The following is a 72,089-nucleotide window of genomic DNA, read 5'->3' as shown; positions in this document are numbered from 1 at the left end:
CTTCTCACATGCAAGTAGAATTCATACAAATCCACATGTATATGGATCTCACGCTCAAAAAAAAGATTTAGTAAAAAGTTTAATAAATTATTTAGAATTCTTAACCTCACACTTTTATACGGTAGTAAAGCTACTTTTTTTTTTTTTTTTTTAATCTTTTTGACATGCTCTCCAATAAAAATACATCTCGCCACTCACCGTCTTGCCTTTAAAAAAAAGACCCCAAATATTGAGAGAGAGAGAGAGAGAGAGAGATGGGTGTGGTTGTAAGAGAAAAGTTAAGTATCATGAAAATTTTTTCATGAAAATGATCATGAAAGATTTATGATTCTTGGATTACCTTTATTAATGTATGGTGCTTTATTCTAAGTGTAATCCAAAGGTCACAAAGCATTCATGATTATTTTCATGAAAGATTTTTCATGATACCTAACATTGTTGGTGGTTCTAATGCTCATGATCTCTCTCATTGTAACCATGCCATGGGTTCAAACCCTTCATGTCGAGCAACCCAATAACCAACTTAGTTGGGCCAAGACACTCAAATCCAAAAAGCAAATCGTAACCAACCTCCAATTGTATTTCCACGACACAGTCAGTGGGAAGACCCCAAGCGCAATGCGCGTGGCTCAATCTTTCTACACCGAAAACACGCCGACCCGTTTCGGAGCCGTGATGATGGCTGATGACCCGTTAACCGAGTCACCCGACCCGTCATCGAAGCTGGTGGGCCGAGCCCAGGGACTGCACGGGTCGGCTGGGCAGACAGAATCGGACTTCGGGTTAATAATGGCTTTGAATTATGGGTTCGTAGATGGGATTTACAATGGAAGCTCTATTAGCATTGTCGGCTTGAACTATATTCTTCATTCGGTCCGAGAAATGGCGGTTGTCGGAGGTACTGGTCTGTTTCGACTGGCTCGCGGGTACGCCGTCACGAAGACCCACTGGTTCGACCCGATCTCTGGGGATGCCATTGTAGGGTACAATGTTACCATTGTTACTTGATCACAAAATTTAATACAATCTTTGAATATTTATTGTGTGAAATTTTGTGATCGGATTTAATGTATTTAGAATTATTCTAATAAAAATGTTATTGTCCTTTAAAAGTGAGTGAGTGATATAGATTTAAAATGCTAAGCATGTTATATTTTTTCTATCACATTTGATTTATTATCTCTTGCAACGTTGAGTAAAAAAATTGATCAAATTTGAGTAAAAATTTGATGAAAATTTTGATTTAATACTGTTTACTCTAGTGCTAAAATAAAATTTTCATCAAATTTTTTTACATTTCTGATTGTTCGGGAGGATGTCTAGGCAGATGTCCTGAAGGTCGTACGGAAATGAATAAAAAAGCTATTAAAGTTACTCTTGAGTGGTGAGAGGGTGATTTATGATCCGGTGTTGGGCCGAGGTATAGACCGAGCAAGTTGAGGGCCCAGCAGAGCATTGGGCCGAGATGATCGACTGTTCACCCGGAGATGGGCTACCAGAACTTGGGCCGGGCAGAGTTTGGACTGAGTGTGTGCTGCCCCGGACCGTGCAGAAGCTGCTTGGCCAGGAAGTGACCGGTCAGACCAGGATGCTCGGTCCGAGGATGGTCGAAACCAGACAGACCGAGAGACCGGCGCTCGGAAAGGCGCGGTCAGCCGAGGTAGTTGATTGACCGGCGAGAAGGCCGACCAAAGGAGGAGCCCGGGCTAGGCTTTGCCGAGATGCCGCCTAGCCCGGTCCTTCATTTCTTTATCCGGTTAGGCGCTTAAGGTATGAAGCATGGTACGACCGAGGTAGGGCAGCTCGGCTGCCGAGCTCCGGCTGTGCTGACAGGCAGTTGAGAGCAGGTGATGAATGGCATGGTTTATGCTGACAGATGGGATAGCAGAGCCACGTGTCAGGAGATGATAGGGAGTGGATATGGGGCTCAGAAGGTATATAAGCATGTCTGCGCCCCCCATACGCGACATACGAACATCTCTGTAAGAAAATCCTTACACTCAAACACTCTCTCCCTTCTCTCTATTCCCTCTAAGGTGTGTGCTAATTTGACCGTCGGAGGGTGTTTCCGGCCACACACCGCCGGGTAGCTCACCGTTATTTGCTCGCAGGTGATCAGATATCGACGGAACTCGGAAGAAAGGAATACGGGCACGCCGGAATATTTGCTCCCCGTACAATTGGCGCCGTCTGTGGGAATCTTGACAGACAAAACCTTGTCTTCCAGGTTCATCTGATCACCATCCATGGCGAACAACGACGAGTTCCCGTTGTCCGCCATCGATGGAGCCACCCCGGAGTATACCCGAAGGAGAGAGGGACCACCTGCCGTCCATCCAATGGCTGACTTGGGGACGCCCACTGGAGGACAGTCAGGTGACGCGCGGGATAAGCGCGGAAGGAGTCATGGGCATTCACGGAGTCCAGACGGTCACCGGCGGAGAGACTCACACGCTAGGCGACTGGAAAGAAAGTTAAGGGACCAAGACGCTGTCATCAGGCGGATGGCGGCGGAGATGGAGGATCTTAAGCGGCATGTCAAAGGGAAAGGTGTAGCTGGAGTGGGAGACCACAGTGAGCGCACCCCATCCCGCCGGTCAGGCGATCAGAGTCAGCGACGTACTCAGTCCATTTCCATCACCAGGAGTTACCAGGTTGGTGATTCCGACATGCGTGCAGAAAAGTCTAGCGCGCAAGACAGCACTTACAAACCCTCACGTCCGGCGACGACGTCGAGGTACTCTTATTCTGCTCAGTCAGAGGATCTACGGGCAGTGTTAAGGGAGCGGGCTCGCCGGCGCGAAGCTCAGAGAATACCTGCTTTCCAGCGGCTCTCCTACGGGGTTCACGGCAGCGAGGAGGTCGGAATGCCTCCACCCCGCCCAGCAATGCCAATATTCGAAGATACAGACTTGGCAAGGCTGAGTGCCACTCCTTTTTCCCTGGAAATAGAAACAACGCCGCTTCCGGCAGGCTTCCACCAGCCTAAGTTCACACTTTACGACGGAAAAACCGATCCGTACATGCATGTGAGCCACTTCCGACAGGTTATGGCCGGACATCGGCGCAATGACGGACTTATGTGCCTAATCTTCCCGTCAAGTTTAGGCGAGCTGGGCCTAAAGTGGTTCGAGAGGTTGCCGGAAGGGAGCATACAAAGGTGGCATCAGTTGGCCGAGGCGTTTGTTACGCGCTTCAAAACCAACACAAAAACACCAAAGGAAGTCGATCACTTGCTAAGTGTCAAGATGGAACCGTGCGACACACTGAAGGCGTACAATTCAAGGTATTGGGAAACCTTCAACGAGATCTTAGACTGCCCGGTCAACCTTGCTATCACGCAATATAAGCGCGGTCTCCCGGTCGGACATAGACTGCGGGACTCGCTTACCATGCACTAACCGACCTCCATGGGCCAGCTCATGCAGCGCATCAATGAGCACATCCGAGTAGAGGATGATGCGTCGGCTTCCACCGTGAAGGCCACTCCGGTCGGAACAGACAAGAAGACAGCAGGCAAGGTGCACGCGGTTGGGCAAGAGTCCAACCGCTCGAATGACCGAGCAGAGGAATCAGACCGAGGTTCAAATCGAAAAAATCGGGGTAGAGGACGTCGGAATGACCGGGATGATTACCCCCGAGATGACGTTGAGGACGCGAACAGAAGAATGAAGGCAAGGACTGGCATAACCACGGTCTTCAAGATTCCAATCTATCGCATACTTAGTGAAATCCGAGACGAGGAGTATGTCCGGTTTCCTGCTAAGTTGGGCGATGGACAAAAGGGCTACAATCCGCGGTATCGTTGTACGTTTCACCGGGAGAGGGGCCACCGGACTGAGGATTGTTTGCCTCTGCGACAACACTTGGAAGAACTGGTTGCGGCCGGGCATCTGGACCTTTACATTGATGGCGGAGTGAAACCGAATCAGGCTCCGGTCGATCCCAGGGGACAGGACGACCGAGATGCACCACCACAGGGAGTTATTAATGTCATCCACGGAATCGTGGAACCGGAGCGTGTTTGCGAACTCCGGGGCATGATTAAGAAGGCAGAGCATATGAGGGAGGTTTTTCCAGTACAGCCTGCCATCAAAAGGGGGAAGACAGAAGAGAAAGACGTGATCAGTTTCACCTCAAGAGATTTAGAGCGTATCCAGACGCCGCACAACGATGCTCTTGTCGTAACACTACGCGTCAAAGAATTTGATGTTAGACGGATCTTGATCGATCAGGGAAGCTCGGTCGAGATCATGTCTTATGATGCGTTCAAACAGCTCAAACTCCGCGAGACAGACTTGGCTCCGGCCACTTCGCCACTGGTTGGATTTAACTCGCAGCCGGAGTGGCCATTGGGAAAGATTATCCTGCTGGTCAAAGCGGGATCTGTGGTCAAGCAAGTAGAGTTTTGGGTGCTACAAGTGCCTTCAACATACAACCTTATCCTTGGAAGAGGATGGCTTCACGCCATGCAAGCCGTAGCATCGACCTACCACCAGGTGATGAGATTCCCCTCGGCTATGGGGGCAATCGAGGAGATTTGGGGAGACCAGGTCATGTCCAAGCAATGCTTCGTGGCGGTCAACGGGAGCCGGGCTGCCAAAGGATTCGTTCAAATGATCGAGGGACCGGAGGACCAGAGTGTCTTGGATGATGTTGGCACCAAAGCCGAAGACAAGGCTGTTGAAGAATTGGTTGAGGTGCGGATAGATGCCGAGCAGCCGGACAGATTCTTCTTGCTCGGTTCGAGTCTCTCGGCTATGGAGAGAACCGAGATGATTGAGTTTTTGATGGCTAATATCAAAGTCTTTGCATGGTCGCCCTACGACATGCCTGGCCTTGACCCAAGTTTTATCTGCCATCACCTCAATGTCCTCCCTGGAGCAAAGCCAGTCATCCAGCGAACAAGGAGATCGGCGCTGCATCACGCCGAGGTAGTAGCAGAGGAAGTAAAAAACTTACTTGAGGCACGAGCAATACAGGAAGTGCACTACCCTCGGTGGATTTCCAACACGGTAGTGGTGCCTAAGAAGAATGGAAAGTGGCGAGTTTGTGTCGACTACAAGACAGTCAACCGAGCTTGTCCAAAAGACAGCTTCCCTTTGCCGCGCATTGACCAGCTAGTGGATTTGACGGCTGGACACAATCGGCTCAGTTTCTTGGATGCGTACCGCGGCTATCACCAGATTGCCATGCATGGGCCTGACCAAGAGATCACCTCTTTCACGACTCCAAGGGGACTCTTTTGCTATCGAGTTATGCCTTTTGGTTTGAAAAACGCCGGGGCAACCTTTCAGAGGATGGTGACCAAAATGTTTGCTCCTTTGCTCGGTCGGACAATGGAGGCTTACATCGATGATATGGTGGTAAAGAGCCGACGTGAGGCAAACCATTTGTCCGACTTAACCGAGATGTTCGCCATTCTGAAGAAGCACAAGCTGCGCTTGAACGCCTCTAAGTGTGCCTTTGGTGTGGGATCCGGGAAATTTTTGGGTTTCTTAGTCACGAACCGAGGCATCGAAGCAGACCCCACTCAGATTAGAGCCGTGCAAGAGTTGAAGCAGCCCAGCTCGGCTAAGAACGTGCAGCATCTGGCCGGGATGGCCGCCGCGCTCAATCAATTTATAAGCCGGTCATCAGATCGCTGCCGCCCTTTCTTTCAAGCATTGAAGTCAAAGTTCTCATGGGATGACGAGTGTGACCGAGCTTTGGCCGAGCTCAAGGATTATTTGTCTTCTCCGCCACTGTTGGTTACACCAGAGCCCGGTGAGGAACTCTACCTTTACCTTGCCGTCTCCCAGCACGCAGTAAGTGCGGTGTTAGTCCGGGCTAAAGGGATCAAGCACCTCCCAATTTTTTACGTAAGTAAGACCTTGCTGCCGGCTGAGACGAGGTACTTGCCTCTGGAAAAGCTTGCGTTGGCATTGATGATGGCTTCGAGGAAATTGGCACATTATTTTGACGCCCATACCATCGTCGTACTGACCGAGTTTCCCCTCAAAGCCTTGTTTGAGCGCGCAGACTTTTCAAGCCGAATTTTAAAATGGGCGGTCGAGTTGGGACAGTTCGATGTGAAGTTCCAGCCGCGCACCGCAATCAAAGCCCAAACCTTGGCCGATTTTGTTGCCGAGTTCTCACCTGGTACTCATCCGGTATGCCCGGTCGATATTGCCGAGGAAGATGATGAGACGCACACAATGCCAACCGAGGAACAACCAGCTGAAGAAGGTCGCGCCGCGGAGTTAGCGCGCACCTTCGAAGTTCCCTTAATTTGCACGGTAATACCACCCGGTGATGCGATGACGGAGTTGTGTATCACCAACCCATCCACTCTGTCCGGCACCGCATCACCAAGGGAGGAAGGAATGGTTCCACACAGCTCAGAACTTGATGATTCGCCTACGGACTTGGGCATTCTGAACCGACTTGCTGAGTCCGGTGCCGAATCATCAAGGGGGGGAGGAATGGTTCCAGATAGCTCAGAACCTGCGGCCGGCTTCACACCGCAACCTGGTGATTCGCCTACGGACTTGAGCATTACGGACCAACTTGCTGAGTCCGGTGTCGAATCACCAAGGGGCACTGACTTTGAACCGGCCAACACCAAACTTGACACCGCACAGCCGAGCAGTTGTGATCCCATTGCCCTTCGCAACTCTCAGGACCCATCTGACTGTTGGAAGCTTTTTGTGGGGGACATGTGGAAGCTTTTTGTTGATGGGGCGTCCAACCGTCATGGTGCAGGCCTAGGTATCGTTCTTATATCCCCGGACGGCCTAACCATCGAGCATTCTATCACACTCGGCTTCCCGGCGTCTAACAACGAGGCTGAGTACGAGGCGCTTCTTGCTGGGCTCAAGAGCGCAATTCAAATGAAGGCTGCCGAGCTTCTGGTATATAGTGATTCCCAGCTTGTGGTTAACCAAGTTTCAGGGATTTATGAAGCGAAGGACGACAGGATGGCGAAGTACCAAGCTCTGGTCAGGGACCATATCAAGCAGTTTGAGGCAATCAGAGTCCAACGGATTGGCCGGGAAGAAAACAGTCGGGCTGATGAACTCGCCGGCCTCGCTTCCATGGTAGATAGCACGTCTCCAAACCCCCTATTGATTGACTTTCTTCCGCGGCCAAGCATTGAAAACGCCGGCCAGACGGATGTACTCTGCGCCGAGCTAGGTCCTTCATGGATGGACCCCTTAATCTTGTTCCTCAGGGACCGGACTCTTCCAGCGGACAAGAAAGAAGCACACAAAATCCGAGTGAAGTCAGAGCGGTTTTGGCTCTCTCCGTCAGGCGCGTTGTATAAGAAGTCCTTCACCGGTCCGTATCTCAAGTGCGTGCACCCGAACAGTGTGGAGGCCTTCTTGTTTGAAGTTCATGAAGGCATTTGTGGCAGCCACATCGGCGGCAGGTCCTTGGCCTACCGAGCTATTTCGCAGGGGTACTGGTGGCCGTGCATGCAGGCCGACGCGCAAAAATATGTCCGCAGGTGCGAGAAATGCCAGAAATTCGCCCATCAGATCCACCAGCCCGCCAGGGAACTTCTTCCCCTCACCAGTCCTTGGCCTTTCGCCATGTGGGGGCTAGATATAGTGGGACCATTACCAACAGCACCGGGCAACCGGAAATTCTTCATCGCGGCCACAGATTACTTCACAAAGTGGGTTGAAGCTGAGCCCTTGGCAACCATCAAAGAGAAAGACGTGAAGAGATTTGTCTGGCAGAACGTTGTCACACGGTTTGGTGTCCCCAAGATTTTGATCTCTGACAACGGCACCCAGTTTGACGGTCGCCTATTCAGAGGATTTTGTGAAGATCTGAAGATAGAATTCTACAACTCCACCCCGGCCTACCCGCAGTCCAATGGTCAAGCCGAAGCATCAAACAAGACTATACTGGATGGGTTGAAGAAACGGTTGGAAAAGGCTAAGGGCAAGTGGGCTGAAGAATTACCGAGCGTCTTTTGGGCATACCGAACAACCCCGCGATGTTCGACCGGGGAAACTCCATTTGCTTTGGCTTATGGCATGGAGGCGGTCATACCCTTGGAAGTTGAAATGCCCACCCTCAGAACTGAGAGTTTTGAGCCCGAACTAAATGCCGAGGCTATTGCCTTGGAGTTGGACCTAGCGGAAGAGCGCCGGGAGAAAGCCCTCATCCATGTGGCCGCCTACCAACAAGAGCTCTCCAAGAAGTATAACAAGACAGTGCACCCCAGACCGTTCAAAGTTGGGGATTGGGTTTTGAGGAAGATTATGGGCAACACCCTGGTGCCAGGAGAAGGCAAACTAGGGGCAAATTGGGAAGGACCCTATAAGATCACTGGTCTGGCTGGCAAGGGGGCTTACCACTTGGAAGATCTAGAGGGAAGAGCCATACCCCGGCCATGGAATGCGGCCAACTTGAAATTGTATTATTTTTAAGCTTTTTACTTTCTTCTTTTTGTAAAGCAATTTTTTGGCTTGCAAAGCAGAATGTAATTCTTTTTGTCAAATTATAGAAGTCATTTTGCTTTAGCACTTGAATTATTGTTTTAATGTTACGAACCGAGATGGTGTGTTCCGGTTGGAAGAGTTGGTGTTTTGTCCAACTTGGGATTCCCAACCGAGATGGTGTGTTCCGGTTGGAAGAGTTGGTGTTTTGTCCAACTTGGGATTCCCAACCGAGATGGTGTGTTCCGGTTGGAAGAGTTGGTGTCTTGTCCAACTTGGGATTCCCAACCGAGATGGTGTGTTCCGGTTGGAAGAGTTGGTGTTTTGTCCAACTTGGGATTCCCAACCGAGATGGTGTGTTCCGGTTGGAAGAGTTGGTGTTTTGTCCAACTTAGGATTCCCAACCGAGATGGTGTGTTCCGGTTGGAAGAGTTGGTGTCTTGTCCAACTTAGGACTCCCAACCGAGATGGTTTACTCCGGTTGGAAGAGTTGGTGTTTTGTCCAACTTTGGATTCCCAACCGAGATGGTGTATTCCGGTTGGAAGAGTTGGTGTTTTGTCCAACTTAGGATTCCCAACCGAGATGGTGTACTCCGGTTGGAAGAGTTGGTGTCTTGTCCAACTTTGGATTCCCAACCGAGATGATGTACTCCGGTTGGAAGTGTTGATTTGTTCGACTTAGTTACAGCCGAAGTGGCTACTTCGGTTCATGAAGTTGTCTTGTTCTGCTGAAGTGCTTAGACCGTGTTATGCATTCTGGTTCGATGAGTTATACTGAGATGTTTTGCTGAAGACAGAACTAATTACAACCGCGCAGACACTTGCAAAAATTTGAATTTTTCATTGATAAGAAATTCATTACAAACGGAGGGGACAGAGCCCGGTTACATTAAAAAAAAAAAGTTGGAAGCAAAAATACATAAATAAGGAAAAAGAACACTAAACTAGGGGGGAGAGATTGGCGAACTCGTCTTCGCCGGCATCAAGGTTGACGGTAGGGCTGACTTCTTGGGCACCGGGCTCAGCACTGCCGAGCTGTTCTGGCACCTCGGCCTCCTCTGCCTCCGAATCTGTGTCGTCCTCTCCATCTTCAAGTCCCTCCTCGGCCTCCGCTTGCAGAGCGCTGAATACGTCATTTGCGTAAGGCACAAGGCAGACCGGTAGAGAAGCTGCGGGAGGGTTGGCAAATACGTCGGTGTCGGAGCCTTGGCCGAGGTGTTCACAGGCGGACTTCCAACCGGCCTTGAAGTAGATGTCTTGTGTTGCAAAGACCTGCTTCTTGTAGTTCTGCTCGGCCTCGTTGAACCCAGCGTTGTTGGCAGCCCGGCAAGCCTTCCTTTTCGCCTTCTTCAAAGTGTCAACCTCGGCCTGGAGCTCGTTTTGTTTTTTCTCGGCTGCATTCAGTTGACCGAGCAGCCTGTTATTATCATGGTTGGCCATCTCGAGAGAAGCTTTAGCCCGGCCGAGCTCGGCTTGAAGGCTTTCAACCTGGCTGGCTGTGTCATTGGCTTTCTGCCTAAGCCGGTGGATGCGCTCCAAGACCAAATGTTGTTTCTGAATGGCCTGCACAAAGAAGCAAAGTACATCAGAAAGGGGACCGAGCAAGAAGGACCGAGCAAACACTTGTGAAATGTTAAAAAGAACGCCGACTTACCTTGGCCATGGACTTCACGGAAGATTTTACCAGCCGGGTGTCAGGGACGTGGTCACTGCCTACCACGTCGCCCGGTAGGAGAAATGCTTTGGAGAGATCGAAGGCGAGCAAATGTTCTTTTTCAGCCTTGATCGAAGCAGTCGCCGGGATGTCCTGTCCCCGGTGCTTCAGCTGAGGACGCCAAGCGGGCACGGGAGCAGGAGTTTCAGCTGGATGTTCGGTTATCAGCTCGGCGACGAGCTCGGCGGAGGGATCTGCCCTTGGTCTTTTTCCAGCCCGGCGCGCTTCTCTGGCAGATTGCCCGGCAGCTGGAGCTGGAGAAGCAAGGGCTACCACGACTACACTCGATTGACCGGCAGCCGGGGAGCGGGTGGTGACGCTCGGTATCTCGGCTGAGGTCGCGGTTAGGAGGTTTTTGATCCGAGATCTTTTGGCCATTTCTTGCTCGTCGGTTAACCGGATTAATGGGACGTCTGGTAGGGTTGGATCTGGAGGTGGCGAAGGAGCTCTGAGGAAGTCAGTTACTCTAGTCCGGCGCGGAGCAGAATATTTGTAAGTCGGTGTGTAGCCGAGCAATTCGTTGCAGTCTCGGTGACGGTACCTAAGCACGGCCTGAATTGCCTCGACGTTGGGGAATTGGTAGTTGGCTTGCAAGGCTTGGATAGCTGCAAAAGAAACAGGGAAACCGGTTAGTTAAACTAAAGAATTAAGTTCACCGAGCAAGTTTGAGTGGCTTACATGAAGAACCGAAGTCCTTGCTTATGAACCAGCCCGGCACCTCGGCTGTTTCGTAATTGCCGGTCACCCAGAAAAAATCATCGTCGTGCATATCTTTGTCCGGGGTGCCGGTTACGATTTTTTCCTTGCCCGGTCTTATTTTCAAGTAGTAAGCCAGGCCGTCACCGGTGTGGCCCATTGTGTATTGCCTCAATATCTCGGCTAGGCCTAAGTTGGTGCCTAGCCGTTGGTTCAATTCGTGCACACCGTTGATTATTCTGTAAGTGTTGGTGGACACCTGTGTGGGTGCCAGCCCGGTGCGGCGGAGGAACTCGGTTATAAGAGGGTTGAGCGGGAAACGAAGACCCCCTTCAACGATGGATAGCACGGTGAAGGGGCACTCCTCCCTACCCCAAGGTGTGGTCTCCTCTTCTGCGAGCTGCAGGTGGACATCGGCCGGGACGCCGTAGTCCTCCCTGAACGTAGCCAGCGCAGCCGGAGTATCCACTAGGAAGCGGAACTTCCCCATTTTGGTCGGCTTAGTGTATCCCGGCTGAGGGGTTTGGCTCTGGGTATTGGATGTTGCCCGGTCCTGAGAGCCTCAGGAATGACAGTGGTCCCCTTGGACTCTGCAGGAAAAGGATGGCAAGTGTTAGCGCGGTCGCGCGAAGGTGCTGGATTTAGCTCGGTCATTAAGTGTGCCAAACCACCTCGGTTGTCTATTCTATCTAAGGAGCCCGGTCGCCCAAGCGGACCAGATGTTAGCCCGGTTGAACGGCCAAGTCCTTTTGTTATCTCGGTTTTCGCCTTGGTTGAAACAAACATGTTGTTATCCCGGTTTGGTCGGTTTTTTGGATCAAAAGAAGGCCCAAAGCCCGGTTCACCCCAGTTCTTCAGTGTTCTTCAGGAAGATGAAGAACACCAAGAACAGTTGGGGCGTTTGGGACGGATTCCATGGCCTTTGCCCTAAATGCTACGTTTTTATGCCCTAATGTGTGTAAAATGAAAGAAAATAGCAACTAGGGGGATCAAAAACCTTACCTTTGGAGGTTGGGGGCAGTTCTTCCAAGAGTGAGAAATGGCAGTCGAGATAGAGTAGAGGGCTTGAGCTCTGGATCGTCAGGAAGTATAAAGGCAGTAGGAAGAAACGGCTTGAGGAGGGTGATGTATATGTAAGGGTGAAAGGCCGCCCAAATTCAAAAATCTGACAAGAACGGCGGGTTGGCTTCTCGATGACCAATGGGAGCTCGCCACGTGTCCCCATTTATGGCTACGTCAAGATTGAAGCGACGGGATGAAGAGACGAAGAGCCAGCCGAGCTACTTTCGACGAAAAGGCTGTAAGCCGAGGAACATGACCGGGGAAGGATAGCAGATTAGCTCGGTGAAGGCTTGGCGACTTGACGACCAGAGAAATGTTATCTCGGTCGAAGTGAATAATCCCAGTCACGCTTTCGCGGACGGGATTAAGGGGCAATTGAGAGGGTGATTTATGATCCGGTGTTGGGCCGAGGTATAGACCGAGCAAGTTGAGGGCCCAGCAGAGCATTGGGTCGAGATGATCGACTGTTCACCCGGAGATGGGCTACCAGAACTTGGGCCGGGCAGAGTTTGGACTGAGTGTGTGCTGCCCCGGACCGTGCAGAAGCTGCTTGGCCAGGAAGTGACCGGTCAGACCAGGATGCTCGGTCCGAGGATGGTCGAAACCAGACAGACCGAGAGACCGGCGCTCGGAAAGGCGCGGTCAGCCGAGGTAGTTGATTGACCGGCGAGAAGGCCGACCAAAGGAGGAGCCCGGGCTAGGCTTTGCCGAGATGCCGCCTAGCCCGGTCCTTCATTTCTTTATCCGGTTAGGCGCTTAAGGTATGAAGCATGGTACGACCGAGGTAGGGCAGCTCGGCTGCCGAGCTCCGGCTGTGCTGACAGGCAGTTGAGAGCAGGTGATGAATGTCATGGTTTATGCTGATAGATGGGATAGCAGAGCCACGTGTCAGGAGATGACAGGGAGTGGATATGGGGCTCAGAAGGTATATAAGCATGTCTGCGCCCCCCATACGCGACATACGAACATCTCTGTAAGAAAATCCTTACACTCAAACACTCTCTCCCTTCTCTCTATTCCCTCTAAGGTGTGTGCTAATTTGACCGTCGGAGGGTGTTTCCGGCCACACACCGCCGGGTAGCTCACCGTTATTTGCTCGCAGGTGATCAGATATCGACGGAACTCGGAAGAAAGGAATACGGGCACGCCGGAATATTTGCTCCCCGTACAAGTGGATATTTGGAAAGATGTTTGACTCAACGGTAACAATTTAAATTTGATGAAAGATGAAAGACTCTCTTTATTTGTTAAAATTTTTAGTTCTTTTTTTTTTTCTATTTAATATGAATATGGTGAAAGGGTTGAAGTGCCAAAATGAGACACTTTTCATCAAATTCAAATTTAATGAATTTTCTCATGTTGGATTGGATATCCTCTATTGCAAAAATAACATATTACATGGTAAACCCAGTGGTGAACCCAGTGGTGAGGAGAATGTTAGGATTTGAGCTGATGGAGTTTATTAACAAACTAATACTCTATAATCTTGACAAAAAATTTAGTTGTAATATAATTTTACTAACAAACTAATATTCTACAATCTTGGCAAAAAAATAAAAAATAAAAAGCAGAAAAATGTGATAGGTGTAACATTGCTCAATCTGAAGTAGCATAGTTTGTTATTTAAAATTTTACTCAGAAATGAAGTATATGATACAAATTTAAATTTAGTGTTATGTAAATTATACCTAAAATTAATCTAGTACGTATATTTTACATTTAATAAAATTTTAAATGATCTTTTAATGGTTTTAAAACAATTTCGTAAGAAAAGGGAAAGGGTGGCATAGAGGAATCAGGATTCTCACTGTTCTTTTTAAACTTGATGCAAAATTTTGTGTAATTTTATAGTGATTTTATTTCAATTTTAAATTTGGCCATTTGAATTAAAGTTTTTTCATTGTTTGTCATGTAACAAGATTGAAACACAAAAGTACAACAAAAACCCTTGGTCTATGACGAGTGGAGTATCTGGGTGGAAGACTCAAAGTACTGATCAACTTGTTTTTGTTTGGATTTTTAGGATTTATTTTTTAGAAAATTAAAATTAAATTTTTTCATATTTCTTTATTTTTTAATATTCTAGATAATTTTTTTTTTAATTTTTAGATACACCTAATACAAATACACTTAAAAAGTATAATATTTGTGAAAAAAATCTTTAGAAAACTCACTAAATACCAAAAATATAAATAAAAAAAATATGAGAATTCAGAACGTTTTCGTATTCTTGTGTATATATATATATATTTTTTAAAATATTTTTTTTATAAATATTTTACATTTAGATATATCTAAGTAAGATGCATCTAAAAAAGTAAAAAAAATTACTTAAAATTTTAAAAATAATCACTAAAAACAAAAATAAAAAACTCAACTTTTAAAAAATTGAATTCATAAAATTGAAACTAAACACACTAAATCTTAACAAAGAATAATTAACTCACCATTTTGTCTGTTGATTATGTTATTAGATGAATTTCATCATTTTTCCAACAAATGCAGTTTTACTCTCTTTTTCTAAGAATCTAAGAATCTAATTCTACACAGGAAATTAGATCCAACAATGCATAGAAATTTAACAACCATCACGAGGTAGACGTACAAAAATAAAATAAAATAAAATTATAAAATCATAAATTTGATAAAATCTAAGCTAATTTGACAAAAATAAATGTTAAAAATATGTTTTTAAATTTTTAAAAATTATTTCTACCCATTAAAGATAAAATTATGTAAAATTGATAAATCTTTTAAACATATATTTATTTATTTATTACCAAATTAATTTTTATTAAGTGTTTAGATGATGATCATATAATGGGTAGTTTTTATTTTCATTAAATTAGTTTCTATTTTTTCAAAAGTCAAATATGGCGACAATTTGATATCATTATTAAACCAATATCCATTAAATCAAAAAATCTAAAAAAAAAAACATTTCATATATTAAATATATCGATTACATATTACAATCCTAACATCTACTCATAATCATCATCTAAACACATAATAAAAAATAATTTCGTAAAAAAAAAATAAATATCTAAAAGATTTATCAATTTTATATAATTTTATCTATGGTAGGTAGAAATAATTTTTAAAAATTTAAAAATATTTTTTTGACATTTATTTTTGTCAAATTAAATTATATTTTATCAAATTGACGATTTTGCCCTTAAAATTAAGCAATGTTATCTTCAATTATCCTTATTTGAAATAAGATTCAAAATCCATAATCAAATGAGTCACAATTAAAAAATCAAAAATCAAAGTGACACGAGTCCCAAATTATAGAGACGGTTAGTATATTTCGTTCTATAATAAAAATCCTAATAATGCAAAGAAATTATTATTATTATTATTATTATTATTATTATTTTAGGATTAACCTTCTCTCACCTCCGATAGAAAAATATACAGAGTGGCAAACTCGACTACACCAGATGGTTGAAAATCAGGGTTCACAAAGACCAATTTTTGCATTTTCCTTTTTCTTTTCTTTTTTTCGTTTTTTGGGTGAATGATTACATTACACTATGATGGAACAACAAAGCATAGCCACATTTTCTCAATGGGTCTAACTTGTTTTTGGTTAGAGGTTAAGATCGGACCCTTCAGTCCACTCCATAAGCCTATTTTTAAGTTTCATTTCAATAATTCGAATTATTCAAATTTTAGAATTTGTCAAATATATTATAACTATAAAAAATTAAGTCGATCGAATAATGGCAATTACGCGTTTGAATCAATTTTATATGAATCGTTTATTTTTCCACTATCTATTTTTTTTATACAAAATTGATTCGAACACGTAGTTATCGTTATCCGATCGCCTTGATTTTTTACAAGAATAATATATTCGACGAATTCTAAAATGTGAACAGTTTGAATTATTAAAACGGAATCCAAAAGTAGACCCACCGAATAAACTGAAAGATCCAATCTCGATCTCCAACTAAAGACAACGACAAGCTGGACCTTTCCCAATTCATTTCCCTTCCACATGCAAAAAACTATAAGGTGTACAGTTTTGGCCACAATTGAGTTCACTTTCTTGAGTTTTGTTTTGTTTTACTGCAGTGTGCCAAATAATGTTTTGCATCTTTTGTGTTGTTAGAGCATTAATTATAACAGTAGTCAAAGTTAAAATATGGTAATTTGAGTTGATTTGGGCTTTTTAGTGGCATGTCATAGCAACTATCAAATTTGATAATTGTCAAAATTTATGTTAAATCTGGCATAAGTTTTGACAAATGTCAAATCTGCTAGCTCAGTCAAAATCAATTGATTTTTTTCATTCCTTCCTTCTCTTCCTTCCTTTCTCATCCTTTTAACAAATCAAATTTTTTTTAAAAAAAAACAAATGAAATTCACCAAACCAAAAAAAAAAATTATACAAATTTCACCAAAATTTTGTTAAATAGAATCAAACAACAACAACAATGTATGCACATGCCGATTGCGTCAGATATTACATAAAGTGGTCATCCTGCAGATGTCCTAGGGGATGACCTCAATAGTTTAGAGTAGTTGTCCTGAAAAATGTCCTGATCTTGGTTGGGATTATGCCAAAATGGCTTTGCACCATTGAAATTTTATTGCTATAATTTGACAATTTATTACTGTAGCATGTCAAATTATAATTTTGTCAATACTATAATAACAATTACCATTAGAGATGCTCTTAGAATGACCTTTTAATGTCATCTTTTACCTTGAAAATGGTTTGTAAGGTACAAATTTTAAATGAATGTAAAATTTGTATATTGTGAGTTATACTTAAATTGAATCTTGTTTACTTATTTAATTATGAATAAAATTACAATTTTTTTTTCTTTCTCATATGTAGCCCAACTGCTTGGTGGATTATACATCCTAGAAACTAAAAACTTTTATTGTTTCGCTTCCCTACCCACTTCATTGCGTTGCTCAACATGAGACTAAATAGTTCTATTTTATCATAATTTTTTTTACAGAACTATCCATCAAAATGATATGGTACTATACTAGTAGTGGTAATTTCAATAATAAGTAATCTTGATGAGATTTTGTTTTGAAGTAATAAACTCACTGGCAAGTCTATTACATCATTTTATATATGGGTAATTCTATTTACACACTATTACTTGTCTTAATACACACTATTTACTCAGTTCACACTATACACAAATTAAAACTTTTAATTTTGTCTCAATACACACTAATAATTTTTAGATAATACTAAACTATCATCATCTTCTCCAACAAACCCTAACCCTAATCATCGTCAGCAACCATCGCCTTCCACCAACGCTGTTCCCTTCTCAGCCTCTCTAAACCTCTCATGGTTGTCGCCCCTCCCCAGCCTCTCTTCTTCTCCCGCCACTACTTCATCCTCTCCAACCTCCTTTCCTTTCATCGCTACCCCTTTTTGTCAGTCCCCCATTGTTGTCTCCTTTCGCCACCACCGCTATAGCTTCCTTCCATTCAGTCGCAATCGCTAGATCGCGATCTCTCTTCCACATGCGATTTCTCTATCTCTCTCAATCGCAATAACCATCAGTCTTCACCACCCTCATCGCCGACAACCCATCCAGCCTTTTATTCCCAACGACAATACTGCAACCCCCCACAACCAAAAACCCTTTTCGATAACCCTCTGTCGTGATCCACCTCTCATCCAGCTAGGGTTTGAGTAAGAAGAAGGGTTTGGGTTACTACATCTAGGCTTTGAACAAGAAGAAGAAGAAAAAGAATAAGAAAAGGAGTTGTGGAATGGGCTGCGAGAGATATTGGGGTTGGGAAAGAGAGGGTGGAGAAGAGTGGAGGACAACAGAGGGGTAGACAACAGAGTTGGGGAGGCGCGATCAGATTGGGAAGAGTAGGCTAGACTTGTTACGACCCAAACTCGCCCTTATAGGTTTCGTGTCGTAACCGGCCAATAATCCTTGGATTACCGAAGGCCTCTTAACAGAATAACATTTAATTGGGGACTGCGGAAGCAAATATACCAAATATGAATACTCTATAGAGCCGTGCAAATATATATGGGACAAAAATTTGAAACCTTATATAATATATTCATATATGTGACATCATGATGCATTGGTCTTCATCACATTTGATACAGTTGTAGCCCAAAAAGGAAAATAGATTTTATACACAAAACAAAAGACTTGTTCGTATTACAGACAAAAATATAAGGTCTTTACTATTGCCACTTAGACTTGACTTGATCACACTAGGGAACCTCCTCGGAGGCACAACGGTTGGCTGACAAAACAAAGGTGTCAGATCCTGAACTTTGGGTCTGGTCACGTGTCTAGTCACCTACATACATAATATAAATAGTAAGCGGAAGCCCAGTGAATAATAACAGAGTAAAGATTTTAATGAATGATGCCCTGAACAGATTTCAAATCTCGTAGCAAATCAAAATCATAATCAGGTTTATAGCAGAAACAGAGTCATAGTCTTATTCATATTCAAATCATGTGTGGTACATCCATTAGCATAAACATGTCCCTTTGGTCAAGCATATCAAGTTCCAAAAGAAACATCCGGTACCGGGTAACATATCTCTTATATGAGCCGCGATATTGTTTCCCTCGGGCAAGGGCCTATGCCATGATATTATGTCCCCCAGGCGAGGGCCTCATGACCATAAGCCACAGTATTGTGCCCCCTGGATGAGGGCCTCTGCTAAGGATACCACAATTACTTTTCGAGAAACTTGGACAATCATTCATTCATACAAAACATAGTATTTTAGAAAACTGATCATTTCATATCATCAGAAAATAATTAAATTCAAACATAACTTTATAGAGTTATTACTCATAGATAACCTGTGGCTCCAAATAGATGAGTAGAGTAGGTAATTCACTTAACTTAAGGCGTGTGACCTACATAACATGACAAATACATATATTGAAACACACGCTCGAATTGTACATAACTTATTTCATTTGTCCTTAGTGTGTTTCTAGCCTTTATCCTCATTATAGTGTTTTAATCTTGGCCTAGGAATGCCTAGGATGGAATGAGGATGCGAAAAAAATGTACTTGAAAACATTTTTCAAAACTTGTTGAAAACAGGGTCCCCACTCGAGCGTGGTTTTTCTCGCTCGAGTGGACATGCAAAATAAGAGTGTCTGCTCAAGCATAACTTTTTTCACTTGAGCAGTCTGCAAACTTTGACAAAAATACTGGTTGCTTGATTTTCACGCTCGACGGACGCTCGATTCCCACTCGAGCATAAGACTCAGACCTTAGCTTGAGCGTGAATTTTGTCGCTCGAGCAATTTGCAAAATATATGAACTTGTGGGAACATGCATTTCACGCTTGAGCGGACTTCTGGTCGCTCGAGCAGAAGTGCAAGATCACAGAGTCGCAGCTCGAGTGTAGAATCCGCTGCTCGAGCGAAGAGGCAAAATCTAGGATTTCCAGATTGCTTTCCTTGGGTTCAAACTTGAATTCAACCTAATCAAAACACAGCTCTTGGCCTCAAAACTTGAGAAAACACTTACAAACTTACAAAACATAAAGAATTAAGGATTATTTTGCAAAATCAAGGCCCAAAAGTAAGTAAATTGGCCAAAATTCAACTTGAAACTTCAAGGACATGATATGAACTTGTCATGCATATATTGACTTGAGTTCTTAGTTTTCAAAACATGATCAAATGAGGTCTAATGGTGAGAAATGTTATGAATTCTTCAAACCATGCTAGAACTACAACATGCATGTGAGAAACGCTTTGACAACAACTTTAAAATACTATGAAACATGCATGCATGTATGGAATGACTTAGCTTTCTCCAATTCTAGTTCAATTCCCATATGAGTTCACCTATTTCATTTGTATTCATGTACTAAATGACTCAATCCCAAGGTTGTAAGGTTGAGCTCTTACCTAGGCTACTCAATTGAGCTTCGCTTAATCAAAATATTGAGTAATTCTCCAATCTCCTAGCAATGGCCTTCTCTACTTCAAGTTTGTTTCCAATTTCTTTAGTTTCTCACTCTCTCCTATGTTAAGCTCAAAGATAGGGGAATGAGGATGTCAAAAATGTGTAGAAAGAGGTAGGAGTGGCCTTATATAGGCTTGGGCATAAGTGTAATTATTTATTGATCAAGTTAATCAAGTAGACATTAAATTATTTTAATTTAATCGTTTTGAACCAAATTTCAATTAAACCTACCATAAAATTCTAAAAATTCTAATTAACACATAAATCAAGTCAATTCCTCAATCGGATGCCAATAAGGCCTTCAGTTCGTAATCTGAAATGGAAACATGAATAGATCTTTCTACGTTAAATAGATATAAACACAGATAATGCAATGTATGATGCAAAATTTCACTTTAATTTCTTTTTAGATACAATCAAACATGGATTAACGTTAACTATAGGTCGGGGTTGTTACAAGACTAGGAGAGGAGTTGGTGGTGGCTGCGGCGGCGAGAGCTGGAGAGGGGTGATGGAATGACATTGGCAGAAGGAGAGGAATGCTATGAAGATGGTGATAATAAAGAAAGAAGGGAAATGGCTACTAGTGGCTGGCAGTGGCAAATATTAGGGTTAAGTTGAAATGGAAGGAGGGAGAAAGAGAGGGGTAGCGGTGTGCGCAGCGCGGATCGGTGCGGTTTAGGAGAAAAATAGAAGCCTTACGGCGGGTGGCGGATTGATAAAAATATCATTAGAATTTGCCATTTTTCTTATCAAAAAACAGCGGTTCGGTTGGAAAATAATGGTGGATTTGCCTTGTCGGTTCGGGCGGATTGACGGTTTATAAAAAACTATAATTAAAATTAAATAAGTTGCAAATAAAGTATTGTCAAACGAAATGGCAACATTTACCAAACAGGTTTTTTTGGGCTTTTTGGCTTAAAAGTGTTTTCCAAACAAGGCTTTGTAGCAAAAGTCACCGGACTGGACTATGCACAAAATGTTTTACTAACAAGTGTTCTTGAAATATAAGAAAGAAAAAAAAAATTAAATTGAGTACACTTTTTACTGAAATTTAATCACTATTTAACTTTTTTACTTTATTTTAAAATATTTTTCACTTCAATTTCAAAAATGCCTTTTGAATTTGCTCAATTTTTTTTAAAAAAAAGAAGTATTTGGAAAAGTGGAAGAAATTGGAGGCTTAGTGGATTTGAAGATTTTTTTTTTTTTTTAAACAGGGGTCAACTTCAATTGGGCCATTATTTGCCTAATACCAACTCAAACTAGTATCACTAATGTTATATATAATAGTATCATTGATGTTATATATGTGTGTGTGTGTGTATAGAACATAGAGAAAGTAGTGAAAGAAAAGAGAGAGAGAGAGAGAGAGAAAAGAGCAGAAAGAGAGAGCAGCGAGAGTATCGACGAGTCAACGACGATGAGAAGAGGCTAACAGCAGTGAGCCGATCGGCAAGGGAAGGAGAAACCAGCGGCAATGGTGAGGATAGGCGAATAGCGGTGAGCCAATCGGCACAACATGGGCAATGAATTTGTGTGTGTGTGAATCGATGCAATGTTGTGCATAGCAACAGCGATGTGTGTGTGTGAATGAGATAAAGTTGAAATGTGTGGGTATTAAGTTTAATTGAGGAATTATTGTGTGTGTGTGTGTGTGTGTATGTGTATAACAGATGAATTTTTTATTTTTTATTTTTGAAACATAGGCGGGTCGGGTTGGTTAGACCTGCGTGTTGGGAAATTTCACCCGCCACTCGCGCCGACCCGCCAGTGCTGATGTCTTGCCCCAAAATTTGAACAATAAATATTAAATTAGGACTAAACTCCAATCAATATTCTATCATCCAAATCCTAGGGGTAAAATAAAATCTAAACGTTAACGTTTCCAAAGGGTTTAAGTAAATTTCCATCCTTAAAAGATTATAAGAGAAAAAATAAAATAAAAATAACTAACAAAACGCCAACCAAACCATCTACTATAATTTCATAACTAACTAATACCTCCAACATTAAAGTAACAATAAATAGTCCAAATAATTTAAATAATGTAAGGTTACAAACAATGCCAAATTATCCAAATACTAAAATCATAAAAATAATAAATACATAAACTAATATCAACCCTAAGCTCAAGAAAACAAAAGAAGTCCAAACGACATGTCCAACAACTATAGTTATTTCACGTCATCACTGTAACCCCAATTAATCCTGCAAAGGAAGCTCGGCTGCTCTCAAACAGAACGCAGTCGAGTTGCTAAGAGACAAAATGGGTCAGTATACAGGTATACTGGTATGAGTACAAGATTTAATACTCACGTGTCCACCAAACACAAACAAAAATACATTTAATTCTTGTTACATGACATGACAAGTGTTATGACCCGAACCCGCCCCTTTGGGTTAAGGATATAACCGGCCAGTAATCAAGGGATTACCTACGGCCTCAAACCAAAACAAGACATAACTCATCAGAGTAAAGGGACCAAACGGAAGCAAATTTAAAACTTTTGTCCATAGAGCTGTGCTTACATGGCACATCATAACAATCCATATATTCACACATGTTAATAACTCACATCAAAGAGATAACAACGCAAAGTTCTGTACATACAAAGGATCATTCAAGTCTTAGTCAGCCTAACCAAAACTTATATACAAAGGTACTCTGATACTTTCGTCAATATAACAAAACTATATCAAAAGAACAAAAGAGGCGAAGGCAAGTCTCGTGCGTGAGACGTTTGGGCTGACTCTCCAAAACCTTGACTGTTCCTCACATATTTCACCGAGGTTGGGTTTGAACGTCCCTTGGCTCACCTATATAGACATGAATGAGCGTGAGCGAAAGCCCAGTGAATAATATCAAATAAGGAAGATACATGAACAATCTTTGAAACAGTTACATCAGACGGCCTTGGGCCCAATTCATGTTTCTATTCAATGTATCAATCAACTAAAGTTCTAGACGTATCAAACGGCCTCGGGCCTAATTAACTCATGCCCGACGGCCTTTGGCCCATCCATTCATGTCTAACGGCTTTTTGGCCCAATCGTTCGTATCCAACAGCCTTTGGCCCAATCGTTCAGATCTGACGGCCTTCGGCCCAATCGTTCATATCCGACGGCCTTCGGCCCAATCGTTCATATCCAATGGCCTTTGACCTGCTCGTTCATACCAAACTATCATTCATGTCAGACGGTCTTTGGCCTAATCATTCATATGTCAGACTATCATTCGTGTCAAACTATCATTCATTCATGTCACACGGCCTCTGGCCTATTCATTCGTGACATACGGCCTTTGGCCCATTCATTCATGTCATACGGCCTCTGGCCTATTCATTCGTGTCATACGGCCTCTGGCCATTCATTCGTGTCATACAGATATTTGTCCCCAATTCAATGTAACAAACTTATAAGACTTATATAGAAGTAAGTAATTGGACAAATAACATACTTCAGATATCTTTATTAAGATATTACTCACAGTGATCTGCCGGTGGATTCACCCTGGAGCTCGACCCTACACATTACATAACACATATGGGTCACAATCAATTCAGTCCATTCTTAATTCATACATCCCTCTTAGGCTTCTTTCTTATTCTTTTAATTCATTCATAATGCTCAATGCATGCCTAAGAGTACTTAGAAGTGAAAGAGAACGGAAAATGAAACACAGAACACTTTTACAAATTTTCAGAAATAGGGTTCCCCGCTCGAGCGCAGGTTTCCCTGCTCGAGCGGACCCCCTTTGGTCTGCAAAAGTACTGGTTGCCTCATTTTTACGCTCAAGTGTGAATTCGAACGCTCGAGCTGAAAGTCTCACTACATGGCTCCCTGCTCGAGTGTGAATCTCCCCGCTCGAGCGGACACCCATGTCTGCAAAACTTCTGGGAGCTCATATTTCCCGCTCGAACGACACTTTCTCCGCTCGAGCGGACATGCCAAATTCTGGAAAATCCAAAACTGTTCTTAAGGCTCAAACTTGACATTCAGAGGCTCCAAAGCTCGAATTTATGTGCCAAAAACAGGGAAACACATTAGCATTGTTTGGGAAGTGGCAAATGAGGCTATTATAGCCTCAAATGAGATATAAGCCAAAAAGCCCACTTTTCATTCTTTTTTATTAAAAAAAAAAAAAAAATAGGTTCACTGCCGTGACAGTGTAGGCACAGCCTACACTTTGTGCCTACACTGTCAAACTGACAAGTTGTTACATCACGTGGCAAATTACGATTTTGCCCCTTCTCATCAATTTAAAAAAATATAATTTTAGGGACAAATTTGTCATTTTAAATTCAAACATCATTTCAACACACTTTTCAATACAACAACTCAACTAAAAATCTATCTCATCTTCCCAAACACAAAAGCTAAAATAGCCTACTAAAATAGCCAAAAAGCCAAAAAGCCTCTAAAATGGCCACTTCTCAAACGAGGCCATTATATATCATGAGTATACAAACAATATGAGGCCAATTGCTCAAAATCATGGTCCAATCTTCAAAATTAATCAACATTTCTTTTGTATAAGCAAGGCTCATGCATTCAACCCTCATATAAATTCCATATCTTCCACAATCAAACATGCATGTCAATTTTTGACGTCATTTCGATTTTACATCATACAAATGACACTTATTATAATGAAACCCATGAAAATTATGCATGGATGTGAAGATTGGTGCCCAATTCTCCATGTTCAACATTATTCATGCTAGCTTATGCAACTTCATGGCAATTCATGGTGATTCATAGTAATTTCATGCATGCATGTGCATTCTAACTTCATATTCAACTCGATCTTTGCCATGAGCTACCATACCACTTGAATTCACAAAATTACACATTCAACTCATAAATTAAGAGTTGATTACTCACCTAAGAGCTTCAACTCCTCCAAATTATGGTTAATTCTTGAGTTGGTCTTCAAATTATTCAAGTTTCTTGCTCAATCTTCCATTCCTTCACCCCCTCTCTCTAGCCGACTCTCTCTCTCTAAAGTGTAAAATCTGATTTTTGAGCTCAAACCAATGAATATAAGTGCACATTGGTCCCCTTTAAAAAAACTCCCTTGATCACATTTATCAATATTAAATAATTGAGCACTATATCATCAATTTAATCTAATTAATCTTAGGGTTGAGCAAGTAATCCGTGAAATCCGTAATCCAATCCAGTCCAGTCCAATCCAATAGGTTTGGATTGGTTTTTTGAATCCGTGGTTCGGTTCCGGATTGAAGAATTAAAAATCCGTAGTCCACGGATTGGTTCCGGATTGAACCCCACGGTTCTGGATTGGAACCGATCTGGACCGTATACAAATAGTCTATATTTTTATTATACATCCTCCCCCATAATATCTTCTCTTATTCCATATAAAACCTAAACTCAAACCTAAACCCGCATAATATCTTCTTTTATTACTTTTGTTTGTTAGTTTTTAATTTTAATTTGTAATGGTCTAAATATTTATGGTGAAACCAATTTTCTTCTGGTTGTTTAAATTCTAGAACAGTATGTTGCTATTAAAGAAAGACATGTTGCTATTGTGAAACTAATATAGCGCTATGTTTATGTTTTTATGAAATTAAAGTGTTATATATATATATATATATTTTTTTTTGTTATTTAATTATGTGAATCCGTAGTCCTAAACCGATCCAATCCGTGTTTAAATGGATTGGTTCGGATTGGTTCCATGATTTAAACGGATTGGATTGGTTCCAATTTTTTAAGAACTGTAAATAACGGATTGGTCCTGGTTTTATCCCAATCCGGACCATGCTCACCCCTACTTAATCTGATCCAAATCAATTTTTAATTAAATTTCACCGTAGGCTCTAAAAATTACGCTAATCACAATGACGTAGTCAATTTCGGTTTCCGTGGCCAATAGGGCCTTCAATTTAAATTCTAAAGCAGATAATCAAATAGATTTTCCTACGGTGAACAGATAGAAATTCAAAACCACATATATTCATATAAATGACACTCAAAATCATATCAAACACATAATCATATTCATAATAAAGATCAATTAGCATAATACGGAACAGGGTTATCACAACAAGTAGTTCCGTCTGCACCGAGACGAATGTGCAGTTTCTTGAGATACGGTGGCATTTAGTTTCTTGTCCGTACACAACGAAATATAAATTGAGTACGGAATAAAAAAAATAAAAATAAAAATATGGTGGGTTAACCCTGCATAAAAAGTTAGTAAAACCCATCATCTTGCAAAAAAATAAAGTTTGTATAATTTAATCATAAATAACTTGCTAAAGAAGTATAAAAACACACCGTTTCGTATTTAAATAATTCGAATTGACCAAAACTCAAAGAACAAAAGTTGTACAAAATCAAATTTCCTAAAAGGTAGCACGAACGAATTTAGTAGAAACTGAGCAGGTTAAGAGGAAAACTTAATAGAAAATCCTAACCGAAATTCGTTCGAAAAATCTGGAATTGAAAATGATAAGAAACTGTTGTAAGATGAATTTTTTCGAAAAATTTCAAAACACGAAAAGTGTTTAGAATAATATTTTACTTCAATTTATGCGAAACCAATAAAAATGAACTCGTTTCGTAGGTTAAAACAGCCTCTAAAATCTGCATTGCTAAAATGAATCAAAACTACAATAATCAAGATCATCTGATTATAAGTTCTAATCGATCTTTTTAATAAAAAGTTAAAACACAAAAGTTGTATAGAATCACGTATACATGCCTCTACTCAAATTTCATAATTTATCGAGATCGTTTACTATTTTTCAACCTGTACAAATCAATACAATTTACACTATACCAATAAATTCATAATTAAATTCTTTGTACCTTAACTTCACCACTTCGGCCCTTTACTTCCGTCCTACACATATATCTCATGTGTCTCACGTATACCTAACACCGCTCCGAAGCCAAACTTGCACGGAGATATCGTCCCGAGTTTGACTCACATTCCCTGGATGGTTAGCACGTGCAGAAATCAAAGCACTCGGGTACTCATGAGAACGAGGCAACAATATATAAGTATACAATTTCTCATCCACTCATAAGAACAAACATAATAATGCCAAGCCTAAGGCATTCAAATAAACCTCATAATCCTTAATTTTTTTTTATACACTCTTTCTCACAAACACTCAAATAAAACAACAATCCATGGAGTCATGGTGGAGTATAAGAAATTTATCTATGGGTTCCAAGTTTATTTTAATTTCATATATCCATGGATATGATTACAACCATAAAATAAATCCATATAAAAACCCTAAACATTGCATACACAACTAATCAAAATAATTAAAAGCATTCAATCATCTAAAAACCCTAAACCTTACATACACAACTAATCAAAATAATTAAAATCAATAAATCATTTTCGTGTAAATATAAAATCAAACCAACATCAAATAAATATAAATAAATAAATAAAAACAATAAATTAAACATAAATCAAGGGAAGTGTATTTTGTACTCACAATAATTTTTTGAAGATCAAAAAATTATTTAAAGAGCGCCACCAAAACAAAACCTTAACCTTTTTTTCTTTTTTTTTTTTCTTTTCTCTCTTTTCTTTTTTTCTTTCTTCCCCGTTTCTCCTTCTCCCTGGAACTAATCTCCCTTTCTTTATTTGATTACTCTCTCTCTCTCTCTCTCTCTCATTCGGCAGCTCTCCCTTTTTCTTTTCTTCTTTTCTTTTGATTTCCTAATCCCTATTCTAACCTAGTTGACTATTATATAACATTATATAAATACACATAAATATAACATATATAAATATAAGTATAAGATCAATATATATATAACACCTTTCATGTATATAAAAAAAATATATCAATATATATAAATATTCAAATTAATTATATATAATTAAATAGCACATTAAACTAATTAAATAACACATTAAATTCTCATGTAACCACACAATTAATAAAGTCAAAAATAAAATAAAGTAATAATAATAAATAAGACTTACGAAAAATTAGGATTGCTACAGCTAAACCTCCCACCCGCCCACCAGAGTTGAAATTTTGCTCAGTTCGGAGCGATTTGGTGCAGTCTTGGGGGTTTTGGCGGTATTATGCACAGTCCCAGGGAGGGGTGTGTTGGTAATTTGATTGAATGATAGAAAGGTAATAAAAAAAATTTGGAGATATGGTGTGAATTGAGAGAAATAGTGGTGTGTAAATAGAATCACCATTTATATATTTTCTAGAGTAAACTATTAATAGGTCATAATAGTTGGACTTTGTAATGCCCCGCAAATATAACAATAAAATCAACTCACAACATTAATTAAATAACAACATGAGATGAAGTAATTTCCTTTCATTCATATGATTCTATTTTACAAAAAGAATAACACATGCAGTAATACATTCATAAGTCCTCATTCTAATCTATAACATGTGTCATGAGCAAAAGATATGAAATAAAAGCTAATCAAATAAGGTAATGCCCTGTTAGCTACAACTTTCCAAGACGATACTTGGTTATAACAAAAATGATTTTGAAACTCAATACAAATAAAACCCTAGGCTTATATAAAATAAATACAACAAAAACAAAACAAGAGCCCCTCGGCTTTAAGTTCTCCTAAGCTACGGCCATGGCAAAGGCATATCATCAACACTTGAAAATAGTTTTCCACATAGGGTGAACCAAAACCCAACAAAGATACTCTAACACAGTGTAATTTTAACAAAATTATAAGGTATATGCATATGCAATGCTCGTGTCCAAACATTTTATATCTCTTTCCAAAACCATGCCGTGCCACGTTTATATTACAATTCATGATATCATTTTCATCACAATAGAAAACAGGGCAGTGAATACAACACTGAATATCTCTAAGATGCGCCTGCAAGTAGGCTACAAGTACTACCAATTGCCATTTTTATCGGTATTAACCGGAAGGCTCGGCACCTATCCGTACGCTTTCTAGATTTTCACCAAGGCGACACATGCTAACTTAATACTACAACTGCGCTCCCTACCCAGATAATATATATATATATATATATAATAGTATATATTATTAATCGGGTTGCCTAAACAACTATTGATGATTCCAACCAGTTAAATAAATGAGCTTAAACCTTCGTTTGGGAAGTGTTAATTTAGACTGGGTTTTTGATTTTTTGATGAATTAAGCTTGACTAAATTAGTTCTGTTTGAAAAAAAAAAAAAATTAGTCTTTTTTGATTTAGATGTGATGCTTGTAAGAAAAAAAATGAAATGATTATGGTTTGGATGAAACATCTTGCCTTATTAGCTAAATTACATTATTTTATCTTTTTGTTTTTGTTTTTATTTAGGTATTTTAGCTCTTTCCAAACAGCCTAGATATCAATCTAAAAAAAAAAAAATAAGAAACAAAATAAAAGAAGAAAAAAACTACTGCCTTATATCTTCTTTTTTGTGGTAAATCTCAGTCGCATAAATAGAATTTTATTAATAATTCAAAATCGACAGAGACGTAATGAGTCTTACCTCTCATACAATACAATACAAGAAAATTATGTGCGAAAAAATCAACATTAACAAATTCAAATATATGAAGTGCTCAACCTATCTAAAGTCACAAGATCCCTAACCAAAATTAGGGAGCTTTGAAAAAGTAAAAAAATTAAGAATCACCATAATTATAACCTACCGCTTTAGCTTACCATATGATGTTGAAGAAATATTATTTTGTTCCCTAAATTTTCACGTGTTTTTTAATTTGATTATTAGATTTTAACTAATATTAATTTTAAATCTAAATTTTTGAAATTTTGATTAATTTAAGTCATGCCGTCACATTTCGCCTACAATTTGACGAAATGTATTGACGTGTCACTAAAACTCATTTAAAATTTCATTTTACCTCCCAAACTATACTTTAAAAATCAATTTACCCTAAATATAAAAAAATTAAATTTAAAAATTTAATAAATAATTTTTTATCTCAATAATGAGAAAATTAAATTTTAAATAATATATACTTTGCAAAAAATTATAAAACTTCTTATTTAGAATTATCTTGTGACTATGAAGCATGTGTACTTTGACAAACATATTGTACCCGTACTGGGTACTTATTGAATTTTGAAAAAAAAAATTCACTCAATTTTGAAATTACTATTAATCGATCAATTCTATTAAAATTATTTTGAGTAATAAACTAGTTACAATTGCGCGCTCACATACATGTAGAGTAGGTAAGAAATTTTCGACTCAATAAGTTTATTCAAGATCGACTCAAGATAATTTGAGACCTGTTAATCACAGGTACGGATATGAGAACTGGTATTGGTACGATAAGGGCACGTCGACACGGTAAAATAAAAAAAAATAAAAAAAGTAGGATATGTATACGACTTAATATGTTTATAAAAAAATATTTGTTTTTAATTTGGAATAATACTAAAATTATTAAATGGTTTACTTGTTAAATCCAACATAAAATTGACCTTTAATACTAAAAGTATAGGTATAAGATAAATCAAAATTAAACATTATTATATTAAATAACTTACAAACCATAGCTTAATTTTAAAATCATGCTAAGCACAAAATTAAAAATGAAAAAGAAGTCTGGTAAAAGAAATTTTATCTTCGCAGTAGAAGAAATTATTTTTCGACTGAAGTACGGTACGGCTTGGGTATATACCAGATATGTTTGGGTACGCCACAAATTAAGAAGGAAAAATTTGAATACATGTTTTGTATACACGGTACGTATGCAGAAATATCATATGTTGGTAATTACCTAGTACTGGTACGACATGCCTGTCGAATTATATATGTTTCACAGTTTCGAGATAATTCTAAATAAGAATTTATATATATTTTTTAATTTTGTTTTGCAAAGTATATATTATTTAAAATTTAATTTTTTCATTATTGCGATAACAATTTATTTATTAAATATTTAAATTTAATTTTTTTATATTTTGGGGGCAAATTGATTTTAAAGGTATAGTTTGGAGGATAAAACGAAATTCTAAATGAATTTTGGTATCATGTCGGCGCATTCCGTCCAATTGTAAACAGAATGTGATAATAAGGCCTAAATTGATCAAAATTTTGAAAGTTTAGGCGTAAAATTAATATTAATCGAAATCTAGGGGTCAAATAAAAAAATGCATGAAAATTTAGAAGATAAAATGATATTTCCTCTATAATGTTTCAGTATAATTGTCAATATACCTTATATTTTCTCTGTTTTTGGTAAATCGCGATCACATAAATAGAATCATATATATTACTTAAATTAATGTTTTTTTTCTAGATTTAAGTGGCACATTGTAAGGGTTTACTTTTTTTGTCTAAGAGAGACACGTCAGCATGTATTTTCTTAATTGCATATAGAGTCCTACACAAACCTAAACTTAATTTAAATTATGCTAACTTTACCTATTTTATATGGACACTATTTGACAAATATTTCTTTTCTATATATTTTTTATGATAAATTGAGATAATCTACAAACCCAATACAAATTTTCGTTTCACGTTTTTCTTCTTAATCCTTTCAAGGGTATTTGGATTTTTTTTATTGTTAAATTGTCTTCTCTCTCTCTCTCTCTCTCTCTCTCTCTCTCTCTCTCTCTCTCTCTCTCTCTCTCTCTCTCTTTTCTCGTACATTATTCTATACCAAATACAAATTCTATATTATGGATTTATCGTTTAAATTTTATAGTGATTATATATATAAAATTATACTTATTTTCCTATATTATTTTATATAATTACAACTCACAGAAAGAAAAACCTGCACAACAATGATACTCTCAAGGAATCTCTAAAATTTGAACTTGAACAGTAGATGATTAATCATTTCACACACTGAGATGTATCTATCATTTATATGTTTTCATTATTTTTTCTTTTTGGGTTTGTATGTTATTATGTGATTCTTTTTTGGTTAATCATTGTTGAATTTTTTTTATATAATTGATATTTTAATTTAATTAAGAGTGATTATTTTACAATCTTATAATTGTATAAAATCATTATATGATAATCCAACTACAATATATTTATATTTATTTTTTTTAATAAATTTTATATAAGTCTATTTCTACATATTTTTATTTTTCAAATGAATATAAAAGAAAATCAAATAGTTAGAATTACTTTTAATTTTATATTACTAATTCTTCTTCTAATTTAACTATTATTTTTAATATCAAAATAAGTATTTATTTTATTATTTTATAATTTGATATATATATTATACAAAATTATTATACATTAATTACACTTTTATAATGCGATAGAACTAAAATTATCAAAATATAAAATAATTTAACTAAAATTAATATATATATATATAAGTATTCAAGTAATAATTTTATAGAACGACAGAGTCAATATTATCAAAATAAATAATTAAAGTCATAGTTTAATTTTTTTTAATTTTAAATTAAATTAAAATTAAAATTATTCATTTATAATACACATTGTATCATCAAATATTTTTTGAAAAAAAATAACACATACATTATACGAGTTAACTATTAGTTTATTAATAATACAAAATCAAGAGAGACGTAATGAGTCTTACCTCTCATAAAATACAAGAAAAATATATGCGAAAAAATCAACATTAACAAATTCAAATATATGAAGGGCTCAATGTATCTAAAGTCACAAGATGCTTAACCAAATGAGGGAGCTTTGAAAAAGTAAAAAAAAACTAAGAATCAACATAATCACAACCTACCGCCTTAGCTTACCATATACTGTTTTCAGTGTAATTGTCAACACTATATATATTCAAATTATATATGAGGGGTGGAATTTATTATACCAATATCATATTCAGAAAAGATAAAAAAAAGAATAAAAAATTTTCATATGCTCCCTACGACTTTTGAGGTATTTGGCTATAAATTATGATTTATAAAAATGTTAATTATGATTTGATTATAACTTAGTTATACATACACATTGTGGTATTCACTATAATAAATTAAGGTTTTAAAGACAAAAATTTAGAGACAAAATCACTTTTTAAGAATAAAATATTTTTGTCGTCAAAAGTGTTATTATTTTATTTTGTTTTTAGCTACAAAATTCGACCTTTTGTAATGAATTACTAACTAAAAGTTGTCTCAAGAAATAAATCTTTTTTCGACCAAGTTATTTTATACTTAAAAGTGCATTTATTAGTGATATTCTTAAAATTGTCCCTAAAAACTCTTTTTTGACTTTTCAGGATGACTTTTTAACGATTGTACTTGCGACAATTAAAATTAATCCCTAAATATTTTTTACAACAAAATTTATACTTTTAGAGACCAAAAAATTTGGTCTATAACTCTTATGTTGTAATGATTAGCTATAATTAATTGTGATATTAGTTATAACATTATTTTGATTATAATCCAAAAAAAAAAATTTGATTATTCCTTATGTAGTGTTTGGTTATAACTTTTTTTTTTTTTTTTCTTTTAGTTATGACTTTTATAATATTAAGTTATAACATTTGTAATAATCAAACTCATAACTTGTATGTGATATACCCTTGTGTACCATAACATTACCCAACATAATATGTTATAAAAATATGACAAGTATAATGTTATTAAATTATAAATGTTCATAACTAGCCCGCATGATATATACCTTTTAAATATATATATTTTTAATTTTTGTATACACCATTTCAAACACGAGTAGCAATAGAAGTTTGGTCACCCAATACACAATCCCAACTACTCCAATCACATTCAATCTTACTGTCTAGGTTTAACAACTATATAAGAATCTAAATATAAACTTCTCAAACCAACCCATATTTTCAGAGAAAGAGAGAGATGAGGAAGGTAGCTATAATTGTAATGCTCTTATGTTCAATAGCCATAGCCATGCCTGTGGTTCATGGCATTGCCCAAGGCCCCAAAGCAGTGGATGATTGGTTCCAAAAGCTCAGTTTCAAAAAGGAGAAGCTCACAAAGCTTAACTTCTACTTACACGACACACTCAGTGGCAAGAACCCAACTGCTATCAAGGTAGCCCAAGCCAACATGACTTTCAAATCTCCAACCCTTTTTGGCCTAATCAACATGATTGATGACCCTTTGACTGTGGGTCCAGAACCCAACTCCACTGAGGTGGGTCGAGCCCAGGGGTTCTATGGCTCGGCCGGGTTGGACAAGTTGGGTCTGATCATGACCATGAACCTTTACTTCACCACTGGAAAATATAATGGTAGCACTTTGAGTGCTGTGGGTCGAAATTCAGTTATGGAGTTGTACCGCGAAATGCCAATTATCGGTGGGTCTGGTGTCTTCCGACTGGCACGTGGAATTGTTACTGCAAAGACATATTTCTTGAATACAACCACGGGTGATGCTGTTGTGGAGTACAATGTTGATGTCCTTCATTATTGAGAATTTTTTTTTTTTTTTTCCTTACAATAATGCTAGGACCAAGAACTTGGACGCAAAAAATATTTTTAAAAAAAAGAGTGTGATCCAAATTCGACTCTGTAGATCTCATATTTAGAATGAGTTTATATCGTACGCTGTTTTTCTTGATATTTTTTTTGTATCTAAGTTCTTAATATTATTATTTTCTTTTTGATTGTTATTTTTATTTAATCTTAGATATTTTTGTATTATTGCGAGGATGTGGTATGGCATCTTTTTTTGTTGGATCTGCTGGACATTGTCATTGACATTTATTATTTTTGTCTCTTTTCTCCTCTTTTTGTTTATTAATATCTTAATGTTTACCTTTATATGATGGTTGAAGGTTGTGGAGATCCTTCAAGAAACAGTATGCCCCGGTTGAAGGTTGTGGTATGCCCTGTTTGATTATGGTTGATTAAGAAAAGACAAAATCATGCATTCCTTTATCTCTATGTTGTAAGTCGTGTGTTTGGAGGAACATAATATGGGATTGGATTACATGTCTTATAAAAAAAATTATATAGAGTTTGGATGAAAAATTGAGCTCGAAACTAATAGTCTGGTTTAGAGATGGATGAAAACAATGGATTAAAATGGACCTCATTTATGTTTTATATTTATACTATGAAATCTATGTATAATGATTTTAAACAAATATGAGATACGATAGAATTATAATAATTCTTCCTCTTGATTCAGGAATATTTCAAATGTGAAATAAGATGCATAATCTTAAGAAATTAATATTTTCAAAACTATATTCTACCGTACTTTATTTATGGTTATTGTTGGGTATACCTCTTTATTGGAGTGTGAGACCCAATTGGTTTGTTAAAGAATTTTAATTTGACTTGGTTTAGGTATAATATATTTTTATATATTATATTTGTGACGACCCAATCCAATTTGGAAACAACTAAGGTTTGATAACAAACCCTAGATCCACAATATTATGATTGGTATTATTTTTCCCAAAAAGAAAAAGTGCAGCCGTTGTTTTTTGCTTGGGAAGTTGCAGCACAGTTTTGATCAATTGTTGGTGGGATTTGCTTTGTGGAACAACAAGAAGTTGGTGCATCATTGTTTGGGTGCTTTGGTGAAGCTGATTTGGGTTGTTATTTTGGATCTTCTTCAACTCTGGTTCTGAAGATTTTGGTTCATCTATTTGGTGAGGTCTTTCCTCTTGTTTATTTGTGATTATTTAGAATTCACCTAAGGGTGGTTTTGTGAGACCATTAGTGTCTCGTTTGTAATCGTTTAGAACTTATTTGGTTGATAGTGGAATCGGATTTTGATCCCGTGGACGCACCTCACATTAACCACGTAAAAATTCTTGTGTTGCCTTTGATTTAATTTTTCCGCATTGGTTTTTATTCCCATTGATTGATTTACTTGTGGGGAATCACATCGATTTTCCCTAACAACCGGTATCAGAGCTTACGATCTATTTGAGTTTATTTATTTGTGTAAATCAATGGAGGGGAATGTGGGTCGTATGTCTAGCTTCAATGGAAGTAATTGGGTACTTGGAAAACTAAAATGGAGGACCTATTATTTTGTAAAGATTTGTATGGACCCATTAAGGGTGATAGTGGCAAACCCGAGGGTATGAAAGATGATGATTGGAATAGGCTTAATCGAAAAGCCGTTGGTGTTATCCGTCAATGGATTGATGACAATGTGTTTCATCATGTTGCTACTGAAACTTCAACACATGATTTATGGAAAAAATTAGAGAGCCTTTATGATAGGAAATCAGCCACAAATAAAGCCTTTCTGTTTCGTAAGTTGGTTAATTTAAAATATAAGAGGGCAGCCCTATTCCGGAACATCTGAATGAAATAAAGAGTATTGTTAACCAACTTGCTTCCATGAAAATTGTTTTTGATGATGAGTTGCAGGCTTTGATGCTACTTAGTTCTTTGCCCGAAAGTTGGGAGACTTTAGTTGTGACCGTCAGTAATTCGGCGCCCGATGGAGTTGTCACAATAGGCCAAGTCACTAGTAGCCTGTTGAATGAAGAAACTAGAAGAAAATCAGCAGATTCCTCTCATTCGGAAGCATTCATTGTGAGAGGCCGAAGCAAAACAAGGGGGAGGAGTAAGACTCCTCATGGTCGTGATCAAAGCCGTGACAAATCAAAAGATGGTTCTTTTTCAAAGAAAGACATTGAGTGTTATTATTGCCAATGGTGATCTCATGGTCGTTTGTGAAGATGATTGTATCAATTTTGTGGGCCAAGAGAGTAATTGGGTGATTGATTCCGGTGCTTCTTTTCATGTGACTTCTCGAGTTGATTTCTTCACTACCTACACCGAAGGAGATTATGGTTTTGTTCGAATGGGTAATGAAGGTTTGTCCAAGATTATTGGCATGGGTGATGTTTGCTTGGAAACAAATTTGGGCTGCAAGTTGTTGCTTAAAGATGTGAGGCATGTTCCCGACATTCGCCTCAATTTGATCTCTACTGGGAAGCTAGATGATGAAGGCTTCAACAACAAATTTGGTGATGGAATATGGAAGCTCACAAAGGGTTCTTTGGTGGTGGCTAAGTGCAAGAAGACTCATACACTTTATTCGATGCAAGGAAAAATTTGTAAAGGTGTTGTCAATGCACTTGAAGATGATACTTCTACCGAATTATGGCACAAGCGGCTTGGCCACATGAGTGAAAAGGGGCTGCAAGTTTTGTTCAAGAAAGAGCTTCTACCCGGTTTGAAAGGTACACATCTTAAAACTTGTGTTCATTGTTTGGCGGGTAAACAACATAGAGTTTCTTTTCATAAAAATATTGCTTCTAGAAAAGAAAATGTTTTGGAGTTGATTCATTCGGATGTTTGTGGTCCTTTAAAAGTTAGAACACATGGTGGTGCACTTTATTTTGTTACTTTCATTCATGATTATTCAAGGAAAGTTTGGGTTTTTCTATTAAAAACTAAAGATCAAGTTCTAGAAGTATTTAACCATTTTCAGGCCATGGATGAAAGAGAAACAGGGCAGAAATTGAAGTGCATCCGATCAGACAATGGTGGTGAATACATTGGGCCATTTGATGAGTATTGTCGCAGCCAAGGTATTCGGCATCAAAAGACAGTTAAGAAGACTCCTCAACAAAATGGAGTTGCCGAGAGGATGAACCGCACCATTGTGGAAAGAACAAGGTGTTTGCTTTCACAAGCTAAATTGCCAAGATCCTTTTGGGGTGAGGCATTGAAGACAGCGGTTGACGTGATCAATTTGTCACCTTCCTATCCATTGAATGGTGATGTTCCAGAAAGAGTTTGGACCGGCAAAGATGTGTCTTATGAGCACTTGAAAGTGTTTGGTTGCCGAGCTTTTGTTCACATTCTAAAAGATGAGAGGTCCAAGCTTGATAGCAAGTCAAGACAATGTATTTTTCTTGGCTATGGGCGTGATGAATTCAGATATAGATTGTGGGATCCGGTCGACAAGAAAATCATTCGAAGCCGTGATGATGTGTTTTTTGAAGACCAAACAATTGAAGACTTTGGCAAAGGTGATCAACCGGAGCCAAAAACTAGTGATCTCATTGACATGGATCCATCTCCTTCATCTTCAGTTGATGATGAAAATGAGGGAGATGTGCAGCCACCTATTGAAGATGTAGAGGATGATGCTATTCAAAATGAAGTTGAGCTAGAAATTGAGGAAGAGCATCCAACTCAAGAACCGTCACCACAACTTGAGTTGAGGAAATCTACAAGGGACCGACAACCTTCAAGAAAGTATCATCCCAATGAGTTTGTGTTGATTTCTGATCAAGGGGAGCCGAAGAGCTACCAAGAAGCGATTAAGCATGCAAAGAAAGGTGATTGGAAAAAGGTCATGGAAGAGGAGATGAATTCTTTACTTGAAAACCTGACTTATGATTTAGTGAAGTTGCCTAAAGCGAGGAAAATTCTGAAAAATAAGTGGGTTTTCAAATTGAAGAATGATGGCAAGAATCTGAGATACAAGGCACGTCTTGTTGTGAAAGGTTTTGGGCAAAAGAAATGTATTGACTTTGATGAAATCTTCTCGCCAGTTGTGAAGATGTCTTCTATTCATGTTGTACTTGGCATGGCTGCAAGTATGAACCTTGAAGTTGAGCAACTTGATGTGAAGACCGCATTTCTGCATGGTGATCTTGAAGAAGAAATTTACATGGAGCAACCGGAAGGTTTTGTGGAGAAAGGGAAAGAGAAATTTGTTTGCAAATTAAAGAAAAGTTTGTATGGCCTCAAGCAAGCCCCGCGGCAATGGTACAAAAAATTTGACTCTTTCATGATGAATAATGGTTTTTCTAAAACCACTTCGGACCATTGTGTGTTTGTGAAAAATTTTTCGAATGGCAAATTTATTATTCTTTTGCTTTATGTTGATGACATGTTAATTGTGGGTCAAGATTCTACCATGATAAACAGGTTGAAATTGGAGTTGAGCAAGTCCTTTGCTATGAAAGATTTGGGACTGGCAAAGCAAATTCTTGGTATGAAAATTGTTCGTGATCGTAAAGAGGGGCTGATTTGGTTATCTCAAGAAAGCCATATTAAGAAAGTTCTTGAGAGGTTCAACATGGATAAAGCAAAGCCGGTTGGTTGTCCACTTGTGGGTCACTTCAAGCTTAGTTCGAATCAATGTCCTACAAGTGAAAAAGACAAAGAAGAGATGTTGAAAGTTCCTTATGCTTCAGCAGTTGGTTCTTTAATGTACGCCATGGTTTGTACAAGGCCGAATATTGCTCACGCCGTTGGTGTGGTGAGTCAGTTTCTCTCTAATCCGGGTAAAGAACATTGGGCAGCGGTAAAATGGATTCTAAGATATCTTTGAGGGACTTCGAAGGTGTGTTTGTGCTTTGGAGATGGTAAGCCGATGCTTGATAGATTCACAGATTCTGACATGGCCGGTGATATTGATTCTAGGAAATCTACTTCGGGGTATTTGATGACTTTTGCAGGGAGAGCTGTGGCATGGCAATCTAAATTACAAAAATGTGTTGCTCTCTCAACTACCGAAGCTGAATTTATTGCCATTACGGAAGCTTGCAAAGAAGAGTTATGGTTGAAGAAATTCTTGCAAGAATTGGGTTTAAAGCAAGAAAGGTATGTGCTTTATTGTGATAGTCAAAGTGCTATTCACTTAAGTAAAAATTCTACTCTTCATTCGAGATCAAAACATGTTGATGTGAGATACCATTGGATTTGTGATGTGTTAGATTCGAAATTGTTGCAACTCGAAAAGGTTCACATAGATGATAATATTTCAGATATGTTGACAAAGACTTTGTCCAGGGACAAACATTTAAAGTGTCAAACTTTGGCAGGTATGGTTGATATCTCCACCTAAGTCGGTAGGGGGAGACTTGTTGGGTATACCTCCTTATTGGAGTGTGGGACCCAATTGGTTTGTTAAAGAATTTTAATTTGACTTGGTTTAGGTATAATATATTTTTATATATTATATTTGTGGAGACCCAATCGAATTTGGAAACAACTAAGGTTTGATAATAAACCCTAGATCCACAATATTATGATTGGTATTATTTTTCCCAAAAAGAAAAAGTGCAACCGTTGTTTTTTGCTTGGGAAGTTGCAACACAGTTTTGATCAATTGTTGGTGGGATTTGCTTTGTGGAACAACAAGAAGTTGGTGCATCTTTGTTTGGGTGCTTTGGTGAAGCTGATTTGGGTTGTTATTTTGGATCTTCTTCAACTCTGGTTCTGAAGATTTTGGTTCATCTATTTGGTGAGTTCTTTCCTCTTGTTTATTTGTGATTATTTAGAATTCACCTAAGGGTGGTTTTGTGAGACCATTAGTGTCTCGTTTGTAATCGTTTGGAACTTATTTGGTTGATAGTGGAATCGGATTTCGATCCCGTGGACGTACCTCACATTGAGGGAACCACGTAAAAATTCTTGTGTTGCCTTTGATTTAATTTTTCCGCATTAGTTTTTATTCCCATTGATTGATTTACTTGTGGGGAATCACATCAATTTTCCCTAACAGTTATATGGGTTTGTTTTCTAATACATATCCTTTGGGTATAACTTACCCTTGAAAATCGGTATGGCCAAGATTTATGTTAACCGATATAGGATCATAACATACCAACACATTCTATTGTCGTGTCCACTCTATTGACACTGACAGTATTCGACACTTTTGTAGATATCTTAATCCAACCTATAGGTCAATCCTTATGCAGTTTGAACCGCAAAGTCACACTCTTCAAATTTCATATCTCACGTAGATGCGTTCGATTCCATACTCAACTCGACTTTTAATGCATGTAGTAAAACATGTGTTAACCAATGTGAATTATAACATTTTCTTGCATTTTATGGACAAAGTTACTCTCCATTACATGAGTAAATGGTTTATCCATCTTCATGTTTAATGCCTCAAATGTCCAAACCAACTTTATCTAATGGTTTGCAATACAGACCTCAATGGTTCATCTACAAATTGATCATTGTACAATAAGGTATTTAGAAATATTCACTTGGAAAAAAGTCAAAAAATTTTAGAATGTGTTAATAAAATTCATTGTAAATGTAATTCATACTATAATAATTTTAAATTTATATTAAAACATATTTGAATCAATGGATTCTAAGATTGTCACTATTTCGTGTTTTGCGCTGCTTCAGGGCATTAAGGGAGTCAAACGCTTCAGAGATTCAAACTCATGGCTTATGGTTTCTAAGGCCCATTTTTGTGTATTGATATCTTGAGAGTAGTTCCACCAACACTAACCAAATCTAATTTAGATGTATTGAAGGTCATTGAAATGGAAGGGCAAACTATTGAATTGTGATTTGATGCTAGCGGATTGATGTAGAAATCTGCAGACCCAGGTGGATCAAAAATAGGATCAGCAGTATCAGTAGCAGCAAATATGGTTACAGTATCACTTGGTACAGAGACGGCCGGGCAGGGCCGGCCCTGAGTTTCCGGGGGCCTAAGGCGAAATAATTTTTTATGGCCTTTTTAGATATTTAAAAAAAATATAAATAAAAATCACTCTGTTTGGTTTAAAGTTTTCAAAAATAATTTTCTGGGTTTACAATTCGTATTTTTTTATATTTTTTGTATTTGGTAACGTTTTAAAAAATATATATATAAATATTATAGTTTATAAGTGTATCTAAATTAGATGTATCTACAAAATAAATAAATAAAATTGTGTAAAATATTTTTTTAAAAAAATACTAAAAAACACATAATTGGGCCATAAAGAGAGAAAAAAATAGGCCGCACAAAATTAGACTAATGACTAATACATATACATATATTTTATATTTTATTTTTTTAATTGGACTAACAACTAAAACTTATAAATATTTTTTAATTGGGCCTTTTATCAATTGGGCCAAATAGATTTTTTGAGGCCCCCTTTAAAATGGCCTAAAATAATTAAATAGAATTGGGCCATTTTAAATTTTTAATATAGTGTAAGACTAAATTTGGGGCCTTTTTTGGGCCTAATTTTTGGGGCCCTAGGCATAGGCCTCACCAGCCTTAGCCCAGGGCCGGCCCTGCGGCCGGGTTCATCTTATGTCCATCCAATTTTAACTCGGTTGTTGGGATCAAACCCACAGTAGGCCTCACTAGCCGGGGAGGGGTCGTCCCATCTCAACTAGACAAGACACAGTCGGGTATGTGATGCTTCGCAATATGCAGTGTTGCTAGTATTTCATTGTGTACATTTTGAGAATTTTTTCATGTTTGTAGATTGGAACCTAAATTGTAACTTCTACCATGTTGGACATGGCAGGCCAATCTGCAGGACAGTATCAGATTCTGTTTATGTGCTTGACGCCATCGTGGGTTTCGATCCTCATGATACTGTGGCAACTAGAAAAGCTTCAAAGTACATCCCACACGGCGGCTATGTGCAATTTCTCAAGGCTAATGGGCTCAGGGGAAAGAGGTTAGGGATAACAAGCTAACCCTTCTTCGGTTTCCCCAACGACTCGGAAAATTCCCATGCTTTTGAGCTGCATTTCAACACATTAAGGTAATCATTACACCAAGAGTTTTTATTTGCTGCCATTTTCTAGCTTTGGTTTCTTCAAGGACAATTTTAATCCCAAAACTATACCTCAAAATCTTGTGAAACGTTAGGCAAAGAGGTGCAACTTTGGCACAAGGTCTGGACATACCCAACTTCGATGCCGTCATCAACTCCATGTTCAATGATTGACACATAGTGTTACGGGCTGAGTTCAAGTTGTCTCTAAATGCATATCTCAAAGAGCTACTCACTTATCCGGTGAGATCATTGGCAGATGCAATAGCCTTCAACAAGAAATTCTCGGATTTGGTAAGTACTACCATCTTTTTCCAACATTGGCAATTTTGAGCAAATGAATTGATCCTTTGTACTTTGAACATTGTTAATTAGGTTAATTTATGCTAAACTGTGATCGAATAAGAAAGAGATACTGGTGTAAGATATTAGTCAGATGATCGCCTAAGTGTCTAACTTGCATGAATTCACTCTTTAACTAAAGATTGTTGAGGAGAAACTGGCATAAGATACTAATTGACTTGACATGTTTTGGGATTTTGTGTATTTGATTTATATTCACATATGTAGAAATTGGCATAAGATACTAATTCCCTTGACATGTTTGGGGTTTTAGTGTATTTGATTTATATTCACTTATTTCTTTTACTAGTGATTAGGTTAGTAGATTAATTTACCACTTACAATTTGCTATAAACAATCCAAATGTCATTTCAATAAGACTAATCAGACACAATTTGGTGGCTCTGCGGGAAAAAATTTATGGCCGATAGAAAAATAAACTCCTTTGTTAGCATGAATTATGTACACAATTGAGGATCACTATCAGTACAAGATTATAATCATATATGGTTTGGTGGCTCTGCAGGAAAAAATTGACGAATATGGGCAAGACTTGTTTTTTAAAGCAGAGAAAACAATTGGGATGGGTGAATTGGAAAAGAAAGTGCTGGGAAATTTAACGGAAGCATCAAAAAAAGGACTCCAGAAGTTGATGAAAGATAATATATTGGATGCACTAGTGACACCCTTGTCATATAATTTCTGACATGTTTCTGGAGTGCTTGCAATTGGGGGCTTCCCAGGAATTAGCGTTCCAGCTGGGTACGATCACGATGAGAGGCCGTTTGGTATTTGTTTTGGTGGATTAAAGGGTTTTGAGCCTAAACTCATTGAAATCACGTATAGTTTTGAGCAGGCTATGAAGATTAGGAAGCCGCCTTCATTTGGACCTTGAACTTTAATGTGTGCTAATTAGTTGATATATTATTGATACCCGAAATGGTTTTGGTGAACACCCATTGTTGTACTTGCAGGACATGTACAAGTAAATGTAGCACAATGTTATTAAGTGCTTTGCCTACAAACAAGAATTGAATAACATAAGATCTGCAGTTTCTATCCTTCAATATAAACTGCCAAAACGTTATGTTTTTATTGGATGTGTGTCTGGTGTTCTGCAGACCTATAAAATTATGGTTTTCTTACATGTATTTGGGTTGGGTTAGAGTCTGAAATCCATCAGAATCCATTCTATGTAGGGCTTTATTAATTGTGTGAGACTATTCTATGATTTGCTAGGGTTGGTAGAGTATAGGGAAGATAGAAAAATACATGAGGCACCTAGTGTGAGTGGAGAAAGCACGGTTTGCTTCAGGTTCAGTTACCTTTGGGAGGATGGAAATTGTTTTAGCCTGTGTTTGGTTGAGAGATTTAGGGAGAGATTTGAAAAGGAAAAAGATAAAAATGTATGAAATTAGGTGAAATGTAAGGTTATTTTATTTACATTTTACTTATCTTTTCCTTTTTCTTTTTCAAATTTTTTCTCAAATCCTCCAATTAAACCCTGCGGCTCAGGTACTGATGCTGAATTTTTGGATATTTTTTGTCTCATGGTTGTACTCTTTATTGAATATACTGTAGGCTTAATACTGCTCAAATCACAATGAGAGATAGAGAAGTGGCTAGTAGGACACATGGTAATTTTAATTTGATTTAAGTCGGGTTTGGAGTGTAGATTTAGGTAGAAATTTGAAATAAAATAAAATAAAATAAAAAAGTGTGTCGGTGATTTTCTGACCACACTGCCAAACAGGTACCCAGCTGGAGAGCACCGGTAGAATAGATTAAGCCCGACCGACCTGCAACAGAAAGAAGAGTTTCCGGCGGTGGCTCGTCCACCCGGGGGCACTCCGACGATCAAGTCAGTACTCAATATCTCTCAAAGATAACCGATAGTGTTTAACTCACTAGACAGAATATCAAAAGCATACCTTAGACCCATGGAGGTGCCTCCCTTTTATAGCCAACACAACCCTAGTCCCAATAGAAGCCTATCTCTAATGGACTTAGGATTACGGCTAATTTTGGACTCCCAGTAGAATTAGGATAAATTCTCTAAGAGTCTCATCTTTCCCAAACTGTAGTCTTCTCCCATTCTAGGACTCTTGTCCCTTATCCGCTTTATCTCGAATTTCGGTATTGCTGTAGAATACCTCGGCAGTGCCCCAAATATCTCGGCAAACATGATCTGCCCACGTAGCACCTCGGCCACGTGGACTACCCAAAAAATATGTCCCCACAACTGCCCCCTAAGTTCTATTACCTCGGCAAACTGAGGGATGGAACATATATTATCTCTTTCATCTAGCACGTCGACTAAGCTTGCTTCATCATTTATTGACGAAGTCAGAACTCATCGGCTCAATATGACCCAGACCTATAGTCTGCTTTCATCAAGGCTTTGGAACCAACAACCAAATTCATTCAAGTTCCTCAGCCAAAACTGTCCTTTTAGCTGAGGTATTTGTTTCATTAAATCAAGAACTTCAAGAGTTCTTTTTTTTCTTTTTCTTTTTTTTCATGCGTATGAGTTGGTACGAACAATTTTTCAACCGTTTCTGCACGCATCTTTCCTCTACTGAACCGTGTCTGATACGCGTCATTAAGTCGCCTTGCATCTGCGTATTTGATCAAAATCTCTTCACTCTCTCTGTCTTTTTACTTCTGCATCTTCGTTTTTGTTTAAACTTTCTCTTTCAAATCCTCTATTGCTGCTTTTGCGAAGCTGTTTGCAATCAGTTTCACTCTCCCCTCTGGCGAGGCTTCTGCTGCACTTCCTTGCTTACGACCACCGTCTGATCCCGGCGAACTTTACTTCAGCTTCATTGCTTTACTCGTTCATGTCTTTTGATCATTTAACCTGTATCTTGAATTTCACCATGTACTAATCATGTACTTTTTTTTACCTTGTACTTTCTCAAACAATTTATTCTTCAATATTAGGCCGAAGTGCCTTCTTTCCTTATCTGAATGCATTTTTTAACTTCTTCTTTCAAGTGTTTTGAATGTTTGCCCTCTTCTTAATGCCTTGTATGATTCCATACTTAGAATACAATTTGCATGTCTTCAACATACACCTTAACTGTGCAATCTCCCCAGGTTAACATACCTCGGACAAAACTTCCGACCTTGTTTATCTCGGTCTTGGTTTAACACTTGAAAACATTGTAACAAATATTTTCACAAGTGTTGCTTTTATTTCTTAAGACTTCTGTCTTCCATTATCTTCCAAGTCTTGGTAACATAGTCACCTCGGCACATGTATAGATACTTCTTTCACTCATAACCTTGGATTTAACTTCAACTTGTAAATTTTCTCAAAATTTCAACAAGTGTTAAATCAATCTTCTTTCTCGGTTTAACTTCAACTTGTAAATTCTCTCAGAATTTCAACAAGTGTTAAACATGATGCTGGTTTAACTTCAACTTGTAAACTTTTCTCAAGTTTCAACAAGTGTTAAACATCATCTCGGTTTAACTTCAACTTGTAAATTGTCTCAGAATTTCAACAAGTGTTAAACATAATCTCGGTTTAACTTCAACTTGTAAACTTTTCTCAAGTTTCAACAAATGTTAAACATCATCTCGGCTTATGAAATTCCAACTCCCAAGCATCATTCTTCAGTCCTTTGTCCCCTAATGTGAACTTAAGTTCCACTTGGGTTCTCATTAAGCACATGGCTTTGACCTTGATATTGCTTTATGAGCAGGGGATCTGCCTCCTGCATGGCTTCTACATACTCCTTTGTGAAAAAAAAATTCTTTAACTTAGGCCAAGCTCTTCTCTTCTCGAACTTAATCATCTAAGCCGAGATCTTGTCTTTTGGAATCTGGGATCTGCTCATTTTAGACTGAGCTCTTCTTTTCTCGAACCTAATCATCTAGGCCAAGATCGTGTCTTTTGGGATTCTCCATGGCCGATCTCCCGCGAAGGCCGGTGAGAATGTCCCTTGGTCTCGCCATGCTGCGGGATTGCAGGAATCGTTTTCTGCCCCCTTTTCTGGGCGTCTTTCTTGGCCGCTAGAATCGGCACATCTTGTAGTGAGAACAGTGGCTGCCCGACGTTGTTCGGTATCAGGAAATTGACGACTGTTTGCAGGTACGCCAATTTTTCCGCCATTCCCTTTATCTCGTCGTCCCTCCGCAGGCATCTATCCTTCTATACCTGGAGATCGTCCTCGTTGTAATACCCGCTTTGGTCCGCTTTCTTTGGTTCATCGCTCTCCTAGCTGACGTCCTTTCCTTTGTGATTCTTTATCACGAGTCTCTTCGTTGTAGTTGACTTCTTCGACATCAAGGTCAATATGTTTCCTATTCTTAGTAGGGGTGTCGTCCCCAACCTTCTCTTTATGTCATTTGTTGGCCATCTATTCTCCTTTCTGTCCCACAAATGGCGCCAAATTATGTGGGTGATTTTTTGACCACACTGCCAAACAGGTACCCAGTTGGAGAGCACCGGCAGAATAGATTAAACCCGAACAACCTTCAACAGAAAGAAGAGTTTTCGGCGGTGGCTCGTCCACCCGGGGACACTCCGACGATCAAATCAGTACTCAATATCTCTCAAAGATAACCGATAGTGCTTAACTCACTAGACAGAATATCAAAAGCATACCTTAGACCCATGGGGGTGCCTCCCTTTTATAGCCAACACAATCTTTGTCCCAATAGAAGCCTATCTGTAATAGACTTAGGATTACTGCTAATCTTGGACTCCCAGTAGAATTAGGATAAATTCTCTAAGAGTCTCATCTTTTCTCAAACTGTAGTCTTCTCCCATTCTAGGACTCTTGTCCCTTATCCGCTTTATCTCGGATTCCGGTATTGCCGCAGAATACCTCGGCAGTGCCCCAAATATCTCGGCAAACATGATCTACCCACATAACACCTCGGGTAACAACCTCGGCCATGTGGACTACCCAAAAAATATGTCCCCACAAAAAGTATTTAAAATATAGATAAAATATATCCTTATTTATATATATATATATATATTTTCCTTTTAAATCCCCACTCAAATTCATCCTTCAAACACAATTTAATCATAATTTACTACATAACACTTCATCCAACTTCCTTTTCACCTCCTTGCTTCATTTTTGGAATCTAAGCGTATTTATAAGATCTAACAACATGAATAAGTCATGCACATGCACCAAGATATTGATGAGTCAGGACCATTCATTTAGATACATGAACATCTCACAAGAATCTTTAGGCCATATTTGTTTGGGTGGACATAAACTTGAAATTAGATTAATAGTCTAATAAAATTATTAATTCGATATTTGATTAAACAATTAAAGTATAGACTAACAATCCATCCAGATATGATATCCCACATATGCTGGTGGGATATAAATTGAAGGATTAAGCCAAAGTTTAGACTATTAGTCCCTCCTTATAATCGTAACTCAATCCAAACATAGGATAGGATACACAATTCAAAGGGATTCGTAGTCATAGGACTATTAGTTATGAAAATACTAATCCAACCTAATCCAGTCTACCCAAACAAACATGGCCTTAGTTACATGCATGCGCACCTCACAAGACTCTTTTATGACATACATCTACATGAATATGAACCACCCCATACCACATTTTATGACATTCCACGTTTTATTTAGGGTAAATTGCATTCATTTTTTTTTAATTTAAAAAAAAATATGGTTAGCCTTACACTTATAAAATAATTACACTAATCTTCTTTTACGTATAGTTAAAATAACTGAAACTAATATTAATGGTAGATACATATTGAAATAAATAAATATAAATATAAATTTTAATAAGAAATATATGATATTATATTTTTTTTTAATCATACAATTAATAAATTATTAATAAATGTAAATTAATCTGGCACATTCATATTCATTGATAGTGAATCTCTTATGAGTTTCATTAATGTTTAATAGTAATAGATGTATTAGATCAAATGTTAAATGAAAAAAATATATATATAAAAACATGATAAATTTAACAGTATTAGTGGAGTACTTTTTCCCCGGCCAATTGAGTTATGAAATTTTTTCCCATCCTAGAAAGAAACAAGGAAAGCACCATTAAATCCCTAATTATAAAAGAAATTAGGTGAGTATAATAATCACATGATTAGTGTACTCTTTGGTCTTGTTTAATTAATAAAATTAATAGTAAAAAGATTAGTAATTTCATAAATTAGTATATAATTAGTTATTTAATTAAATTAGTGAGAACTATTTATTATGTATTCATTTTGTTTTTTTTCCTTTCATACTTGAAATTTTGATCCTTAGCCCCTTTCAATATTAAAAATTCGTCAATTTCGTTAGATTAAATGACCGTTGTATTGTACATGTAATTCGGTTAATAAAATTTGCAATCAAATATGGGATTGAGTCCATGGACTAACAATCTCAATTCTACACTACAATCCTACTAATCAAAAATAACCTTTATTCCAAGATTTTGGCATAGGTGACCCGTGAGCCTTTTAACCACTACAACAAATTGCACTTAGCGACTAAATTTTTAGTGGCCAAAATTCAATTTTTTAGTCGCCAAAGATTTTTACCGACTAAAATTTTTGGTCACCCGTTTGGTTGTTGACTAATTGTCGGCAAAAGAATTGGTGACTAATTTTTTTTTAGTCGCCCAAAAGAACATATTTAGTCGTTGAAAAGAAAATATTTTTCATGTTTAGTTTTTTAGCTACCAATTTTTTAGTCGCTAAAAACATGTCACTCCTTTTTTACTACTAATTTTTTAGTTGCTAAAATTATGGTACTCCTTTTTAGCTACTAATTTTTTAGTTGCCAAAAACTTTCATTCTTTTTTGTTACTAACTGTTTAGTAGCCAACAAGTTCCCTTTTTATTTTTTGGCTACTAAATCTTTAGTCACCAAAAGCTCTATTTATTAATTTTTTTTAAATGCACAAATTGAATATTTTTCATTAATTTCTAAATTATACGCATTTCATTATTAATGCAACCTGTAACCTGTACATATACAGAATAGTACATCTATCAATTATAATCTAAATCCATTATCAATAATACCCATTTTATTATCAACTATCCAAAAACTTTAACTTGTAACATCATATTTGAAATATCATACAAATCCATACCAACCAAGTATAATCTATCTAAATTAAATATTACATACAAAAACAATGAATTTCCAAAAACAGAGAATTGAACAAAAATAAATGTCTACCATATACAGAACAAATGCTCTTCCAAGGATTTGAAATTATTTTGTTGTAAGTATGCCTAGGCCAAGTTCCCCAATAACCTGTTCTTCCAAAAATAGTCTTCACTTTAATGTAGAAGCATTTCAATATGTTCCTCAATCCTACCAGATCTCTGCAATAACATGAAAATGTGTACTCAAAGATTTGTTTTGATCACCAAGTAATTAAAGAGAGTATTCAGCATGTCAAACTATAACTATTAGGCTAAATGGGAAAGAGAAAACAGGGGGGGAAAAAAAAGTTTTTTTATTAGGATCAATGTAGAACTAAAACCCCTTACCATGAAGATTCAAGAAACTACTAAAAGGTTATTTTAAGTTCATCACGACAAAAGTTGCATTTCCAAATGCTATGAAAATCACACGAGTCATCCATACACAAAAGTTGCATTTCCAAATTCTCCTAATTGTTACCAACAAAATTCACATCAGATCAACAGCTATATCTATGGTGATAGAGAAGGTCAGATTTGAAGAAATGTCATACCTTGTAGAGTTCAACTAGCACGTTGTCAAGAGATTCCTGAGATTCAAGGGAGCATAGATAGCGGAAAGATGGAAAATTGAGCTTTCATTTATCATTTTCAGAAAATATGCATAAAATTCAAACAATATCAATGCCCAGATCTTTAACCCACATAGTAATCAAGGTTTGGCTTAAAGCCATTCTCCTATAAAACTAATCTTTAACCCACCATTTATTGATTTATCATATAAAATTAACCAAATTTATATTGGTTTAGAATGGGAAGAATTTATTAATCCACCCATGCTATGGAAAGTATGGGAAGAATTTATTAATCCGCCCATGCTATCATCAAGACAATAGATTGAAGTGAGAGAAACAAGTAGATATCATCAAATATCAACAATCAATCTAATCTATTAATAGTTCCTCTCATTCTTGAACTGAGGTGCATGGGGGGGTTATACTCAAGAGCAACAGGCTCAAGGAGGGCTAGGATGGATTAGTATGTCCAAACTACAATAAATAAGATTGTTCATTCAAATAGGAGTGTTGCTACCTACAGCCAATAAACCACCTACAAGCAAAATAAATAATAAGCCACTATCAACAAAAAAATTATAGATAGGTTTTTTAGTAGAGTACCAATTATTTTACACAAAATGACTATTAATATTGATTCTTTAAATTCCGTCACACTCTAGAAACCAATTTCCCAATAGGAAAAGAGATAAAAAAGAAGGAAAAGAGAAGAAAAACTGGTGTTAAGTTTTTCAGTATTTACACCACAGGAGCATTTCTACTTTTCTTGTTAATTATTACCATGTGCAGTGATAAATGCTGGTTCAATTTTTAACCAATATATAATCCTGTAATTTTCCAGTTTTCAACTAACTATGATTCTTGCAGACAATAAGTTATTGTGACTTCGTCTGTTTTGGCATGTGTGATAATAAAGGTTTTCTCATTCATCTTTTGTTTTGCACTCCATCTTTGTTTTTGATCTGATATACATTGAAGGAAATATATTTTTCATGTGCTTACAGGTTATTTTTGCTCTTATACTCATTGTCAATAAATAATAATTTTTTTTGTTGATAATGGCTTATCAATTTGAAAACCTGTCTGAAAAAATAATATGAGTAGCAACACTCCTATCAACAAAAATTATAGACAGGTTTTTTAGTAGATTGTTACCTTCATCTGCCACAGGTTCAACATGGTTTTCATTATCAATCACTTTAAAGGAGATATTCCCTAACCACAAAACTGCAGTGAGCATTTTAAATACACTTTCTTGATCCTCTTTGCTAACATGAACAATATCCAGAGCTTCCTGAAGAGTGAAAAAAGACACAATGACGTTCATATATAAATCAACCCCTATTTCTAAACTTGAAGTGGAAAGGGAAAAATAAGACTCTAAAAGCATTGATGGTTATAACTGTGCTCATAATAATAAGAACACGGACAAGAAGAAAATACCATTACAATGCGAAACTGTCAAGCATCATCGACCCCAAAAATTGAATAGCAATTGCTTTGCCTCATGTATTTATATTCATTTGCACTTTTCAAATTCAACTTCTCTGTGTTACAAAGCAACAAAAAAGCATAATAAATACATAAAAAACAAAAAAAGGGGGAAAAGGTGTAACATAGAGTATAATATAGAGGTTGAAAAACTAGGCTAGCATGTGACCTTGTTATGCACATATGCACAAATCTGACACAAACTACGATATATCAGAGATTACAAATGCACAAATCTGCATTCGTAACATGTTGAAAAATTGATTTTTATAGGCTTATTTTGGGTCAATTTTGAGCCTAAATTTGAGTGGAGTCCACACATCTTTTGAGGTGGGTTCAAAAAAGTGACATGTTCCTTACTGCATGGCAAGACACACAGTGAAGATGGTTCGTCAAAACCATTTATGAGTGAATTGGAACTTGATGTCATTTTCGGGTTCGTGAAATGGACATTTAAAGAATTAAATATGGGTTTCCTTGTAAGGCTAGTCCCACATTGGAAACTTAAAAGAACTTATGTATGTATATAAGTTCCAAGTGGCAACACTTGGATTGGGCTTTGAGTTTGTAGAAGGGGGGAGTTATAGACAAAGTGAACATTGGCTCAAACCACCACACGCGCGCGTGTCGGGTGCGGGTTGTTGGTCGGGTCGGTTCTAACATTAATTTTTTAAACAAGATTTATTTGAATTTTTCCAAATTCTTATAGGAAATTATTTGAATTTCAAATTGAAATTAATTCAAATTTTTTGTCTAATATTTGTGCCTCTTCCGAATTCCACAACAGATTCAATTTTTCGGACAGATTCAAACTACCAGACAGATTCAAAACGTCCCAAACAGGTTTTTAACTGCTTCAATTTCCAACAGATTTAACTGCCTAGCAGTTATCTGTTCGAAACAATGTTGTATCTGTTTAGTTTAATTTTGCATCTGTTCATTCAAATAACTCAACTGTTCGGGTCTGTCAAAATTTGACTATAAATACTAGTCGTTTCCAGTAGTCTTAGAGATCCGAAAACATCCTGCAAAACTCCAGAAAAAATTGGTCCCCTCTTGGTTTTGCTCCTTTGCATAAATTCTCTTCATATTAGTTTTTGTTTTAGAATAAAATTCAGAGAGTTAAGAACAGAGGTTTTGTTCGCCGTACAAATTGTTTGGAGTGTTACTACAATTTGTAAAGATCATTGTATCCTGGGATATAGACGCCTTATATCCGTAAGCACCGTAGCGGGGCAAATCTGTCTTAAGGACAAAGTGTCACCCACTCGACTTGATCTTTTGAAGTTTTGTTCGGTTCGATAAAATAAATTTTGTAAGCGATTTATTTTTATTTATTTAATTTGGTTTCAAATTATTTATCTTACACAATATTGTTCCAACAATCTTAAGACATATTCGAATTATTCTGTTTACAGAATTTTTTGTTTGTTTCCTTTTCTCTTTCTTCTTCTTACATAAATTATTTTTTGTAGTTTTACAAAATTATATTCTGGTTGGAAAAACAAATAGTTGTAATATACTATTTGGCAGATAGTAGCAATATACTGTGTTAGGTCCCTTAATTGTCAAATCCGGATACAAAACCTTGAGTTGTAACAATTATTTATGTTCTGTGTTTTTGTTCTTCCCGCTCGAGCGGGGACATTGACGCTCGAGCGGAGTTTGTGGTCTCTCAGTATTTTTGACAGGTCTGTAAAAGTACTGGAGCGCGTATTTTTGCGCTCGAGCGGGTTATGAAGCGCTCGAGCGGACCACTGTGTTACCACACGCGTATTTTGTTGAAGCCGCTCGAGCGGGATGTTGGGCGCTCGAGCGGAGATCGCGGATTCAGGATTCCTATTTATATCTTTTTAGGTATTTTTTAGGACTACTTTTTCTAAATCTTATTCAAGGGTCCTAGGGTTTTGTTTTGGGGGTTCTTCTGGAGTTTTGGTGAGTTTTCCTTGATGTCTTGAGAAGAGTTCTTCACTCATGATCTAAAATACATACATCAAGGAGTTGGTTTCTTTAAATTCAAGAGAGAGTTCTCTTCGGTGGATTCCGAAGATTCAAGCGTATAGTTTCAAAAGGCGTTTGATCTTATACGTGGTCGTTCATTCGACAAGTGAGGTTGTGGAGTCAACTTCAGGATTGATCAGTTCCGAGACGAAGTCGTGGAGAAAGAGTTACAGAAGATTCGAAGACAAATTGACTGAGTTGGGTAATTTGTATGATATCTTTGTAATCTTTTTTACTTCAGTAGTGGATTGATTAGTGGCGTTTCGCCCATGGTTTTTTAATCACAGTTGGAGGTGTCCAATTGTGGTTTTTTCCACGTAAAAATCGTTTGTGTCGATTTATTAATTATTCTGAAAAAATAAACAGTCTAAATCACTTTCGTAAGTGCTTGTTGATTTAGATTGTGTGTTTTGGATTTTTGGGATTTGGAATATTTTAATCTTGATCTAATCACGAATCACTTAGGATTTTCAATTGGTATCAGAGCGGGTCACTCTTTTTTTAAAAAAAATATAGGTGTGTGATTTTGTGTGACTAGTGATATGGATTCTATTCGTAAAGGTAACTCGACCTATAGACCGCCTTTACTCGATGGTACAAACTATTCGTATTGGAAAGCTCGTATGAGAGCATTTTTAAAATCCATCGATGAGAAAGTTTGGCACAGCGTAATCTATGGGTGGAGTGAACCTACTGTCATCGTTGATGGTGTCAATATTCCTAAACCCCTTGATAAATGGGACACGACTGATTACCAAAACTCGAGTTGGAACAGTAAGGCTCTCAATTCCCTGTTTTGCTCCGTCACACCTGAAGAATTTCGTCGTATCTGCACGTGTGAGGTAGCAAAAGAGGCTTGGGACATTTTAGAAACGATTCATGAAGGTACTACTTCTGTCAAAAGGTCAAAACTTCAACGTCTCACATCCTCCTTTGAAACCCTTTTTATGCGCGATGAGGAGACGTTTGATGATTTCTATGCAAAACTTAGTGATATCGTGAATTCCTGTTTCACACTCGGGGGAAAAATCCCGGAAGCTAAAATTGTTGGAAAAATTTTGAGGTCTTTACCCGAGAGGTTCCAACCAAAAGTGACAGCCATTGAGGAGGCTCAGGATGTTGATACCCTCAAGCTTGATCAATTGGTTGGAAACTTGCAGACTTATGAAGCCCACCAGATTTCAAAGAAAAAACAAAAAGAAAGTATGGCTTTCACTAGTGCTCATGAGTCTGCAAAAACTCCGGAGGTTGAATTTGATTTAGAGTCTGAAATGACGGCTATGTTTACTAAACAATTTAAAAAAATTTTGAAGAAAAGGAAGCCTAATTTCAGAGACCCTATTTCTAAAGACAAGAGTAATGAAAAACCCAAAACTTTTCCACCAAAACTTGCTTCAAAAACTGAAAAGAAGATTGTAAAGGGGCAAGGAGTCAAGTGCTATGAATGTCAAGGTTTTGGTCACATTGCCCTTGAATGCCCTTCGAAAAAGAATCGAAAGAAAGTCTACACTGTAACTTGGGATGATGAAAGCGGGTCGGAGCAAGAACCCGAAGAACCTGAATCTGGAGAAGACGGGGATAGTGCTTTCATGGCATTTTGGTCTACTTTGACACCACCTCCTCCAAAGCCAGCAGAGTTAGCTCGTGGTCAGAACTTGCATCTTCCTCCCACCTTTGACGGGAGTAACTACCTGTTTTGGAAAATCAGAATGAGAGCTTTTCTGAGAGCTTTTGATCCAGAAGGCTGGCAGGCCATTGAAGAAGATACAGACAGGGCTGACAATCTGAGCAATCAGAGAGCCCTGATCACTATTCGTGGGGCAATTTCTACTGAAGAACAGCAACGGGTTGTTCGTTGCACAAAGGCTAAAGAGGCATGGGAAATTTTGAGCCAATTCCATGAAGGAGGAAATTCACATTCACCACCATCCAGCAACTTTTCAGTCTTAGTTGCTAGATTGGAAGAGGCAAAGGAGAATAAAGAGCAAAAAGAGGATGATGAAACATCTGATGACAATGATGAGATCAATGGCGATGAACTACAACAAGCTTACGAAAAGCTATACGAGGAATCTCTGAATTTATCCAAAACCAACGACAAACTCTCTCTCAAGATCAAAACATGTGAGAGTGAGAATATCAGGCTGAAAGGAGAACTTGTAGCAGCAAAGCAGAATATCGTCAAGATCTCGAGTGACAGGCAAGACTTATGTGGAAAATTACTATCCTGTGAAACTGAAAGGAATGAACTTCTGAAGGTGTATTCCACATATGAAGAAAAGCTTGAAAGTCTTGAGCTGTCACAAGCCAGATTGGAAGAGATAGTCTGTCAAAAGGATGAAGAGCTTCGTGTTGCTAGAGCCACTATTGCCATGTGGAACAAAGGTTCCAAATCTTTAGAAGTCATCCTCGGGTCTCAACAAATGGGTTGCGACAAAAGCGGGTTAGGCTATGGTGCAACAGCTCACAAGGGACAGGCCTCTACTTCACATGACAAGAAGACTCAAGCAAAGGGAAAATTGAAGGTAGACCAGGCTGATCTCTCTCTTCGTCTACCTAAAGCTGGTAAGATCAACAAAAAGGAGGTAAAACCGGTTTTTATTTGTCATCACTGTGGTAGGTATGGCCACATTCGTCCTTATTGCTATGAATTGTTTGGTAAGGTGTCTCAAAAGGGTAGAAATTCAAATACTTTTTGGACTAGGAGACAACCTTACATGTCTAGGCGAAATACCAAGACTAAAAAGATTTGGGTGAGAAAAGATGATTTGACTTGTTTAGTTGTTCACACTGCTCTAAAAGCACGTGATTCACACTTGTGGTATCTTGATAGTGGGTGTTCTCGTCATATGTCCGGTAGTAAATCCTACTTCACCTCCCTTGAAAATTATGAAGGAGGAATTGTTACCTTTGGAGATGGCGGCACTTCGAGAGTCATTGGTAAGGGCTCTATAAGTGTTGCTGGTCTTCCCAAGCTAGATAATGTTCTACTAGTTGATGGTCTTAAAGCAAATCTTTTAAGCATTAGTCAAATGTGTAATTCCCATCATGAAGTATTGTTTTCAAAAAATAAATGTGAAATTTTGGATAAAAAGGGAAATACTGTCTTACATGGGGTTCGCACATCTGATAACTGCTATGGGATTGTTACTACTAATGATCTCACTTGTCACTCTGCCATCATTAGTAACATTGACATGTGGCATCAAAGATTAGGTCACATGAACTTCAATGACCTAACTAAGATAGCCAACAAAGAGCTTGTGAGGGGAATACCTAAACTAGGTAAGAATTTGAGCCATGTGTGTGGACCATGTCAACTTGGAAAGCAAACCCGTGCCCCTCATCAAAAGGTGAATAGCTTTACAACCAAACGTCCTCTCGAATTGGTTCACATGGATTTAATGGGTCCTACTCGCACTGAAAGCATCGGAGGTAAAAGATACATTTTTTTAACTGTTGATGATTTTACTTGATTTTCATGGGTAAATTTTTTAAAGGAAAAATCTGATACGTTTGATGCTTTCCAGGCCTTAGTCTTTAAAATCCAGAATGAACAAGGTATTTCCATTGATCGTATCATAAGAATCCGAACCGATCATGGTCGTGAGTTTGAAAATAGTTCGTTTTCGGATTTTTGTGATATACATGAAATTAAGCATGAATTTTCTGCACCCATTACTCCACAACAAAATGGAGTTGTTGAGAGGAAGAACAGGGTTATTCAAGAAATGGCTAGGGTCATGCTCCTTAGTAAGAAACTTCCTCCAAAATTTTGGGCTGAAGCCATAAATACTGCTGTTTATGTCATAAATCGCGTGTATTTAAGGCCCGGCACTTTACAAACTCCATATGAATTGTGGAAGGGCTTGAAACCTAATGTAAAATACTTCAAAACTTTTGGGAGTAAGTGTTACATCTTCAAAGATAGAGAGCCTTTGGGCAAATTTGACTCCCGAAGTGATGAAGGTATTTTTCTAGGGTATTCAACCACTAGTAGGGCTTTTAGAGTCTATAACCTGCAAACTTCATCTTTAATGGAATCTATCAATGTGGTTATAGATGACACAGGTGCACCTACTCCAGCAACAAATGAGGATGATAATGATGAGTCTCCAATCTTGGATACAGAATCACAAAATCAAGGAGAAGGTGCAGACCCATCACAAGAAATGGTTACAGAACCATCTTCACAGGTAAGGTCAAGTCCAAAGAGTGCTCCAAGGGACATCACTCCTGTTGCCCCTGTCACCGCAAGTCCTGAGCTTAAACCATCAGCTAGGGTGAAACTGAATCATCCAGCTCAACAGGTGATTGGAAGTGTCTCGGATCGAATGAAAACCCGAAGACAGATTCGGGATGAGGTATCACATATGTGTTATGTTTCATTAATTGAACCTAAGAATTTTAAAGAGGCCTTGCTAGATGATAGTTGGGTCAATGTTATGCATGAAGAATTAGGTTAATTTGAACGTAACAAAGTTTGGACTCTAGTTCCCAGACCTAGAGACATGAATGTGATAGGTACCAGGTGGATCTTTAAAAATAAATCTGATGAGAATGGTACAGTTGTTAGGAACAAAGCTAGGTTGGTTGCTCAAGGCTACACACAAGTAGAGGGTGTTGACTATGATGAGACGTTTGCCCCAGTTGCACGTCTCGAATCTATTCGAATTTTGCTTGGTGTTGCATGTTTTCTTGGCTTTAAATTGTTTCAAATGGATGTGAAAAGTGCCTTTCTGAATGGGTACTTGAGAGAAGATGCTTATGTTGAGCAACCAAAAGGGTTTGAGGACCCTAAATGTCCTAATCATGTCTACAAGTTAGACAAGGCTTTGTATGGATTGAAACAAGCCCCTCGAGCTTGGTATGATAGACTTACTACCTTTCTTCTTGATATATGATTTTCAAAGGGGTAGTGTGGATAAGACTTTATTTGTGAAACATACTAAGTCTCATATTCTTGTTGCTCGGATTTATGTTGATGATATTGTGTTTGGATCCACTGCGGAACATCTTGTTAAATATTTTTCGGATTGCATGACACATGAATTTGAGATGAGCATGATGGGAGAGTTGTCTTACTTTTTGGGTCTTCAAATTAAACAGTCTCCTTCAGGTATTTTTGTGTCTCAGTCTAAGTATGCGAAAAATCTGGTGTCTAAGTTTGGTCTTGAGTCTGCCAAGCATGCACGTACTCCCATGAGCACCAGTCTTCACCTCTTCAAAGATTCCTCTGGTATTGATGTTGATCCTACCCTTTATAGGAGTATGATAGGGAGTCTTTTGTACCTCACAGCCAGTCGTCCTGATATTGCTTTCAGTGTAGGTGTTTGTGCCCGTTACCAAGCTAGTCCTAAAGAGTCTCATCTTCTTGCTGTCAAACGCATCATTAAATATGTCAATGGGACTTTGGGGTATGGGGTTTGGTTTTCTACTGATACTACAGCTGAGATTACTGGTTTTTTCTGATGCCGACTGGGCAGGGTGTGCTGATGATAGGAAAAGTACATCCGGGGGTTGTTTTTACCTTGGGAATAATCTGGTTTCCTGGCATAGTAAAAAGCAAAATGCCATTTCTCTTTCGACTGCTGAGGCTGAGTACATTGCTGCAGGGAGTTGTTGTGCACAGATGCTGTGGATGAAGCAAATGCTTCATGATTATGGGATAGAACAGAACACTCTTACTCTTTTTTGTGATAACACAAGTGCCATAAACATTTCAAAAAATCCTGTCCAACACTCACGCACCAAACACATTGACATTCGTCATCATTTTATTCGAGAGTTAGTGGAAGAGGGCCTTATTGTTCTTGAGCATATTCCCACTGAGCACCAAAAAGTTGATATTTTTACAAAACCCCTTGATCTTCTTCGGTTTGAGTTCCTTAGAAAGACCTTGGGTGTCATGCTCGATCACTAGAGTGTTACTTGTTACTTGAGTAGGTGTAAGTGTTTTGCCCTTTGTATGCTTGGATGTCATAATCTCATTATCATTGATATCTATTGTACTTGCATCCAACTTTTTATGTACACTACTCATGCTGCTTACAAGATTTCATTGTTCATTGGTCATAGCTCATTTTGAATGCCCATGCTCATTAACCTCATGATCTCATTCTGTACACATCCTTGAGATTAATTGTTGCAAGGGTTTCCGCACATGTGATCAAAGTTCTCTATGGACCACTACCAGTGTTTCTTGTACTTTTACAGTGGAATTGACCGATACTAGCATATCATGGGTGATGTTGAGTCTCTTAACCATCTACCATCTGTTTTCACTTCCATGGTTTCTCTCTCAATTCCTTGAAGTCCGGGCATTAGGAAAAGGCTACCTCAGAGGCACCAACCAGGCCATCCTTTATAATTTCATTCTTCTCTGGTTTGGTTTCCATACTCTTGAGAGTGAAAGCCACCAGTGAGTGCTCATAAGAAAGAAAATGTAAAAAAAAAAAATAATAAGAAAAAAAAGGGGACTCATTGATTGAGGGGGAGCCTCCGCATTTACTCAACAAATACCCCGTGATTCCTAGTGGTTTGACTTTTCTCTGTATTGTTGAGTTACTCTTGATGGAGGTCCAACCATCCGAATCACTTAGGATCTCAGTGACCTCTCATGGATTGCACACACACACTTTTTTATGTGAGCTCTCATATTGGATTTTGAGTTGTGCATTCTCATGTAGCTTATGATCATTGATTATATTTTATCTTCTTTGCTCATGATTTCCAGTGTCATTTTTTTTAAAATTGCAAGTTCACAGGATTCATGAATTGCGGATTATTTCATCTTAGTATCCTCTTTTGGTTAAATATGATCATCTATTTTTGTTTCAGGTCTCACCTCTTGATTTTGAGTATAGTGTTGTTTTTATATTATAAAAAAAAAAAAAAAAGGTCCTGCTCGAGCGGCACTTTCTACGCTCGAGCGTATTTTTTCGTCCTGCAGTAGTTTGCTCTTTGCTTTACAGTTCTGAGAGAGGTATTTGTGCGCTCGAGCGGCCTTATTCGAGCTCGAGCGGGTGTCAGCTTGCCTTGAATCACGCTCGAGCGTTCATTCCTACGCTCGCGCGGACCGATTTTATATAAAACTCCCTCCCTCGACTCTTCAGGTCATTTTTTTTTCTCTCTCCTCTTCAGTTGCTCAGACCTAGGGTTTTGCTCGTGGGCTTTGCGTGGTCGATTTCACCTTTCTTCCTCCTCTTCCTTACTGATTTCCCTTTTGGTAAGTTTTGCTCTCTCTTCTCCTCTGTTTTGTCTGTTATTTCGGCATTTTTGGGGATTGTCTTTTGTTTTTGTTTTTTTTTTGTGTTTCATTGTTTTTCCCCTTTCTCTCACACACACTTTCACTACATGGTCTGGTCTTCCTCATGTTGCATTTCATGTTTGTGTGTATGAAATCAGTGTTGTCCATTCGCCCTAGGGTTGTGAGTTCCACATGCTTGCGGTTGTTTGTTTGTGTTTGTGATGCCTGTTTGAGCCCCTGTTTTTGACCTCACACTGGAGAAGTGTTGCCATATGAAGTTTTTTTTTTGTTTTTATATCAGTGTTTAGCTTCACTAGGTCATTGATATTCTGCCATTGTCATTATGTGCATTTTTGCATTATGCTTTTCATTGATATGTGTCTTCCATGTTTCTGAAATGATATCCTTGAAAATTGCCATCCATGATTATGCATTATGCGTTTAATGTTACTAATGATTTCTGTCTTGTGCCTGTTTTGCTATTCGGGTTTGGTTTCTTTTTGGGTTTGTTGGTTTTTCTGGTTTTAGTTCTCTCTCATCTCATCATGTCCGCCCCTAAACGCCGAAAGGCCACTGTGTCTCGACCTACCTTTAATTCTGAGAGGTTTCAAAATGCTAAGCAAGACAAGTTGTTTCATAAATCTTTTGAGGCTCGCACTGTTCACCTAGAACGGACTGTCCAGCCTAACACTTTCGAGTCCATCCCTATCTGTCATTTGTTTGATCCTCTAGGTGGTGATTTGGTATTGTCGTTTTCTGGGCGTCAAAATCTCGACTGGGTTCGAGAATTTTACTATAATATTGAGCAAATTAGTGATGTTGAGCCTTCTTTTACTACTTGGGTTCGGTCCAAATCCATTTCTGTCACCCCAGCTCTCATTCGCCATCTTCTTAAGATTGATCAAGTGTACCCTCAACACTATCCTTTTCCTGTCCCCGGTCGTCCTACCTGTGATTTCAATCATGTGACTGAGGTACTTTGTGGTTCTTCCCGTCCTTGGCCTACAGGCGCTTTGATTAAACAGTTTGAACTTCTTTCGGAGTTTAGACTGCTTAATCTGATTGTTTGTGCCAACATCCTTGTGACCACTCACTCCTCTGAAATTAATCAAGACCAAGGTTTTGTGTTATTCTGTATCGCCCGATATATGTCTATTGATCTCGCTCCCTTGATTATTCGGAAAATGATAGGTGTCTCTGGGAATAGACAGTTAGGGCTTCCTTATGGGTGTTTGATTAATCGTCTTTTGTCTGACCTTGGGGTTCGGGTGTTCGAGGATGATGAGTTTGCCTTCCCCTCCCGACCATTCACAAAGAAAACTGTCTCACAGAGTCGGGCTCATGTTAAGGGGGAGTCTTCTCGGGCTGATCCTTCTGCAGGTACCACTGCTAGCCTTGCTGAGGAGGCTAAATATGATGCTGCCGCCGCCGGGGGTGAGGAGGATCCTACTCCACCAATTCCACCTCGCACTTTTCCTGATCAGCTTCAGCACTTTGAGGAGGCTATGACCCGGAGGTTAGACTTTCTTGATGCCCGTTTTGATGCCTTTGATGGTCGTCTTGGTCAGATGGAGCAGACTGCCGCTCACACTACTTCGCAGCTGGACCACATCATTTCCTTGCTGACGCTTCAGCCGCCCCCTCCTCCACCTGGTGCTTGATTTCTTGCTTTCTTCATTCCCGGTCAAAAAGGGGGAGAGTTTGGTTCTTGCTGTGATATTGATGGTATATTGTATTGATGGTACTCTGGTGATTCTATTTTATTTTGTTCACATGAATATTTTGTTCCTTTGGGTCTATAGGATGGATACATTTTGATATATTCTTATATAGTTCCACAAGTTTTGGTTTTTCTGGTATGTTGCTAGTCTTTTCACAGGTGAATGTTGGATGAAGAATTGGATTGATGGACCGATATATGGCAAGATTGGAAAGATTGTTTGTTTATAGAGTTGTTTTGAGTGTTTTTAGTATTTGTTTTTAATCTTGTCTAGTGCGTGTGTTTAAGGACATTTGTTTAGAAAGGTTTTGTTCGGGAATTGACAAAGGGGGAGATTGTTAGGTCCCTTGATTGTCAAATCCGGATACAAAACCTTGAGTTGTAACAATTATTTATGTTCTGTGTTTTTGTTCTTCTCGCTCGAGCGGGGACATCGACGCTCGAGCGGAGTTTGTGGTCTCTCAGTATTTTTGACAGGTCTGTAAAAGTACTGGAGTGCGTAATTTTGCGCTCGAGCGGGTTATGAAGCGCTCGAGCGGACCACTGTGTTACCACACGCGTATTTTGTTGAAGCCGCTCGAGCGGGATGTTGGGCGCTCGAGCGGAGATCGCGGATTCAGGATTCCTATTTATATCTTTTTAGGTATTTTTTAGGACTACTTTTTCTAAATCTTATTCAAGGGTCCTAGGGTTTTGTTTTGGGGGTTCTTCTGGAGTTTTGGTGAGTTTTCCTTGATGTCTTGAGAAGAGTTCTTCACTCATGATCTAAAATACATACATCAAGGAGTTGGTTTCTTTAAATTCAAGAGAGAGTTCTCTTCGGTGGATTCCGAAGATTCAAGCGTATAGTTTCAAAAGGCGTTTGATCTTATACGTGGTCGTTCATTCGACAAGTGAGGTTGTGGAGTCAACTTCAGGATTGATCAGTTCCGAGACGAAGTCGTGGAGAAAGAGTTACAGAAGATTCGAAGACAAATTGACTGAGTTGGGTAATTTGTATGATATCTTTGTAATCTTTTTTACTTCAGTAGTGGATTGATTAGTGGCGTTTCGCCCATGGTTTTTTAATCACAGTTGGAGGTGTCCAATTGTGGTTTTTTCCACGTAAAAATCGTTTGTGTCGATTTATTAATTATTCTGAAAAAATAAACAGTCTAAATCACTTTCGTAAGTGCTTGTTGATTTAGATTGTGTGTTTTGGATTTCTGGGATTTGGAATATTTTAATCTTGATCTAATCACGAATCACTTAGGATTTTCATACTGTTTATTTTCTTTGACAACTAATAGTAATATACTGGTGTAATTAACAATTCAGAATATTTATTTGTGAAGTTTGTTAGAAATTAATTTTGGTTTTCAAAAATAGTTTCTGAGTATTCATTAATTAAAATTCTGTTTTTAGTATTTTAATCATTGTAGTGTTACAAAAATTTAATTTTCTGTGAAGAATTAACTTGTTCAAATAAAATTTTATTTTATTTTCAAATTAATTGGAAATAAAAGTTACATTTCTTGTTTCTTTTATTTTTACAGAATTTAATTACGTGGTTTTGGTTTAATTTTTTGTGCAGTATAAAAATTCTAATTCTAATTTTGTTTTATAATTTAGAATTCATGGCTACAGAAACTGGTCAAACTAATGTTCAAACCAGTACTGGTATGGTGGCTTCAATTGCCCAACCCCTCCTTATGTTGGGACTGTGCCAGTGAATCATGGTAAAAAGCCAAAGAAGTTCTTAAGAACTGATTTTTGCAAAGGCAAAAGAAGATCAAGCAAGAAGGTTGTTTAAGCCAACATGACCGAAGTGGATAAAATTTCTAATGGTGTAGATGTCATAAATCTTTCTGCAGTTGTTTCTGAGGCAAACCTTATCGGAAATCCTAAAGAATGGTAGGTGGACATTGGTGCTACTCGCCATATCTGTGCCGACAAAATGATGTTCACATCTTATTCTATAGTGGACAACGGTGAACAACTTTTTATGAGTAACTCTTCATCTTTAAAGTTGAAGGACAATGAAAGATTATTTTGAAGATGACATCTGGAAAGGAACTTACTCTCAACAATGTGCTGTATGTACCGGACATTCACAAGAACCTTGTTTCCAGATCTTTGTTGAGTACAAATGGGTTTAGGCTAGTTTTTCAAAGTGACAAGTTTGTACTTACCAAAAACGGAATGTATGTAGGAAAAGGTTATATGTCTGATGGCTTTTTCAAAATGAATGTAATGACTGTTGTACCCTCTGTTATTAATAAAAATACATCTTCTTCTTACTTGCTTGAGTCTTCAAATTTATGGCATGGTAAACTTGAACATGTTAATTATGGATCTTTGCGTAGATTAATTAATATGGAATGTTTACCTAAATTTGACATTGATTTAAATTATAAATGTGAAATTTGTATTGAGGGAAAATTATCCAAAACTCCTTTTCATACAATTGAAAGAAGTACGGAACCACTTGAATTAATTCATAGTGACATTTGTGATTTTAAATCAATTTAAACTAGAGGCGGAAAAAAGTATTTTATCACTTTTATAGATGACTATACTAGATATAGTTATGTTTATTTAATTCGAACCAATGATGAAGTTTTGGAAACTTTCATTCAATATAATAATGAAGTTGAAAATCAACTTGGTAAGAAAATTAAGAAATTTAGAAGTGATAGAATATGAATTACCTTTTAGTGAATTTTGTAAAGTACATAGAATAATTCATCAAACCACTACTCCTTACACCTCAGCAAAATGGAATTGCTAAAAGAAAAAAATAGGACTTTAAAAGAAATTATGAATGCCATGTTAAAAAGTTATGGATTACCTCAGAACTTGTGGGAGGAAGCAATGCTTTCTGCTAATTATGTACTTAATAAAGTGCCCCGAAAGAAAGTGAATCAAACACCTTATGAAATGTGGCATGGGAGAGTACCATCCTACAAATACTTAAAAGTGTGGCGGTGTTTGGCAAAAGTGGCTATTCCTAGTCCTAAAAAGACTAAGATAGGTCCTAAAACTGTTGATTGCATTTTTATTGGTTATGCCATAAATAGTAGTACATATCGATTTTTGATTCATAAGTCAGAACATTCTGAAATGCATGTAAATACTATTATTGAATCTCGGAATGGGTCTTTCTTTGAACATGTGTTTCCAAATAAAATTGGACGAGAGACTAGTACTAATAAAAGATCTTATGATGCTATTACTAGTCATAATCAAGAACAAGACCAAGAGATAGATTAAAATGAGGAAGAGGAACCTAGGCGTGGTAAACGTGCTAGAACCTCAAAATCTTTTGGTCCAGATTTTCTAACATTTTTGTTAGGAAATGAGCCCTTAACTTTTAAAGAAGCTATGTCCAGTCCTGAGGCTCATTTATGGAAAGAAGATGTCAACAGTGAAGTTGAATCCATCCTGCAAAATCATACTTGGGAATTGGTGGATTTGTCACCAGGTTGTAAACCTCTTGGGTACAAGTGGATTTTCAAAAGAAAAATGAAAGTAGATGGATCAATTGACAAATAAAAAGCAAGACTTGTGGTCAAAGGTTTTAGACAAAAAGAAGGTCTTGATTACTTAGACACATACTCATCGGTTACTAGAATAACATCCATTAGAATACTAATTGCTATTGCATCTTTGTACAATCTAGAAATTCATCAAATGGATGTGAAAACCGTTTTCTTAAATGGTGAGTTAGATGAAGAAATTTACATGGAACAACTAGAAGGATTTTCTGTTCCAGGAAAAGAAAAGAAAAGAAAGTGTGTAAATTGGTTCAATCATTATATGGTTTAAAACAGGCACCAAAGCAATGGCATGAGAAATTTGACAAGGCAATGATGTCAAATGGATTTAAAATTAATGAGCGTGACAAATGTGTTTATATTAAAAACACAGACAAAGGTTATGTCATTGTATGTCTTTATGTAGATGATATGTTCACTATAGGTAGTAATAATGATATGATTAAAACTACCAAGAAAATATTGAATCTACATTTTGACATGAAGGACATGAGAATTGCTGATGTAATACTTGGTATGAAAATTACCAAAATATCAGAAGGTTATGCTTTGTCACAATCACATTATATTGAGAAAATACTTCACAAATTTAGCAAAGATGATGATCATCTTGCTAAAACACCTGTGAATGTTAATTTGTTTCTTTCTAAGAATGTACAAGAAAGTATTTCTCAATTAAAGTATGCCCAAATAATTGGAAGCTTTATATACTTGATGAACTGCACTTGCCCAGATATAGCCTATGTAGTACGTAAATTAAGTAGATATACGAGTAATCCAGGAGTAGAACACTGGAAAGCAATTATAAGGGTTCTAAGATATCTCCGATTTACTCATAGCATTGGACTTAATTATACTAGATATCTAGCAGTACTTGAAGATACTGTGATGCAAATTAGATATCAGATACCAGAGACTCAAAGTCCACCAGTGGGTATGTCTTTACTCTTGGTGGGGCAGAAGTATCTTGGAAATCTTCCAAATAGACATGCATTGCTAGGTCTATTATGAAATCAGAATTCATAGCTTTAGATAAAGCTGAGGAATAAGTAGAATGGCTTCGCCACTTCCTTGAAGATATTCTAATGTGGCCAAAACTAGTGCCTGCTATATGCATACATTATGATAGTCAATCAGCAATTGGTAGAGCACAGAGTCATATGTATAACGGCAAGTCACAACATATTCGTCGTCAACATAACACCGTAAGACAACTACTCTCTAAAGGAATTATTTCCATTGAATATGTGAAGTCTAACGACAACATAGCGGATCCACTAACCAAAGGGTTAGCAAGAGAGTTAGTTGAAAATTCATTGAGGGGAATGGGACTTAAGCCTATTAAATAAGAGTTACCACAACGGCAACCCAACCTAGTTGACTGGAGATCCCAAGATCTAGGTTCAAAGGGACAACCGAGTTGTGTATGACTCAGAATGATCACTAGGGAGTCAAACTCTTACCCATTTCTATGATGAAATAATGATGTTTGCAGCATTTTAGGTTAAGTAATACTTTTGATGATTCTTATAGCTAGGTATACCTAATGGAGTATGGCAGGATACTTTTCATAAAAATCATCTATGTGAGTGTGAACTAGGCCGGTTCTATGAGATTTGTGAAGGGCTACAAGTCTTTAAAGCACTCATGAAACACCAGGTTGTTCAGGGCCAAAATGAACACAATAGTGAGAACTAAACTGTGTGAGTTATATTGTCTTGGTTTATACAAATGGCTAAACAGTTAAAGACATCGCGTTCACTGGTTAGCTAGTAAATTTGATAATGTCTCACAAGGGAAGGTTCAAAGCCAAAAGCTACCTATCCTTTGCAGAATATTTTCCATTTCTGTACTCTCTGTAATTAGATCATGTTGTTGTATTTTCTCTCTGTCAAATTCAATTCATGTGGGGGATTGTTGGAAATTGGTTTTTATAGGCTTATTTTGGGCAAACTTTGAGCCCAAATTTGAGTTGGGTCCACACATCTTTTGAGGTGGGTCTAAAGAGGTGACATGTTCCTTACCGCATGGCAAGTCACACGATGAAAATGGTTCATCAAAACCATTTATGAGTGAATGAGAACTTGACATCGTTTTCGTGTTCGTGAAATGGACATTTAAAAAATTAAATGTGGGTTTCTTTGTAACGCTAGTTCCACATTGGAAACTTAAGAGAACTTATGTGTGTATATAAGTTCTAGGTGGCAAAACTTGCGTTGGGCGCCAACCTTGGCTCAAACCACCACACACGCGTGCACACGCCGCCGCTGCCGTCCGGGCGGCCGAACCGTGCTGGGTGCAGTTGTGGGTCGGATCGATTCTAACATTGAGAACCGTGCTGGGCGCAGTTGTGGGTCGGATCGGTTCTAACATTAATTTTTTGGACAAAATTTATTTGAATTTTTCCAAATTCTTATAGGAAATTATTTGAATTTCAAATTGAAATTTATTCAACTTTTTTGTCCAATATTTGTGTCTCTTCCGAATTCCACAACAGATTCAATTTTTCGGATAGATTCAAACTACCAGACAGATTCAAAACGTCCCAGACAAGTTTTAACTGCTGCAGTTTCCAACAGTTTAACTGCCCAGCAGTTATCTGTTCGAAACAATGTTGTATCTATTTAGTTTAAGTTTGCATCTGTTCATTCAAATAACTCTCTTGTTTGGGTCTGCCAAAATTTGCCTATAAATACTAGCCATTTCCAACAGTCTTAGAGATCCGAAAACATTCTGAAAAACTCTAGAAAAAATTGGTTCCCGCTTGGTTTTGCTCCTTTGCATAAATTCTCTTCATATCTGTTTTTGTTTTAGAATAAAATTCAGAGAGTTAAGAACACAGGTTTTGTTCGCCGTACAAATTGTTTGGAGTGTTACTACAATTTGTGAAGATCATTGTATCTTGGGAGATAGACGCCTTATATCTGTAAGCACCGTAGCGGGACAAATTTGTCTTAAGGACAAAGTGTCACACACTCGACTTGATCTTTTAAAGTTTTGTTCAGCTCGATAAAATAAATTCTGTAACTGATTTAATTTTATTTATTTGATTTAGTTTCAAATTATTTATCTTACACAGAAGATTGTTCCTACATAACATGTATGTTCCAAACATGTACCAAAAGACTCAAAGCATAACCCAGATATATCAGAGATTACAAATGCAGCACCTTCTAGGCCACAACAACCGAACCCATTTCAAACCATCATGTTATTACGAATCAGTCAGTCTTCTTTTGGGGTGTACCTTCTATTTTTCTTTCTTCGTGATATGATTAATAGATAAAATAAACAACATTGAATTATTTGGTGAAATGGGAACTACTGAATTGGTAATGGAATGTAATTCCTGATTTGTCCATATATATACGTACCCCTCCCCCATTCTCAATCCTAATTTCTAACTATTGTGTCATCATATAATGCTTGTGCAACTGCAATAATACGAAGAATATTTATGATCGTAAGACTTATATGATCCAATCACAATCACATGCACACTCAACTCAACTCACATATGCTAACTGAGATCATATGATAGATTAACATGTATATATGTATTATAGATGGGGAATGTGTAAAATAATTATTAAAAAAAACAAAAAACAACCACCAAGGAATAAAAACAAGATATAACAGCACCCTCTCATATAGGATGGGTTTCATAGTGTGTGAGCTAACACCCATATGATTTTTTTTTTCTTTTTTAACGAATTCTAAGACTCCCTTATTTATAAATAAATGGATGATTAGGTATACAACTCTTTCAAGAAGGGTAGATAGTCTACTGATTGGGTATACTCTCTCATCTCTTCTCATTCTATACCACACATAACAAGGATATATCAAAGATTACAAATGCAGCACCCTCTAGGCCACAACAACCGAACCCATTTCAAACCATCACGTTATTACGAATCATAACAAAGCCCTAAGAAATCAAACCACAACAACCGAACCCATTTCACAAATCAACACGAAATTAAACTAAATCAAGCATTTTAAACCGTAGAGCAACAGTCAAAAAGGGGAAAATAGAGGAAAAGAGAGAGAGAGAGAGAGAGGCAAACAGACAGACAGACAGACCGTGAGCGAGAGCAAGAGAGAGAGAGAACCTGTGATCTGCGGTGGCGGCGGCGGCGGCGGTATGCAACGTACGGTGAGCGACCGTGGTTTGCGGTGAAAAGAGGTGGGTGATGTTTGGTTGTGAAGGAGCATCTGTGTGAGAGAGAACAATCTATTTTGTCAAAAAATTTCACACCTTTGGCGACCAAATTGATTTTTTTGTCGACAAATGTTAATTAATTTTATAAATCCCTCCAAAATTTGAAATATCTCCCTACAAATATTTTAGTTCTTTGGCGATCAAAATAATTTTAGTCGTTGAAAATAAATTTTTCGCGACCAAATTTTTAGTCGCCAAAGATAAAAAGTAATTTTTTGTTTTTCATTCGGCGACTAAATAATTTTAGTAGCCAAACTAACTATTTTGCAACTAAAACATTTTTTAGTCGCTGAAACTATATTTTTGGCGACCAACATTTTAGTTGCCAAAGATAAAAAATAATTTTTTATTTTACATTCAGCGACTAAATGATTTTAATAGCCAAAACTCAATATACGGTGACTAAAATAATTTTTTGTAGCTAAAAATATGTTTTTGTTGACCAAACTTATGGTCGCCAAAGATAAAAAATAATTTTTTATTTTACATTCGGCGACTAAATAGTTTAAGTAGCAAAAACTCAATATACGGCGACTAAAATAATTTTTTTGTCATCAATTCTGGTATTTTTAGCCACTAAATTTTTGTTAGTCCCCAATAATCAATATATCCCGACTAAAAAAAATTAGTAGCTAAATATTGTAATTTTGCTGACTAAAAAAATTTTTGGTTGCTAATTCCACAACTTTTGGTGATTGAATTTTTTTTAGTCGCCAATTTTAATCGCCAAATGTGCATTTTGTTGTGGTGAACTCATATTAGTTGTTCATGAGCTTGGTTCAACTCGTTATATATGTAAATAAATTTGATTTAAATTTTTAAACTCGTTTAATAAACTTGTCAAGCTTATAAACTTGAATTATAAAGCTCGACTCATGTATTATTTATTATCTTATTATCAAACAATATAAAATATTTTATATATGCATATTTAATATAGAATAATAATGAGTTGATTGAACTTGATTAGCAAGTTAATTTTTTTCTTATTGAGCTAAAGCATGATTAGAATAAATGAACAGAATCGAACTCAAACTAGGTTAATTTTCAAGGCCGAACTAGAGTTTGATTTTCAAGCTCAATGAACAAACGAGCTAAACTCAAATTTTACAAAATTTGACGCTCGACTCTTTTTACAGCAGAGTGAGTTTGACCAATTGATATATTGTCCCATAGAAGACATTCCTTCGCTTATTTTACTTGCCTTGAAGGCCTTTTGATCCTATGCCCCGAGCAGAGTTAATGGAAAGGGTTAAAGTAAAGTTGGAAATATTGTATTGGTTCAAGAAACTTGGATACATTTGAAACAATTTAATAACGCCAAGTTTAAATTAGTTGAGTGCTTAGACTCAAACCAACGCTTGAGATAGTGGGTTTCTATGTTGGATCACATTCTGGCAAAGAGGTATACCAAATACCAAGACCTTTGTTAGGAAAATTTGGCATTCATAACAAGTGGGCACA

The 72,089-nt window shown here is 37.7% G+C and overlaps 1 long non-coding RNA gene and 3 pseudogenes across 2 annotated transcripts; 3 read left to right on the top strand and 1 right to left on the bottom strand.

Moving 5' to 3' along the window:
- The first annotated feature begins 429 nt into the window (after positions 1 to 429).
- On the top strand, positions 430 to 1,008 carry LOC114282684 (dirigent protein 23 pseudogene; annotated as a pseudogene).
- A 32,654-nt stretch (positions 1,009 to 33,662) lies between these two features.
- LOC114282704 (dirigent protein 22 pseudogene) lies at positions 33,663 to 34,463 on the top strand (annotated as a pseudogene). The gene has a single exon (XR_014328673.1). The product of XR_014328673.1 is annotated as a dirigent protein 22 pseudogene (transcript).
- Positions 34,464 to 40,885: 6,422 nt separating this feature from the next.
- Positions 40,886 to 43,549, top strand: LOC114302264 (putative amidase At4g34880; annotated as a pseudogene).
- Positions 43,550 to 49,686: 6,137 nt separating this feature from the next.
- Positions 49,687 to 51,961, bottom strand: LOC145790435 (uncharacterized). Its single transcript, XR_014329138.1, has 4 exons — positions 51,847 to 51,961; positions 51,559 to 51,697; positions 50,383 to 50,418; positions 49,687 to 50,008 (listed from the first exon to the last, which is right to left on the bottom strand). It is a non-coding gene; the product is annotated as an uncharacterized LOC145790435 (long non-coding RNA).
- Between the last annotated feature and the right edge of the window lie 20,128 nt (positions 51,962 to 72,089).

The sequence above is a fragment of the Camellia sinensis genome, chromosome 5 (assembly GCF_055761805.1).
Source record: "Camellia sinensis isolate YWXY chromosome 5, ASM5576180v1, whole genome shotgun sequence".
Classification (NCBI taxonomy): Eukaryota; Viridiplantae; Streptophyta; class Magnoliopsida; order Ericales; family Theaceae; genus Camellia; species Camellia sinensis.
Note: the sequence above shows the minus strand (reverse complement) of the source record. Positions and strands in the feature narration are given on the sequence as shown.